Source organism: Coregonus clupeaformis, chromosome 12 (assembly GCF_020615455.1).
Source record: "Coregonus clupeaformis isolate EN_2021a chromosome 12, ASM2061545v1, whole genome shotgun sequence".
Classification (NCBI taxonomy): domain Eukaryota; kingdom Metazoa; phylum Chordata; class Actinopteri; order Salmoniformes; family Salmonidae; genus Coregonus; species Coregonus clupeaformis.
In genome coordinates, this window is record NC_059203.1 from 9654486 (window position 1) to 9726574 (window position 72089).

General features: G+C 45.3%; 2 protein-coding genes across 7 annotated transcripts; both read right to left on the bottom strand.

The window, feature by feature from the left end:
• Positions 1–370: 370 nt before the first annotated feature.
• Positions 371–6196, bottom strand: LOC121578792 (T-complex protein 11 homolog). Its single transcript, XM_041893170.2, has 6 exons — positions 6185–6196; positions 2441–2655; positions 1882–2018; positions 1556–1632; positions 692–1312; positions 371–452 (listed from the first exon to the last, which is right to left on the bottom strand). Exons 1-5 carry the CDS (start codon positions 6194–6196, stop codon positions 1127–1129), a joined length of 627 nt encoding a protein of 208 aa, XP_041749104.1. The 3' UTR covers positions 371–452; positions 692–1126.
• Positions 6197–6514: 318 nt separating this feature from the next.
• LOC121577749 (polyhomeotic-like protein 2) lies at positions 6515–52980 on the bottom strand. 6 transcript variants are annotated; one of them, XM_041891609.2, is made up of 15 exons: positions 52836–52980; positions 29887–30109; positions 28802–28963; positions 28488–28574; positions 28222–28389; positions 25651–25803; positions 24698–24980; positions 16345–16697; positions 15988–16171; positions 9702–9907; positions 9088–9220; positions 8829–8949; positions 8470–8587; positions 8059–8365; positions 6515–7859 (listed from the first exon to the last, which is right to left on the bottom strand). In XM_041891609.2, the coding sequence occupies exons 2-15, from the start codon at positions 30049–30051 to the stop codon at positions 7705–7707; spliced, it is 2595 nt and encodes an 864-aa protein (XP_041747543.1). In that variant the 5' UTR covers positions 30052–30109; positions 52836–52980; the 3' UTR covers positions 6515–7704. The 6 variants fall into 6 exon arrangements, with proteins under 6 accessions (XP_041747543.1, XP_041747544.1, XP_041747542.1 ...); XM_041891610.1 differs by lacking the exon at positions 52836–52980 and adding an exon at positions 39801–39889; XM_041891608.1 differs by lacking the exon at positions 52836–52980 and adding an exon at positions 34487–34682 and having other exon boundaries at positions 28497–28574; positions 29899–30109.
• Positions 52981–72089: the final 19109 nt, after the last annotated feature.

Consider the following 72089-nt stretch of genomic DNA (forward strand, 5'->3'; position numbering starts at 1 on the left):
TTACCAAATAGAGCTATCTTCTGTGTACCCCCCCTACCTTGTCACAACACAACTGATTGGCTCAAACGCATTAAGGAAAGCTTTTAAGAAGGCACACCTGTTAATTGAAATGCATTCCAGGTGACTACCTCATGAAGCTGTTTGAGAGAATGCCAAGAGTGTGCAAAGCTGTCATCAAGGCAAGGGGTGGCTACTTTGAAGAATCTAAAATCTAATGGGGGGGACTGGCGGGACCCCCATCTCGGCCTCTCCCGGTGGGAACAGCAGCTTCCTGAGGATGGAGGTGTAAAAGGGTCCAAAGATTGTGCAGTTAAAATGGACCATTCGCCCAAAGGCCATTCCCAGCTCTGCTAGCTCAGCACTTAGCAGCCTCAGAGCAGGGGACATTGATGGACTCCTTTTAGTGGGGCTTCCCTCCAGCATGGCCTGGAGGTAGCCCTGTACTCTCTCTCCTACAGTATGTGTGGGATGCAAAGAGAGAAATCAGCCTGCTGCATCGCCCATCTGACTTACATACCGTGCTAAACTGTACAACTGTATGGGACTCATAATTATATCAATAAAGCTTCAATTGATCTCCACATATCTCAGGATAAACACAGTACTCATGCAATAGTTACTCTAGAATGCTGAAGCATTATCTTAAGAAGTACTTGGGAGGTCAGGTTGCCCCCGACTGGTGGCGACTGACCTATGAGAGTGCGGATGGGGTTGTTATCCTTTGCCTTGTCTGAGATCTGTCGCTTGAGCCCGTCTTCACTGTCCTGAGGCAGAGCTGGTCCTCCCTGTGTGATCAGAGCCTCCTTCACCTGCACAAGCACCTGCTCCCCCAGCCCCAGCAACGCCCCCTGCAGGTCAAAGTCACTGAGCGCACGAGAGAGACTGGTGTCAAACATCCATTCAGAACGGCTGCAGGATAAGGATTTACGTAACTCTCACAATCGATTGTCCTTACTGTATAATTGTTTACGTTTTTTTGTTACGTTAACTATGAGCTATTTCTCGAGCCTGCAGAATCGAGGGTTTGTTGCATATGTTTACACAGCAGGAGTTAAGCGCTTGTCAACTTCCATGTTCTGTTAAACATTACCTGTGCCCAGAGACAGCCAGTAAATCCCCCCAACTCTTACCTGTTGTGACTGCCCTCCAGCAGGGCAGTGATGGTCTGCTTGAGTTTACATACAAACCCCTGCGAAGAAAAAACAGTGGCCCCACACTGTGTGCTGTTCAACAGCAGAACTGATGCCTGTAGAACCAGTAGGCTCAGTCTCTGTTCCAGTACCTCCAAGCGGGCTCTGTCCATCAGAACTGTCTGTGGAGGGAGAGGAGAAATTTGAACATGAGCTACTATAACTAATTTTTACCATTGATATGTGGGGGTGAAACCGCAGGGAATTATTGTAGGGTAATCTCAGTCTATTGTCATTTCCTTGTTAAAAATTGCTTCAACCACCTTCTTCCTGGTTTAGATTCGCCACTAAACTGCATGAACTGTCAATATGCTTATTATGCCACTATGAAGACAGAACCAAGTGGGGTCCTGTTGTTTGATTACCTCAGGGTAGGTCTGGTTGTTGGGGTCCCAGCTCAGCAGACGCAGGTAAGCCCTGTTCAGAACGAATGTAGGACTGACTGGACCACGTGGCCTGGGAGTCCCAGGGTCAAGGTCGGACTGGGCACTGACCGATGCCTACTCTTGTCCTGCCACCTGAAGCCAAACAGTGGTATTGTCCAGGAACACTGGTTAGAAAGGTTTATTAAATTACTTTGAAACCAGTAAAATAAACAACAAAAAAAGGAGCATGTCAGGAGCATGTCAGATTTGACAGGACTGAAATGCTTTTAAGTGTAGATTTATTCTAAGAACCTTGTCTCACTCACCTGACTGCTTCAACAGGATCTCCTGGAACTTTGCTTGCTCGTACTGGACAGCCTGCTGCAAAAGATGAGGCCTGAGGCTCTGAACAGTAAAGTTGACCATGTCTGCCTTAATCAGGCCAAGGACTCGGAAGATCACCCTGTTAGTCAGGAAAGGAAAATATTTCTTAGCATCATACCATAAGTAGGCCTAGGTCCATTACCGGACATGTGTGGACCATACCCAGGGTAATTATGATTAGAGCAGTGGAGGCTGCTGAGAGTGGAATGGCTCATAATAATGGCTGGAATGGAGCAAATGGAATGGCATCAAACCATGTGTTTGATGCATTTGATACCATTCCACCTACTCCGCTCCAGCCATTACCACGAGCCCGTCCTCCCCAATTAAGGTGCCACCAACCTCCTGTGGATTAGAGGAATATTCTGGGAAGGAGCTTCTGAGAGTTGAACTATTTTGAGATTGTCTTTCACAAGGTAACTTGGTTACATTTCAATATCTGACATGATACATATACTTTTTTTTAAACCGTAAAATGAGCTCATTGAGTCTCTCTCTCACTTGAGGAGCTCCACTGGGTCCGAGAGGTCCTGTAGGGTCCTGATCTTTGGGTCTCGTATAGGGGCACACAGGGAGGCCATGGTATTGATGATGTAGCCTGACAGTCTTTGCAGGTCCAGGGCCCCATGATCTGCCTGCTGCTGGATCAGATCCAGAACCTCCTCCACCTGGGCCCTCAGATGCACATGGCCTGGCAGGAGCAGGGACAGCATGGTCTGACCACACAGGGGACAACCACACAGTGGGTCACTTAAATTAACATCTAGTTGTTCTTACTTTTTCACTGTCAATGCTGAGAAACTGAGAGAAGGAGGGTACATTACCATACTTACAGTTTTTACCTCTTGTAGCAGAATGACTACATGGGTATAGTCTGGAGGGCTTCATAAAAGCTGCTCACGAAGACAGTCCCAGAAAGCACGGTGAACTATGTCATTCACTCTCCCTTCCAAGCTAAAAGGAAATGAAAAACAATCTGTTATTTCAAAGTGACTGAAATTATTATTTACACAGGAATTGTGTGTGTTTCATAGCTTGTCTTCTTATCTGTCTTTGGGTGGGCTGTTCTGTCTGAAGATGAAGTCTCTGTTGATCACTATCTCATGTGCAATTCTCCAAATCCATCATATCTGAGAGTGAGGCTTTGGGAGGGCTCCCTGGAGCATGGACACACACATACACACACAGAGAGAGAGAGAGAGAGAGAGAGATACAGTGGCTTGCGAAAGTATTCACCCCCCTTGGCATTTTTCCTATTTCGATGCCTTACAACCTGGAATTAAAATTGATTTTTGGGGGGTTTGTATCATTTGATTTACACAACATGCCTACCACTTTGAAGATGCAAAATATTTTTTGGGGTGAAACAAACAAGAAATAAGACAAAAAAACTGAAAACTTGAGCGTGCATAACTATTCACTCCCCAAAGTCAATACTTTGTAGAGCTACCTTTTGCAGCAATTACAGCTGCAAGTCTCTTGGGGTATGTCTCTATAAGCTTGGCACATCTAGCCACTGGGATTTTTGCCCATTCTTCAAGGGAAAACTGCTCCAGCTCCTTCAAGTTGGATGGGTTCCGCTGGTGTACAGCAATCTTTAAGTCATACCACAGATTCTCAATTGGATTGAGGTCTGGGCATTGACTAGGCCATTCCAATACATTTAAATGTTTCCCCTTAAACCACTCGAGTGTTGCTTTAGCAGTATGCTTAGGGTCATTGTCCTGCTGTAATGTGAACCTCTGTCCCAGTCTCAAATCTCTGGAAGATTGAAACAGGTTTCCCTCAAGAATTTCCCTGTATTTAGCACCATCCATCATTCCTTCAATTCTTTCCCATTCCATGCCGATGAAAAACATCCCCACAGCATGATGCTGCCACCACCATGCTTCACCGTGGATGGTGTTATCGGGGTGATGAGAGGTGTTGGGTTTGCGCCAGACATAGCGTTTTCCTTGATGGCCAAAAAGCTCAATTGTAGTCTCATCTGACCAGAGTACCTTCTTCCATATGTTTGGGGAGTCTCCCACATGCCTTTTGGCGAACACCAAACGTGTTTGCTTATTTCTTTCTTTAAGCAATGGCTTTTTTCTGGCCACTCTTCCGTAAAGCCCAGCTCTGTGGAGTGTACGGCTTAAAGTGGTCCTATGGACAGATACTGCAATCTCCGCTGTGGAGCTTTGCAGCTCCTTCAGGGTTATCTTTGTTGCCTCTCCGATTAATGCCCTCCTTGCCTGGACTGTGAGTTTTGGTGGGCGGCCCTCTCTTGGCAGGTTTGTTGTGGTGCAATATTTTTCCATTTTTTAAATAATGGATTTAATGGCGCTCCGTGGGATGTTCCAAGTTTCTGATATTTTCTTATAACCCAACCATCCCTGATCTGTACTTCTCCACAACTTTGTCCCTGACCTGTTTGGAGAGCTCCTTGGTCTTCATGGTGCCCCTTGCTTAGTGGTGTTGCAGACTCTGGGGCCTTTCAGAACAGGTGTATATATACACTGAGATCATGTGACAGATCATGTGACACTTAGATTACACACAGGTGGACTTTATTTAACTAATTGTGACTTCTGATGGTAATTGGTTGCACCAGATCTTATTTAGGGGCTTCATAGCAAAGGGGGTGAATACATATGCACACACCACTTTTCCGTTATTATTTTTTAGAAACAAGTTATTTTTTTCATTTCACTATTTTGTGTATGTCCATGACATGAAATCCAAATAAAAATCCATTTAAATTACAGGTTGTAATGCAACAAAATAGGAAAAACGCCAAGGGGGCTGAATACTTTTGCAAGGCACTTAGATTGCACACAGGTGGACTTTAACTAATTATTAGATACAGAGACCAAGAGAGAGTGAGTGAGAGAGGGAGAGAAGTAAACTAAACTTATTACACTATGAATACCAACAAAATCACATAATATGAATCTATAGGCTACCAATGATAGGAAAATAATGAGTGCATACCTGTTGGGGAGTCAAGTTTCTGGAGACAAGGCACATCACAGCGTGTTGCCTCCCCCTCCTCGATCGGGTTTGCATTCTGCATGACTAGACCAATCAAAATAAAGTCATTGTTGTCTCATAATATCAATCGTCTCTTACACCTTTTGTCTGGAATGCATTCACCATCAACAAAACGGGGTATAATTTCATACTGCATTTTGGTTAGCTTATTAAACTATCAGAGAACCAAACTCACTTACCAACACTTTTGTTGAGTCTTCAGATAACGTTTGTAAATCTGTGTAAAGTTGTAAATTATACGCACACGATAAAATGCAACTGTGTAGCACATGAATGTATCAGGGATGTGTATTTACTACAATGTAACATCAGCGCAATAAAGTTTAAATCGGACCAAACCATTGCAAGTGCGGGAGACTTTATGCTTAAAGGTTTTATATGTAGTAATCATACTACAAATCTATACGCTGTGCATACATATTTGAAATATGTAACTGTTTATCAATTTAACATAAACAAAATGGCCAAACGTTTTATGTTCTGGTTTCACGCTCAATATTTGACACATACAGGTGGTTTGCTCCATGTTTAAATCAAAACATAGGGGCGTGCGGTGTGCTCTTACAGTTCAGCCCCGAGACCGTGAGATCCTACAGCAATGTTTTGACAATTAGGAATGGTACGAAGTACTACAAAGTTCGCCTTTATGTATTTTGTTACCAGGGAAAAACAAAGCGAGCACGTGTAGTGTGCTGTTTTAAAGTTCTCTCTGAAGTGAAATAGATGGAAACCGTCAAAACAACCGGAATTGTCCATATCGAGTCCGTTTTTTAATTTGTTAAAGCACACAAGAGGTCTGAACCCTGGTTTGAATGTCTATGGTGTGATCATACCATGGCACTTAGAAGTGATTGACATATGAGTAGGCCTACCCTAAAAGCAAAGCCACAGACCACACATTACTTTTTGAGTGGTAGGAAAGGAATCGCAAATATCTAATTTGAGGGACTAAAATAATCCCAAATCACTGATAAATTCCTCCTGCGCACTGAATGGTAACATTCATCTGCCACATATCCTACAAATTCAGTCGCATACATGATCAAAACTAAATAGACTTGGAAGCAGCCACTATTACATTTTTCAATACACCAACATATTCAAACCCACTGTACTTCAATTGTTGTACAAGCACTACCCTTTAAGCACCACTAGAGGACAGGCTAAATTTGTGACAAAATAATACAGATAAATATGTTACCATGTACTTACACTGTAATACATGCCCATGTAATAATGATACAAGACAACAGGAAGGAAGGAGGATCTTTCAGAGTTCTGGAGACAACTGCAATCCACCCAAAGGACCATGTGCGATCAGTGAAGCTACTGGTCTTGCTACTGTACTGAACATGCCATAGTATCAAACTCAAGCAAATATAGATTTGAACACAAAATGAATAAAACAAATACAACTTTGACTATGTTACAGATTTATCATTGAAAAATGTTACGTAACAAATTCAGTTATTTGATAAATACAGGCATTTGACAAAGCATCTCAAACAAATAATTAAAAAACACAATTGACCATTCATCACGACAAGCAGACAATATTTTTATTTTATTTTTTTAACACTAAAAAGACACCTTCCCCAAGCCATGATATTTACATGTTTGCATATTTCGAAATACTTAACCATTTTCATATAAAACATTATGGATAACTTAAAAGCAAATACAGGCATGTTAATTCCTTACAGGTAGCTTTAGATTCATACAGAACTGACAACTCACCAAACCAACCGTTTTAATTTCAGACCCAATCAAGTCATTTTGGTTGTATTAATTGAAACTAAGGAGAAGAGAACCAATCATTTTAAGTGCTAGTGGAATAAAAGAGGTATGATGGTGAACATCCACAGTGAGTTCCTTGAGATGTGTGTCTTTTCAGCCTTGTGGTCAACCCATAGATAGTATGGGTCAACCCTACAGTCATAGAAGACCTCACAGGATGTGAAATCTGACCCAGGAATAAATAAGGTATGGCATGATGTCTTGGTGAATCACATTTGGAAAGAAGATTGTGTGTCTAAGCCAGCAAAATGTACAGGGAAAGTATTGATTTTGTACATGAAAGCAAAATCAATGTCACAAAGTAACAGCTTAAACTGCTCTGAGCAAAGTGAAATGCCATGCAGTGTATGTGTATGGTTGGTGATCATTATGAAATGGAGCTTAGCATCTGTTGTATAAGACTCAAACTGGTGACTGTCTTACAGGCTTTCATTTGTTCCCTGACAAACATACTGTACATGTACGGCTGTCAATAACATCAGATCAGCACCAAAATAAACATACCACGTATGCAGTCAATGATAATTAAATTCACAATTATACTTCAGGAGAAAGTAATTCAGATATACCCACATATCTCATTTCCTACAGGCTCAAATATATCCTTGCAGTGCTTTTAGCACTATTTGTGCCATTCCTCTAACGCAATCAGTCCATTAAAGTATTTTCCTGACAACCAAGGGGATGAACAGTTGTCTATCTATCCATCTGTCTGCAGGCCATGAATAAATGTACCATGAAGGAGCCAATCCAAAGGTGGGATGAAAGATGGTAGTGCAGAGTTAAGGTAGTCATCAGTGCGATGGCGACATGTTTAATCTTGTCCCAGAGTATGACTCCTTCCCACCAAACACAGACTAACATGCACTCATACGCACACAGACATACAACAAACACACATGCACACATATCAGCACCATATCAACCCATCATGGCTAAGAGTCTTTGAGTATATTGATGCTTGCGTAGATCTTAAGTGCAGGTCCCAGTTTAATGTTCATGGCGCTCATAAGGTGGTCCTCTTTCAGTAGGAGCATGGCCTGCCCGTCTATCTCCTGAGAGCGGAACTCATCTGCTATCTCCTGGCAGCCTAGGAACAACAAGCCAGTGAACCAGTTAAATAATGACCTAATGTCAAAGACAAGCATGAACACTGTCTACATAAGACAATCCACTGAGGAATTAATCCCCCAGAGGGGAAATACGCTTACTATCATCACAACATCATACCTACAGAAGAATATAGTTATGGTGTAGGCCTATCTAAATACTGTATTTATGAGACTGACCTGGAAGGGAGCGGATGAACTCGTATACTTCCTCCACATTCCACTTGGTGGGGTTGTTGGGCAGGAAGTGCTGAGTGAGGAGAGGCAACTCTCGACTCCGGGGGGCCTCCTGGTCCGAGCCTCTCCCTGCCATGTGTGACACCGCCTGGGGTGCTGGGGGCCCTGAGCTGGCTTCTGACAGGGGCGACGGAGGCTCCTCATAGCTGGACATGTCAGAGCAGGGGCTGGAGTCTTCCTGGCTGGGTTGGGAGGGAAGGGGGTAGGGCACTGAATCCCCCTGGGTCTGCTGAGGCATAGGGGACAGCTTCTGAAACACAAAAACCATGATAATCAGCTCTGGTGTCACTGAGGGGAGCATGTTCGTTCACAGGGGAGCTGTGATGTCAGTGGAGAAGTAGGAGAGGATCTTACCTGCTTCTTAGGCTCGATACTCTGGTGGCCGCTGTTGTGTGACCTGTGCCAGCGGTTGGATGTTTTGCTCCTTGCTGGATGGAAAAGGCCTATCCGCTTTCTGCAACCAACATTATACCTGTTCCACAAGGATAATAGTTATGGCCACTCCCATCCCTCGACAACACTACTGAGGAGCTCTGACCCTGAGGGATTTAACCCACTCAAAGCATCTAAACATTCTACATCTATCTGCATTGCTTTCGGTTTGGGGTTTTAGGCTGGGTTTCTGTATAAGCACTTTGTGACATCTGCTGATGTAAAAAGGGCTTTATGAATACATTTGATTGATTAGAAATGGCCCACCAAATGTGAATTACCTTTTCGCACACACCATGGAACAAAACCGTTTTGACCCCTTGAATTTGTAGGCAAAGTCCACCCAGCCACAGAATTCACAGCTCAGTTTGGGGGAATCTGAATCCTCTTGGTCTTTTAATTCTGTGTGCAAATCAAAATAATTCCATTAAAGATCAACATCTCTTACATTGTTATGAAGCTGTAGCATTTAGAAAGTCCATCATTGGGTTGCTTGCCAAATAGGATGGCATCAATCACTCCATACATGACCTCCCTTACCTTGAGGGGTCAGCTCCTCTGTCTCCGAGTCTGTGGTGTTGGTGGGGTTACTAACAGGAGTCTTGTCAGGGTCAGAGGAGAGCTGCTCATGCAACTTCTTTGGGCTGTCCATCATCACAGGCAACCGCTCAATCTGGGGAAGACAAAGTGTGATGGCTTAATGGCACTCTTTCCAAGCTATGACAGCAATACAATGGCAAACTAACAATGCTGTGTCCATAAGCTATAATAAAGCCTGTGTAGCAAACATCCACTAGGAAACAAGGAGTTGTTAATTGATAAGCCAAATAGGCACAGTCACTCAAGTGTGTGTATATCAACATTTTACTCCCCACCTCAGAATGATAACACTGTTAATGGTGGTCTTAACATCTGTGTGCCTTCTTTCACAGACATCTCTGTATGGAACAACATTTGACTACAGTAGGCTATTAGAATTTATGACCAAGGTAAACAATAGTAAGGCATTGCCCTTTGTCATTGCTTAGCACAGAGAGTGTGGTTGCATGATTGTTTGTTGCTAATAGGAACATGCCCCTGTGGGAAACCACTCAAGATAGTGGCATGTTGTTTACTCCTAGCTGCTAAGGAGTAGCATGGGAGAAGGCACTTACAGGAAAGGGTTCAGCTCCCTCCTGGATGACAAAGCCCTCGATGACGTGGGTGAGGACCTGGGGCTTGACGATGGCCTGGGGTGGCTTGTTCTCCCCATTCTGTGGGATGCTGCCAGTCAAAGTAGGTGCCTCATTCTCAATTCCTGAGGTCATGGCTGGAGGTGCAGTCCCAGGTGCAGCATTCACCCTGTTGGTAGTAGTGACTCCTGCCAATGACATTTACATTTACATTTTAGTCATTTAGCAGACGCTCTTATCCAGAGCGACTTACAGTTAGTGATGGCATACATCTTTTTTTTCATACTGGCCCCCCGTGGGAATCGAACCATGCTGTACAAGGGGCCTGCTGCTTTAACGAAAAATTAAAGCAGTAGATAACTCATTGCATCATTCAATGATCTGGCCCACATGTGTACTCAATGTTTTAGAATTGATTCATTTCACTTAATAAATAAAATATTATTTCACAGTGTGTACTACTATGGTCTACTCTAGTCATTCAAGTACTGAAGTAAATTTACATCATATATCGATCATCCACCTGCCAAATAATGTGCAACGGGCCCACTCCATTACCAAGCGTTTGTAATGCCACTCACTAGATGCGCATTAGTTGCTGATGTAAATTGATCACGATATCTAAATATTAAATTAAAAACGGCTGTCAAAAGTAATTAGATTCCAAAAAGGCGCACTCGTAATTGACAGATCGACCACTTGTTTGTAATTTCCAAAGCATAGATACAAGTATGGCTACCGTAATCGAGTAGTAGCCTACGCATGAAAACAGCAAACGCTTCCGAGGCTGTTTGCAACAATGTTACAAACCTTCAAAGTAATGATAAAGTTCAACAACTGTTCCATTTCAAAAGGGAAATAAGAATTGGCTCACCAAAATTCTTCCTGCCGCTTCATATGCGCTTTTATCCGATTCAATACACAAGCACGCGCTATCGCCTGCCTCTCTCTTTGAAAGCTATAGTTGACTAGAGTCAACTGTACTACAAAGCACGCAATACAGAGCAGAGACGCTCGCTCGATCCAGCCCTGCACCAATGGTAAGAGGCGGGCAGCATAGAATAATGAAATACTTCAATAAGGTACCGCCCTCTCATTTTCCTTAATAGACATGTACTCTGCGTTTATACTCCACAGATGAAAATAAAAACACTTCACTCATGTTGACTGACACATTTCTGGCTCTTCTCATGTCCATAATCTCAGCCCTGCAAATGCACAGGGCTCAAGTCTATCTGAGCAACTATTGACATACAGGAACCACTCTTTAGTCTTTATACAAATGCAGGTCCAGTGACCCAACGTAGCATAAAATTCCACAATTGCAAAATAAACCTTAAATTATCTTTATAAGGTAACATACTACAGAATACTGCACCAAATATGGTTTAAGTAAGCACAATAAATACCAGGGACTCCATTAAAACCAGGAGCAGTTGGCTATTCTGCAACTTTGGGTTATGTTCAAACACTCAGCAGGCTCTGAATGTGTTGCAATCTGGTCCAAGCAAGAGCCAGAGGTCCTGCAGGCCTGCCTCTCTATTTTTAGACATCAAAGTTGACCCTTTCTGTTTATTTTGAATCTCAGTGGCAAGCGGAGCACCGCGACTATGCATTCACACCCAAGCACTGGTCATAAAAAAAGAGCCTTGTGGCTTTACATATTTCACTTTTATAAGAACAGTAACAATAAAAATGAAACCTCTTAATATGATCTGCATGTTCAGCATTTTGAATGAGCGAGAGTGTAAGACTACCATCATAAAACACATTTTCCATTTGAGTAAAAGTTTAAAGCACAATATTTTCCTGTCCATGACAAATTTGACTTCCCCTGACAGGAACACTGTTCACTGCTCCTCAATGGTTCCATTGGGGATAACCAGACAAGATTCCTCACCCTGACCAAATCCACAAGCACACAGCTGACAATAAAAAAAGTAAGACAACAGATCTGCCTCCCCACCTGGGGCATTATTTATCAACTGTGTGGAAATGTCTTACTAAATTCTGGCGTATGTGGAGATTCTAGGATTTGCGTGTGCAAAACATTATTGGGATTTATCAAACTGTCACACACACACAACATACAGTGGGGGAAAAAAGTATTTAGTCAGCCACCAATTGTGCAAGTTCTCCCACTTAAAAAGATGAGGCCTGTAATTCTCATCATAGGTACACGTCAAGTATGACAGACAAAATGAGAAAAAGAAATCCAGAAAATCACATTGTAGGATTTTTAATGAATTTATTTGCAAATTATGGTGGAAAATAAGTATTTGGTCAATAACAAAAGTTTCTCAATACTTTGTTATATACCCTTTGTTGGCAATGACACAGGTCAAACGTTTTCTGTAAGTCTTCACAAGGTTTTCACACACTGTTGCTGGTATTTTGGCCCATTCCTCCATGCAGATCTCCTCTAGAGCAGTGATGTTTTGGGGCTGTCGCTGGGCAACACAGACTTTCAACTCCCTCCAAAGATTTTCTATGGGGTTGAGATCTGGAGACTGGCTAGGCCACTCCAGGACCTTGAAATGCTTCTTACGAAGCCACTCCTTCGTTGCCCGGGCGGTGTGTTTGGGATCATTGTCATGCTGAAAGACCCAGCCACGTTTCATCTTCAATGCCCTTGCTGATGGAAGGAGGTTTTCACTCAAAATCTCACGATACATGGCCCCATTCATTCTTTCCTTTACACGGATCAGTCGTCCTGGTCCCTTTGCAGAAAAACAGCCCCAAAGCATGATGTTTCCACCCCCATGCTTCACAGTAGGTATGGTGTTCTTTGGATGCAACTCAGCATTCTTTGTCCTCCAAACACGACGAGTTGAGTTTTTACCAAAAAGTTATATTTTGGTTTCATCTGACATTCTCCCAATCCTCTTCTGGATCATCCAAATGCACTCTAGCAAACTTCAGACGGGCCTGGACATGTACTGGCTTAAGCAGGGGGACACGTCTGGCACTGCAGGATTTGAGTCCCTGGCAGCGTTGTGTGTTACTGATGGTAGGCTTTGTTACTTTGGTCCCAGCTCTCTGCAGGTCATTCACTAGGTCCCCCCGTGTGGTTCTGGGATTTTTGCTCACCGTTCTTGTGATCATTTTGACCCCACGGGGTGAGATCTTGCGTGGAGCCCCAGATCGAGGGAGATTATTAGTGGTCTTGTATGTCTTCCATTTCCTAATAATTGCTCCCACAGTTGATTTCTTCAAACCAAGCTGCCTATTACCTATTGCAGATTCAGTCTTCCCAGCCTGTTGCAGGTCTACAATTTTGTTTCTGGTGTCCTTTTACAGCTCTTTGGTCTTGGCCATAGCAGAGTTTGGAGTGTGACTGTTTGAGGTTGTGGACAGGTGTCTTTTATACTGATAACAAGTTCAAACAGGTGCCATTAATACAGGTAACGAGTGGAGGACAGAGGAGCCTCTTAAAGAAGAAGTTACAGGTCTGTGAGAGCCAGAAATCTTGCTTGTTTGTAGGTGACCAAAGACTTATTTTCCACCATAATTTGCAAAAAATTATCAATTTGTCTGTCATAGTTGACGTGTACCTATGATTAATATTACAGGCCTCATCTTTTTAAGTGGGAGAACTTGCACAATTGGTGGCTGACTAAATACTTTTTTCCCCCACTGTATACACGAGCGCTACAACCCTGCCTGGAAAACTCCCTTCATTCACCTTTTATGGTAAAAAAAAAATCCCTAATTTGCTGTATAATTTGGAAATGTTGGAACTGGGCCATGTCAGTTTCTAAAAGAAAGTGCAAAGGCAAATTTGATCACATCTGTGGAGGTGTGGGCAAAATGTTTTAAATCTTTTGCAGTGACTTTTTCAAACAAGAAATGCCTGCCGCCTATACAGCGAGTCCCAAATAAACACTAGCCGCGCATCCCGCAAGATTGATTGTCTATTCGAACAATTTAAAAGTAGGCTGAATGCTACAGGCCACACTTCTATGCAAAAAAGACAAATTATGGTTCAATAGATTGTGTGTTTATCTCATGCCTTGTTATAGGCGCTGAGTTTCAATAGGCTATGATGTTGCACTCCTACCACACAGCAATACTGTAGCCTATCCATACTGTCAAATATTTTAAATAGGCTACCAGTCTATTTACTTTCGAGCATGCTTGGCTATTGAATGAGCGATGGATAAATGGTAGGCTAAGAATTGTTGTGTAGCAGGAATAAACCAGTCATGTCAGAAAATATGATTATGATTTAGGCATATAAACTCAGAAAAAAAAGAAACGTCCTCTCACTGTCAACTGCGTTTATTTTCAGCAAACTTCACATGTGTAAATATTTGTATGAACATAACAAGATTCAACAACTGAGACAAACTGAACAAGTTCCACAGACATGTGACTAACAGAAATTGAACAATGTGTCCCTGAACAAAGGGGGGGGGGGGGGTTCAAAATCAAAAGTAACAGTCAGTATCTGGTGTGGTCACCAGCTGCATTAAGTACTGCAGTTCATCTCCTCCTCATGGACTGCACCAGATTTGCCAGTTCTTGCTGTGAGATGTTACCCCACTCTACCACCAAGGCACCTGCAAGTTCCCAGACATTTCTGGGAGGAATGGCCCTAGCCCTCACCCTCCGATCCAACAGGTCCCAGACGTGCTCAATGGGCTTGAGATACGGGCTCTTCGCTGGCCATGGTAGAACACTGACATTGCGGTCTTGCAGGAAATCACGCACAGAACGAGCAGTATGGCTGGTGGCATTGTCATGCTGGAGGGTCATGTCAGGATGAGCCTGCAGGAAGGGTACCACATGAGGGAGGAGGATGTCTTCCCTGTAACGCACAGCGTTGAGATTGCCTGCAATGACAACAAGCTCAATCCGATGATGCTGTGACACACCGCCCCAGACCATGACGGACCCTCCACCTCCAAATCGATCCCGCTCCGGAGTACAGGCCTCGGTGTAACGCTCATACCTTCGACGATAAACGCAAATCCGACCATCACCCCTGCTGAGACAAAACCGCGACTCGTCAGTGAAGAGCACTTTTTGCCAGTCCTGTCTGGTCCAGCGACGGTGGGTTTGTGCCCATAGGCGACGTTGTTGCCGGTGATGTCTGGTGAGGACCTGCCTTACAACAGGCCTACAAGCCCTCAGTCCAGCCTCTCTCAGCCTATTGCGGACAGTCTGAGCACTGATGGAGGGATTGTGCGTTCCTGGTGTAACTCGGGCAGTTGTTGTTGCCTTCCTGTACCTGTCCCGCAGATGTGATGTTCGGATGTACCGATCCTGTGCAGGTGTTGTTACACGTGGTCTGCCACGGCGAGGATGATCAGCTGTCCGTCCTGTCTCCCTGTAGCGCTGTCTTAGGTGTCTCACAGTACGGACATTGCAATTTATTGCCCTGGCCACATCTGCAGTCCTCATGCCTCCTTGCAGCATGCCTAAGGCACGTTCGTGCAGATGAGCAGGGACCCTGGGCATCTTTCCTTTGGTGTTTTTCAGAGTCAGTAGAAAGGCCTCTTTAGTGTCCTAAGTTTTCATAACTGTGACCTTAAATTGCCTACCGTCTGTAAGCTGTTAGTGTCTTAACGACCGTTCCACAGGTGCATGTTCATTAATTGTTTATGGTTAATTGAACAAGCATGGGAAACAGTGTTTAAACCCTTTACAATGAAGATCTGTGAAGTTATTTGGATTTTTACGAATTATCTTTGAAAGACAGGGTCCTGAAAAAGGGACGTTTCTTTTTTTGCTGTTTACAAGTCAAAGAAACATATTAGGCTGTATGCTGCTATGTGATCTCCTTACCAACAGCAAATGCATCGGTTTTATCATTACGTTTTAAATGTTTTTATTAGCCCACCATTATTATAATTCCTGTGCATCAAACTCAAATTTTCCCCAGAATAACAATATTTGCTTGCAATATAATTGATCAACCACTAGAAGTTGTGCGTATGCATGGTCTGACCTGTACGTGATGCACACACTTTCTTTTCAAGTTCAAAATGGATAAATACCAACCTTTGCGGGAAAACTGGCGCACGCAAGGTTTAGAGTCTTTTTTGTGTACACGCACCTTTGATAAACGAGGCCCCTAGAGAGCAGAACAGAACAAGGCTGAGCGGCTTATCTTTGATCTGGTTTTCCAAAGTTGTAATTGGTTGTAAATATGATATGACAACAATAGACCCCCAGTTACAGTCCTGCCTCTAGGCAATATAACTAAGAGAAGGGGTGATAAAAGCTTGTTAAGATGAATAATTAAAACCAAATATCCTGCTACCTTGTGGTTGGCTGATGGGCGTGACTGGATCAGTCTTGGGCTGCGCTGTTGGCTTGGTGGCTTGTGGTGGAGACGGGTTAGATGGGGTAGACTGCTGCTGTACACTGGGAGTCGGGCAGCGCTCTCTGACCACCGATGACGTGGGCTTGTCCTGTCCTTTACTGTCCTGGACTAATCGAGAAGCCTGGGAGTCCATAATAGAATATAGGGAAGAGGGAGAGAGAGTTAGTGAAACATAATATTTGACTAATGACTAGAGATTATTGATATATTTTAGGTTTACTGACACATTGTACATTGTTACAGAGTAATCCTCTCCCATTTCCATACTTCTGTTTGTGACTGCTGTGTACTCACCTGTGAGGGCGCTGGTTGTATCTGGAGGTTAATGGCTGTGAGTTGTACTGGCTGGGCTTTGGCTTGGCTCAGGGTGGAGTGGAGAGCATGTGGGCTGATGGTGGAGTGAAAGATGGTTGCCTGCTGGCTGGGTGTAGAGGGCTGGTGGTGAGAGGCGGGCTTGGGCAGCACAGGGATAGGGCCTGGCTGGCTAGGGGAATGGGGGACCAGGGAGGGAGTCTGCAGGTGGGGCTGGATGGAGGCAGTCTGCAGTAGCTGGCCCTGGGTCCTCTGGGAAGCCTGGGTCTGCTGGATCACAAACTGCTGCTGCTTGTGCTGCTGGACCAGGGAGTGGGGCTGGATCTGGGTGTATGCTGGAACAAGAATTGAGAATTAGGATACATAAAATATCTGATAGTTAAGTCAGTAAATGCACACAAAAGGAAAATCGACTCTACCCTCACAAAAATAAAAATAAAGTGCTCTTCTTTGCCAGTACGCCTATTGTTGACGAAATACCTTTTTGAAAAGCACACGACAGACTTGCCCTAAACCCTTGTCAAGCTTTTGACCAGCCATTACTTACTAATGTCTCCAAAGGGTCTGTCATCACCTGACAGGGCTTCTGCTGACAAAATGACAACCTGAGGACTTAACTTCCCAGAACCCAGGGACACAACTCATCAATCATGTATTGTACTGTCGTTTAGTGAAAAGGGCTCTACACAGCAACAGACAGAGTAGCCCTGGCCCAGACATATGCAGGAGGAAAGCCAGAGGGAAATAAGAAGAAGCCAATGCTCCATGACATGCTGTATGTAGTCATCTGTGAGTCAATCCCCCAAGCCTTCAGTTGCCCAAACAACTCTCCCAAGGAAACAATGAGGTTGGATCTGGCCCTCATCATTACTGAAATATAGAGAAAGGGTTCTCATGAATCATCTCTCCTAGGAGCTATTAACCGGTTTGTCTCAGGAGTAAGCCCTGGGGTTTTACAGTAGCTTCCCTCAGATTATCTTAGTAAACTAACAGTGTCTGAGGTGTCTAACATTTACCTTTGTGGATCTCTTTTGATTATGAAGGATTGATGCCAAAGATATTAGGGTTCCTCCCTAGCCCCCCTTTTTAGTATATTTTGTGTGGGATAGGCTCCATCTGGTATGAATGTTCCTCTGTTTCGCAGTAACCACAGTCTCTACCCTGCTGTGAAAATAGAGACGTTTCCATCCGGCAGAGTTTCATGTCATTAGTCATTTATACCACAGGATCTTCTGGAAAGTGTTTGATTTTCACGTGGCAAAACTCTATGAAACCCACAGCATGTGGTTAGCTATGGTTTCACTAAGTACAGGGTGAAGACCGACACATCTCTCAGAAAGTAGCACTATAAAAGCCTTGGACGGATACTCTCAATTACATGATAACACAGTAAAGGCCTACCTACCACCCAGCCCTCACTAAGGATAAATGGAAAACAGAGGCTGTATAATAACGGCTATCAATTCAGCAGATAGGCCTAGCACTTGTATGAACAGATGAGTGGATTTCCGAACGACTGCACACCGGATACAAGAAACAACACTCAAAGTCCTGCTCGACAGCTTTCTCAAGCACTGTAATGAGTAACAGAGAAAGGTCTTGGACGGAGAGGAAGGGGGATTCATTTAAATGCTTTTTGTCCCTCAAGGCCTTGGGTTTAAGGCCTCGCCCCATGGCCCTAAAAAGGTACCCTCCCCCATACCTGTGTGTTGTTTCAGAATGTCTAGAGGAAAGGACACATGCACATTCCCTATGGGATTTCAATAGCAGACCCTGGAAAATCCCTGAGTTTCTACAATCTACTACTGCTGCTTTAGATTAGAAACCTCACCCACACGTCGCTGTAAATCACTTCATACATATCTTAACAGGTACACTGCATTCGGAAAGTATTCAGACCCCTTCCCCTTTTGCACATTATTACGTTACAGCCTTATTCTAAAATTGATTAATTATTTATTTCCTCAATCGACACAATACCCCATAATGACAAAGCGAAAACAGGTTTAGACATTTTTGCAAATGTATTAAAAATAAACAACAGAAATACCTTATTTACATAAGTATTCAGACCCTTTGCTATGAGACTCGAAATTGAGCTCAGGTGCATCCTGTTTCCATTGATCATCCTTGAGATGTTTTTACAACTTGGAGTCCACCTGTGGTAAATTCAATTGATTGGACATGATTTGGAAAGGCACACACCTGTCTATATAAATGGTCCCACAGTTGACAGTGCATGTCAGAGCAAAAACCAAGCCATGAGGTTGAAGGAAATGTCCATAGAGCTAAGAGACTAAACAAAAAATGTCTGCACCATTGAAGGTCCAAGAACACAGTGGCCTCCATCATTCTTAAATGGAAGAAGTTTGGAACCACCAAGACTCTTCCTAGAGCTGGCCGCCTGGACAAACTGAGCAATTGGGCGAGAAGGGCCTTGGTCAGGAAGGTGACCAAGAATGCGATGGTCACTGACAGAGCTCCAGAGTTCCTCTGTGGAGATGAGAGAACCTTCCAGAAGGACAACCATCTCTGCAGCACTCCACCAATCAGGCCCTTTATGGTAGAGTGGCCAGACGGAAGCCACTCTTCAGTAAAAGGCACAACAGCCCGCTTGGAGTTTGCCAAAAGGCACCTAAAGGACTCTCAGACCATGAGAAACAAGATTCTCTGGTGTGATGAAACCAAGATTCAACTCTTTGGCCTGAATGCCAAGCGCCACATCTGGAGGAAACCTGGCACCATCCCTACGGTGAAGCATGGTGGTGGCAGCATCATGCTGTGGGAATGTTTTTCAGCGGCAGGGACTGGGAGACAGGTCAGGATTGAGGGAAAGATGAACAGAGCAAATTACAGAGAGATCCTTGATGAAAACCTGCTCCAGAGCGCTCAGGACCTCAGACTGGGGCGAAGGTTCACCTTCCAACAGGACAATGACCCCAAGCAAACGCCAAGACAATGCAGGAGTGGCTTCGGGACAAGTCTCAATGTCCTTGAGAGGCCCAGCCAGAGCCCGGACTTGAACCTGATCGAACATCTCTGGAGAGACCTGAAAATAGCTGTGCAGAGATGCTTCCCTTCCAACCTGACAGAGCTTGAGAGGATATGCAGAGAACAATGGGAGAAACTCCCCAAATACAGGTGTGCCAAGCTTGTAGCGTCATACCCAAGAAGACTCAAGGCTGTAATTGCTGCCAAAGGTGCTTCAACAAAGTACTGAGTAAAGGATCTGAATACTTATGTAAATGTTACATTTCAGATTTTTATTTGTAATAAATTTGCAAAAATGTCTAGAAACCTGTTTTTGCTTTGTCATGAGGTATTATTGTGTGTAGATTGTTTCTTTTCCTAATTTAAACTAATTTAATCAATTTTAGAATAAGGCTGTAATGTGAAAAAATTTAAGGAGTCTGAAGACTTTCAATGGATGATCAATGGAAACAGGATGCACCTGAGCTCAATTTTGAGTCTCATAGCAAAGGGTCTACATTTTTTTCTTTTTTCTTTCTTCTAAAAACCAGTTTTTGCTTTGTCATTATGGGGTATTGTGTGTAGATTGATGAGGGGAAAAAATAATTTAATCAATTTTACAATAAGGCTGTAACGTAACAAAATGTGAAGGGGTCTGAATACTTTCCGAATGCATGTGCATATTATGTGTGAGTGAGAAAATGATGGAGTGAGTGAGTGTGTTGGGCCCAGTGAGTGTGCCTATGCAAAGATTGAAATAAAAGGTCAATAAAGATATAAGGTTAACTCAGATAGTCTGTGTAGCTATTTTGTTAGCTATTCATCAACTGTATTGCTTGGGGATAGAAGCTGTTCAAGAGCCTGTTGGTATAAGACTTGATGCACCAGTACCTCTTGCTGTGCTGCAGCAGAGAACCTAGTCTATGGCTTGGATGGTTGGAGTCTTTGATGATTTTCCGGGCCTTCTTTTCACACCGCCTGATATAGAGGTCCTAGATGGCAGGGAGCTCAGCCCCAGTGATGTACTGGAATGTCCGCACAACCCTCTGTAGCGCCATGCGATCGAGGGCGGTGCTATTGCCATACCAAGCAGTGCTGTCAATATGGTCTCAGTGGTACAGCTGTAGAACCTTTTGAGGATTTGAGGGCCCATGCCAAACTTTTTCAACCTCCTGAGGGGCAAGAGGCACTGTGCGTGTGTGTTTGGACCATTTTAAGTCTTTAGTGATTTGGACACTGAGGAACTTGAAGCTCTCGACCTGCTCCACTGCTGCCCAGTCAATGTGGATGGGGGCGCATTGTCCTATATTGTCCTTTTGCTCGTTTGATGACTTTGGAGGTCATAGCGGGACTTCTTGTACTTATTTTGGCTACCATGGTTTGGCTACCATGGTTAGAAGAAGAGATCTCCGTGACTTTGAAAGAGGGGTGTCAATGGAGCATACAGGGTTTAAAGGGTGTGTGTATGTGTCTCAGTCACCAGATCTCAACCCAATTGAACACTTATGGGAGATTCTGGAGTGGCGCCTCATATACCGTTTTTCCACCACCATCAACAAAAACACCAAATGATGGAATTTCTCAGAAGAATGGTGTCGCATCCCCCTCCAATAGAGTTCCAGACACTTGTAGAATCTATGCCAAGGTGCATTGAAGCTGTCGGCTCGTCGTGGCCCAACACCCTATTGAGACACTGTTGGCGTTTCCTTTATTTTGGCAATTACATGTAGCTTGAGAAGAAAACCTACGTCAAACATATCAATACTATGTGTGTTTTAAGTACTTGCAATGGAGCTACTATGTATGTGCACATGGAAGCATACAATGGCTTGATTAAGTAACAGAATGGGGAGATACTTTTAGGCTTACGAAACTGGACGCCATGTTTGGAAAAATATTAGACAAAACAAAAACAGAAAACCACTGTGCAGTTAGTAGGGGCATAGAATGAGACTGTTAGTCTGCAAGGTGGTCTTTGTGGGCTTTGGTGCTGTTCTGAGGGTTTAGTAGTAGGGTGCTTGGAGAGCTTGTCTGTCAAGGAGGAGGTGATGAAAAGACTAAAAGTACACAATGAACCCAACTGCAGAACAGCTGCTTCCAGCCGATCCCCATTCAAGGAAAAAAATCGGCCCGTCTGTGGTTGGAGAAGCAGACACACGGCTGATCCCACAAGATCTGCTCTCTACTTGTCTCGGAGGCTCAATTACTACACAGTACTAAAATAGACGACAACAATTAACTAGGCCTATTCCTGTGGCAGTGTTCTCTCATATGTCGAAAATAAAACTACATGAGACATTTGTTATGTAGCCTATTATTATTATTGAGGTGTTGATTGGAATTGTTTTATTCAAGTATTTCCTTCTTCAAAATTACAACATTCTGTTGCCTGACAGAGTAGAGTCCTGTAAGGAATCAACGTGCATAATGAATGACCCAGTGGATGACAGTGCACATAGAATCAGTGGAAGCCCCTTTCCAACCATAAACCCAGTCAGCCACCACAGCTGCTACTCCATCTCCCGCTAGTGTAATCCACTGAACTGACAGAGTGCTTCGCACATGTCCAGGGCACACCTGTCTGTCCCCCATCGCCACTACCGTGGCAACCAATGTACATTTTATGAGTTTAGGTAAGGTTTTCAGATTTATCCTCCCATTCATTTAATCTAAATCCATTACTTAAACAAAGTGAGACAGACACAGTTGTGTAGTCGCATGCTCAGCTAATCCATCCAGTCTGGCACAACACACAACCCATGCAGTGCTTAGCACACACACACACTCTCACACACAGTCAGAGTTGGTCTGTTCAACTGCTGGCATAGATGAAGCCATTCTCTGTGACAAAACCATCCAGCTGCTGATCACACAATAAGTGGTCTAGAAAAACTCATCGGTGGCACAGAGCCCTCCATGGTTTCATATAGAAAAATCAGCTTGACTATTCTAGAGGCAGAGCCCATGTTCTCCCCTGTAGTAGTGAATACAGTGGTTTAAAAAAGGAGAAAAATCCAATGACTGAAACTTAAGTCGATCTCAGATCGATTGTCTGCGGGGCCAAGTTAACCTCCCATTTCATGTAAAAAAAAAAGTAATGACCATCATGCTTGTAGGGAAAGAGGTTAATTTTGAAGTTCCAGTACAATTTTTTTTTTTTTTTTTAAATCTATATGACGGAAATCCATCGCAGTGACTGAGAACTCAACCCCTGCATACAGTAGAGAAAGCTATCAAAACAACAAGTAGACTTTTACAGCTCTCTATTCTTAGTTTACTGTAAACATAGGGGCACGTTTCCAAAAGCAGCAAACTCAGGAAGTAGCAACACTGGTAACATGATTTGACTGGTTGAAATGTAACCTAACATAGCAGGCGTAAAAGAAGCGACTGAGTGGGAGCCCCCTATCCGGTTCAGGGGAAAAGGAAGCTAGGTTGAAGATACTACACTACCGGTCAAAAGTTTTAGAACACCAACTCATTCAAGGGTTTTTCTTTATTTTTACCATTTTCTACATTGTAGAACAATAGTGAAGACATCACAACTATTAAATGACACATATGGAATCATGTAGTAACCAAAAAAAGTGTTAAACAAATCAAAATATATTTTAGAGATTCTTCAAATAGCCACCCTTAGTCTTGATGACATCTTTTCACACTTTTGGCATTCTCTCAACCAGCTTCACCTGGAATGCTTTTTCAACAGTCTTGAAGGAGTTCCCACATATGCTGTGCACTTGTTGGCTGCTTTTCCTTCACTCTGAGGTCCAACTCATCCCAAACCATCTCAATTTGGTTGAGGTCGGGGGATTGTGGAGGCCAGGTAATCTGATGCAGCACTCCATCACTCTCCTTCTTGGTCAAATAGCCCTTACACAGCCTGGAGGTGTGTTGGGTCATTGTCCTGTTGAAAAACAAATGATAGTCCCACTAAGCCCAAACCAGATGGGATGGCATATCGCTGCAGAATGCTGTGGTAGCCATGCTGGTTAAGTGTGCCTTGAATTCTAAATAAATCACAGACAGTGTCACCAGCAAAGCACCCCCACACCATAACACCTCCTCCATGCTTTAAGATGGGAACTTCACATGCGGAGATCATCCGTTTACCCACACCGCGTTTCACAAAGACACGGCAGTTAGAACAAAACATCTCCAATTTGGACTCCAGACCAAAGGACACATTTCCACTGGTCTAATGTCCATTGCTCATGTTTCTTGAGCAAGTCTCTTCTTCTTATTGGTGTCCTTTAGTAGTGGTTTCTTTGCAGCAATTCAACCATGAAGGCCTGATTCACACAGTCTCCTCTGAACAGTTGATGTTGAGATGTGTCTGTTACTTGAACTCTGTGAAGCATTTATTTGGGCTGCAATTTCTGAGGCTGGTAACTCTAATGAACTTATCCTCTGCAGCAGAGGTAACTCTGGGTCTTCCATTCCTGTGGTGGTCCTCATGAGAGCCAGTTTCATCATAGCGCTTGATGGTTTTTGCGACTGCACTTGAAGAAACTTTCAAAGTTCTTGAAATGTTCCGCATTGACTGACCTTCATGTCTTAAAGTAATGATGGACTGTCGTTTCTCTTTGCTTATTTGAGCTGTTCTTGCCATAATATGGACTTGGTCTTTTACCAAATAGGGCTATCTTCTGTATAACCCCCCCTACCTTGTCACAACACAACTGATTGGCTCAAATGCATTAAGAAGGAAAGAAATCCCACAAATTAACTTTTAACAAGGCACACCTGTTAATTGAAATGCATTCCAGGTGACTATCTCATGAAGCTGGTTGAGAGAATGCCAAGAGTGTGCAAAGCTGTAATCAAAGCAAAGAGTGGCTATTTGAAGAATCTCATTTGTTTAACACTTTTTTGGTTACTACATGATTCCATATGTGTTATTTCATAGTTTTGTTGTCTTCACTATTATTCTACAATGTAGAAAATAGTAAAAATAAAGAAAAACCCTTGAATGAGTAGGTGTTCTAAAACTTTTGACCGGTAGTGTATATCCTTGAAAACCGGATGTTTCCGATTTCTTCCAACCCGCTGAGGGTGGTTGAAATGTAGTTGTGTTCCAGAAGAGGCATGAGGAATGCCCTGTTTGTCAGGCTACTGGAGGCATGATTTATGTTCCAGACTAAATTACTCAAAAAAGTCACAGGGGCAGAATATTCAGTGTCATCTAGAGTGCAGCAAAACCCATGCCTTCTCACAATAGCCAGTACTGAATCGAATACTCTCCATCATTTGAGCAAACATGCCTACATTGTCCAAGGGTGCAATGGTGTCAACTTCATGAAATCCTAATATAGGAGTCTAGCCTGTGTGTAGAAGCTAGCTAACGTTAGGGTTGGATACATACCTGGAGTGATGAGAGGCTGTCCACTTACAGCTGTGACGCTGCGACTCATGTTTATAGCGCGCACCTCCGTCACTATGCTCCCCCCCTTCTTGCTCCCGTCCAAGAGACCGTCAGGCCAACTGCCCTTCCCCCCAGCGCCCTGGCTCCCCTGGCTGGGGTTCTTGATCAGAGGAGAGGGCTGGATGGAGACAGGGCTCTGCTTTAGGCTGAGGGCCTGCAGGCTGTGTGTCTGAAAGGAGGACGTGGTTGCCCCCTGCTGGCTACGGATAGCCAGGTTCTGGACCTGAAAAGACACAGAGGTCAGGTCCCGGAGGCAATGAGACATGGCCTGGGGCAGGAGAGGTGGGGAGCACCACAGTCAAGGGTCCACCCACAGGCCATCACCAGAATTAGTGAAATACATTTTAGATTAAATTAGGTATCACAGCAATGGCATATTATTATTATTATTATTATTATTAGCTACAGCTAGGGTTTAAAGCAACAACAAAAAATCCATGACTGAAACTTAAGTCGATGTCAGATCAACGGGCAAACTATTTGGCTCGAGGGCCACATCTAGATTTCAAAATTCAACGGAGGGCCACACAGATTTTATTATGACCGATTTGTTTGTCAAAAAAGATTTGCGTGCCAGAAAAATGTGATTCGGAAATATTGAGTTCCATTATTGTTTCTACATACTTTCTATCTAGTTTTAGAGTGTGGCCTGGAGTGTTTTTTTTTTGTACCCAAAATAATAACCCCCCCCCTCCCAAAACAAAAAACTCATGCATCATCCATATGATGGAAGTCTGTCGCAGTGATGGATAACTAACCCTTGGCTATACCCCCAATGTCTGAATTATGGTTACTTGTGTTGATCTTCTATGCCCTCTAGTGCAGTTCCAGGTTACTACAGCAGCTCTGTGTGTATGGCGTTAGCCTTTATAGTTGAGATAATAATAGTGTACCTGTGAGGAGGCGTGCTGTTGTCCAGAGGACTGCGTGGAGGTCTCAGACTGGACTGCAGCCACTGTGGCCGTAGGCGTGAAGATGAGCTGGGAGGACAACGGAACAGCACGGCCTAAGCTCCTAGCTACTTCCACAAGGTTACTTTGCTGTGCCTGAAAATCACACACCAACATACACTACCAGTCAAAGGTTTGGACACTCATTTAAGGGTTTTTCTTTATTTTTACATTGTAGAATAATAGTGAAAACATCAAAACTATGAAATAACACATATGGAATCATGTAGTAACCAAAAGAGTGTTAAACAAATCAAAATATATTTTATACTTGAGATTCTTCAAATAGCCACCCTTTGCCTTGATGACAGCTTTGCACACTCTTGGCATTCTCTCAACCAGCTTCATGAGGTAGTCACCTGGAACGCATTTCAATTAACAAGTGTGCCTTCTTAAAAGTTAATTTGTGGAATTTATTTCCTTCTTAATGTGTTTGAGCCAATCAGTTGTGTTGTGACAAGGTAGGGGGGGTATACAGAAGATAGCCCTATTTGGTAAAAGACCAAGTCCATATTATGGCAAGAACAGCTCAAATAAGCAAAGAGAAACGACAGTCCATCATTACTTTAAGACATGAAGGTCAGTCAATGCGGAACATTTCAAGAACTTTGAAAGTTTCTTCAAGTGCAGTCACAAAAACCATCAAGCGCTATGATGAAACTGGCTCTCACGAGGACCGCAACTGCAGAGGATAAGTTCATTAGACGCTTCACAGAGCTCAAGTAACAGACACATCTCAACATCAACTGTTCAGAGGGGACTGTGTGAATCAGGCCTTCTTGGTCAAATTGCTGCAAAGAAACCACTACTAAAGGACACCAATAAGAAGAAGAGACCTGCTTGGGCCAAGAAACATGAGCAATGGACATTAGACCGGTGGAAAAGTGTAGTTTGGTCTGGAGTCCAAATAGGAGATCTTTGGTTTCAACCGCCGTGTCTTTGTGAAACGCGGCGTGGGTGAACGGATGATCTCCGTATGTGAAGTTCCCACCATAAAGCATGGAGGAGGTGTTATGGTGTGGGGGTGCTTTGCTGGTGACACTGTCTGTGATTTATTTAGAATTCAAGGCACACTTAACCAGCATGGCTACCACAGCATTCTGCAGCGATACGCCATCCCATCTGGTTTGGGCTTAGTGGGACTATCATTTGTTTTTCAACAGGGCAATGACCCAACACACCTCCAGGCTGTGTAAGGGCTATTTGACCAAGAAGGAGAGTGATGGAGTGCTGCATCAGATGACCTGGCCTCCACAATCCCCCGACCTCAACCCAATTGAGATGGTTTGGGATGAGTCGAATGGCAGAGTGAAGGAAAAGCAGCCAACAAGTGCTCAGCATATGTGGGAACTCCTTCAAGATTGTTGGAAAAGCATTCCAGGTGAAGCTGGTTGAGAGAATGCCAAGAGTGTGCAAAGCTGTCATCAAGGTGGCTATTTGAAGAATCTCAAATATAAAATATATTTTGATTTGTTTAACACTTTTTTGGTTACTACATGATTCCATATGTGTTATTTCATAGTTTTGATGTCTTCACTATTATTCTACAATGTAGAAAATAGTAAAAATAAAGAAACACCCTTGAATGAGTAGGTGTCCAAACTTTTGACTGATACTGTATATGTAAATAATTCCTCCATGGTTTTGGGTAGAGACAAATTATACTGTAAACACCTGATCTTTCTCTGTCGCTTTCTTTCACTCTCTCACGCTCACTCTTACCATGCATAGTGTGTCAAAAAATCTTTAAGGGAAAAAAATGTAATCTAATCAGACTGAACTGATTCAGTTTGAGATGCAGGACAATACATCTTTCACACTCCTTCCAGCAGGCTGACACACAGTGGCGACACAAACAGCACACAAACACTTCAGTGTTGGGGAAGCTACTCTGAAAATATAGTTTATTAAGTAACCAATTACTTCACATTGGAAGAAGGTAAGCGACACTAAAGCTACCCTTAAGATAAATACGTGTACTTAACTAAAGTTACTTTGAAAAAGTTGTTCACTACATCCAAACTACTTCATGATATATTATCTAAATCTGAAATGTCAGACAACAAATTGCAAGAACAGATCACTCTGGAGCAGTGGAGGCTGCTGAGGGGGGGGGGGACAGCTCATTATAATGGCTGGAATAGAGCTAATGGAATGGCATCAAACCATGTGTTTGATGTTTTTATACCATTCCACTGATTCCACTCCAGACATTACCACGAGCCCGTCCTTACAAATTAAGGTGCCGCCAACCTATTAAACTCAAAAACTGTTTCAAGTGAGAATTAGGCAGGTCTGATGTTGAAACAATGGAAATCCTTGCCTACTTCACCCGTATTTTGTGTAGCAGTGTGTAGTTTCAGTAGTTAGCTACACCGCAAAAAAAACTACCACCAAGCTCCTGCAAAATGTAGTTCACTACTCCCAAACACTGCACTTCATCACACTAAGCCTCCAGAAGTGTGGCTGAGCTAGCTAGTATGTGTGCCAGTGGGCATGCTTCTGGGGGCTTACCATCTGGGCACGTAGGTACATATGAGCCTGACTGGCAGTGAGAGTGGTGGGGCTGGATGTGCTTCCCAGGATTACGGCCTGCTGGGAGATGCTGCCGGCAGGTGCGGAGCTGACACTCTGGGCTCGGCTGATCAGCTGGGCTGCAGCCGGGGACGTGGTCAGGTTAATCTGGGGATAGGACAGAGAAGACAGGGAGGATTACAAAACATCAACAAAAACACTACACATCTTAGAACCCAACCCCTTAGTTACTAGACATGACTCACTGCACTCACTGTGGTCTGGGATGATCCTGTGTGCTGGGACGAAGTGCCATTTTGGGTGGAGCTCTGCCTTCCTGCCGCAATACTGGCCTGTGACATGACAGGTGCGAACCATTAGGGGAGTATGTAGGGGTCAACACTTAAATTACTCTTCATCTGAAGATAACTGTTCGATTCACCAACCAAACTTTCAGAACCCTAACCACAACACTGGCCTTATCGCTCATCTTTGTCAAAACCCTAACACTAGCCCCCAGCCTTGTTGGAGGCCCGTTTCATTTCCCAGTTTAACAGTTCCTTGCGTCTCCCGTGCTCACCTGCTGTACGACAGCCAGGCTCTGGAGCTGTGCATTGCTCAGGTGCTGCTGCTGCTGGAGGGCTGCTGTCTGCAGCATGAGGTGCTGCTGCTGCGCTGCATACATCTGCTGCAGGTACTGCGCAGCCGTGTTGGGCTGCCGGTGCAACGCCTGCTGGATCACCTACAGTACACAGGGAGAAAAAGACAGGTTAGCGGTTGGGGTAATATTCTCAACAACAGGCTTTAAAAAGGACTTATATGGTTGGAGTAATACTTGGAAAAAATAAGTTATTATTTGCATTGTTTTTACCGAACCATTAAAAAGCAGGTAGGGAGATTCCTTGGGTGGGAATGTGCTCCTCTTGTTAGCGAGAGTAGGCACATTGTAATGGACATGATCTTATCCTATACCAAGTCCTTCGGTCCCTGTGCACATCCTTAATTCAATCTTCATGACTCAAATTGACTGAAAACCTCAGCACAGTTGCTAAGGCAACAGGAGAGAGGGATTGACCCGGGGCACATGGCCTAATAGAGGTCATCTGACCTAAGCCTCCAGGGGGCAAAGAGGGCGGTGATTGTGATGGAAACATCCATTCACTTCTCTCTTATTGAGCCCAAAGGGCCAGGAGTCCACTATGTTGAGCATATGAGAGAAAGGGTAAAGGATAGAAGAGACCTAGGACCTGTCTGTCACCCTTCAAAACTCAGAGTCAAATTCAGGCTGGGTTTCACATCGGTCAAGGGTCAAATAGCAGAGGACAGAGCCTGGAACTTGGAACCATAGCAACCCTCATCAGCTGTCATTAGTATTGACAGATTGCATGATGCCAGTGTACTACATCAAATAAACAATGATAAAACTATAAAATTGCACTTTTGTCTAAATGTAATAATAGTCTCATTTATTATAAGCGTTGCAGTAAATTCCGTAGTGAGCTAAGTGCAATTGTGGGCGGGTTACGGTACATGCATGTTTTACCAGCAGATGGCAGTAGGGTAATGACAATAATTGTATTATTGCAGGGAATGCAATGGGCAAAACAGTTCATGCAAAACATTTGAATGTGTGTGTCACACTGGACTGGCATGTTTTTTTTTTACCCTGAAGTTTACCTGAACCGTCTGCCTGTCAGGAATCCCGCTGTACACAGAGATCTGAGGCACAGCCTGCCTCCCTGCACTGCTGCTGCTGCTGGTACTTGTGCTGGAGGCAGTGGTCCCAGTGCTGCTGGCACTGGAGGCTGGAGGCCCCTGTTCACTGTCCATGGTGCCCTCTCCTCGTTTGGCCCTTCCCCTGCTGCCCTTTGGACAAGCTCTCCTGAACCTACAAGACAGGAAACAGGGGTGTTACAATGAAGGTCACAGACATATTGGGCCATGTCCAACCATGTCATGTGCAGTCAATGTGTTGGCCTGTTCAGTGGAACTTCATAAAGCAACCCTAAAGCCTATAAGCCTGTATAAGAACGACATGACTTTCCTAAGGTGATGCAAAATGTTGCATGTATACATACTGTACTTGTCTCATTTCAGCACCTGTGCTAACATGGGACACATAATTGAGGGCTACACAAGCATAGACATGTATCATACAGATTGTAGCGATCCTCGCTATATGAGCCACATTGCAATGTCCACCAAGTGGGTTAACCCTATTTGCACGATGCGTAGGGTGAACAGGAATTCTCAAATGTGTTTCCAGTAAATATGTTGGCCTATTCATATTTTCCAATACACATACAATAATACTTTTATATTAGGCCAAATGGTCTTCCCCAATGATGACACGCCAATCAATAATATTGCGCACCTCTGCAAGAACGGCGTTTGGCAGAGCGTTGGAAAACAGATCAGTAGAAACGGGAAGTAACAACCGTGAGTGTGACAGTCTCCGAGTATGAAATATTTGTTAGGAAGAGTTTAACAACGGCGAAATGCTAATAATACTTAGATGTGAACATATTTTCCAATGAATGTAGCTTGGTAATGGCCATGTGTTTTCTACTGAATTGTAGTGAGCCAGAAATGTGTAAACTATAAATGCTGATAAACGGTAAAACTGAAAAATTCCATGGATTATGATTTGCGCCAAGAAAGACGTCAGTTTCGAGAAGGGTGTTGGTTTCCTCCTTAACTCGATTTAAAATCACTCGTTGGTGGAAAGAAACTGGGAAAATACTGTAGGGCTGACCCCATTTAGTTGACTGGTCGATTGTTTGGTTGATAGGCTGTCGGTCAACCGACATTATTTTTTTAGTTGAGCAGTTGAAAAAAAATACAATAATAATTATGGCACGTCTTGCTGTCTCAGTGGACTAATCCATTGCGGAGGCCGTGGGGATGGCGCACTAGTACATTTACCGTTAAATCCCATAATTTCTAATCTACAATGTTTGTTTGGTTACCATAATTTCTGTTAATGCATTCAATATATTATTATTGGAGTGGACACGCTGTTTGCAGAGCACAACCTAGGCTACACTTGTGATTTACATTTACATCATTTAGCAGACGCTCTTATCCAGAGCGATGAACACGTTTTGGTTTATTTCAGTCCATTTACGAATTTATTCATTGTGTTTTGTTTGGAGCGCTCCTGTCAAGTGTAGGCTTATAAATGTGCCCATTTGGGGATCTGATAGTATTTCTGATTGTCTTAACTCACCACCACTAATGAGCTGTGGAGCTTCTCAAAGTAATTTTCTCTTCACCTCAAAAACAGCAAGTAAACGAAGTCTGTTTTTACATCCATTGAGAATGACAATAGTTCCTCAATGTAGCCTATTTGAAAAATCTTTCCAGCACTCTCCCTTTTGATAACCACTGCGTGAAAGGGAAAAACGTAATGCGCTGATCTGGTGGAAACGTCATAAAATATGCCTACCCGATTACTTCTTATCCCTTGCACAAATAGCCTACAGCTGTGTTTGTCTGGAGCTCACTGGCTCCTGAAACTGAGGATCCAGAATATTTATACAATGTTGCAAGTTTGTTAGTGCAAGCTTAGGGCTGGACCAAGTTGATACAATGTTTCAAGGTTCCTTACAGACAGGCCAGGCGTAGCCAATGTGATTTATTTTTAAATCAGGATATTTTCTACCTGCAGGCTGCAATGCTTTACGTAGGCTATTTGTACATAATAGAAGTTACTTTTCGATTTGTATAATTTTCATTTAGATACAGATATAATTTTTATTAATCACATGACAATGATTGAGATACGACGACTTTATTATAAAATAAATTGAACTGTTCCAAGAAAATGTGCCTGTGAAAATCATAACTGGCACGCGGATCGGTACAAATGTTAAGATAAATTGGCACTCCAAATGGAAAAGGTTGCCAACCCATGGTGTAGCCTACTACCGGCAACTTCAGGAGCATAATGGCAGAATCTGCGAAGGCCAGCAGCAGTGGGAGGCGGTGGTTCGGGAACAGTTTTTTTCTTCTTCTTCTGGTTAGGCTATCTTGATCTCTGGCTCCCTCGAGTCATTTGTGTGTCTTAATTATTTAAATCACAGTGTGCTTAAAGTATCAGACAAGCTCAGTAGCCTACATATAGTTGATTTTATTAAAACACATAGGGTGTGTCTACATATGGAAAAATACACAACATTTTTTTGACTAGTTAATTTTTTTGTTGGGGACAGCCCTAGCATACTGCCTTAATAAAACAAATTTCCACCACCATTAATACACACATAGATATGTGAATTTGTGCCAATACTTTTGGTACCCTAAAATGGGGGGGCCTATGTACACAAAGTGCTGTAATTTCTAAACGGTTAACCCGATATGGATGAAAATACCCTCAAATTAAAGTTGATAGTCTGCACTTTAACCTCATAGTCATTGTACCATTTAAAATCCAAAGTGCTGGGGTACAGAACCAAAACAAATATGTCACCCAATACTTTTGGAGCTCACTGTAGCGAGGCCTAGATGCAGTCCACATCATCACAGGCCTCATTACACTATGCATGAGCTCTCGTGAATGAAGCCATTCAGTTTTGTTTGATTTCGTACTGAAATACATAACAGAGAAGAGGAATTGAGTTTCAGGGTCCTTTCTAAATAAACTATCCCCCACCATTCTCAGATTACCACAGCAATAACCCACTTTCTTCAACATGTCTAATGGTGAGCATGATGTCAAATAAGGGGAGAAGAGTGCATTCTGAAAGATAATGAATTCCAGTGACACATTGAAGTTCAATAAAAGTGTATCTAATCACAGCTGGTGTGATAACAATGACTTCAATAAAGTTTAAGTACACTGATACTGAATCTACTGTCAGACTTGTATTAGGCTTTTGGCTACTGAACCCTTTCTGTCTCCAACATGTGATAATTAACAGTCTAGTAGTGGACTCTAGAGCAGCGGAAGCATCCCAGTGACTGAATGTCCCGCTAGTGCCATGCTGTTCCATTAGCAGAAGAAGTGAGGTTTCCGAGTACACTGGGCAGAAGAGATTGAGTGGCTGAGGGAGCTGAACAGCTGAGGGGTTAAGGGAGATTGGAGGAAGAGAGGGCATAGGGCTCAGGTTGAGTGTTTGGAATGGATTGTGGATTTTGACTGTGTGAGTGGTTGGGGTAGGGTTGTGATGGAAGTAATTAAAAAAGGTCTGTAGTAGCTATGCAGCAATTCCTAAGCCATTTCCTCTCCCCTCCTCTTAATTCTATTTTCAGTGGGTTAAGGCAAGGTGTCATATGATATAGCCTAGGCCTACATTGCACTGTAGGTTAAGAAACATCCAGTGATGACAAACCTCACCTTGTTCCCCTGTAAAGTCAGGTAGTGTGCACTACCACACAGAGAACTGGACTAGCTAATAGGTGCCATATGTTTACTGGTTATTCATGGCTATAGGCTACAATACAAAAGCCTTTTCCTGCCAATAATTCCAATCATTGAGAGCATTATTTCACATCTGGATGTCCCCCCTATAATTAACTTGCCTGCCCCAGTGAGAGATTTATGCCTGACATCTAGTCTGGTTTCACAGTGACTTTAGGTTGAACAAAGCCTTGTCCTCCTCGTCATGGTGTAGCCTTCCCACAGGAACAGCCTGGGTCTTATTGCCCGTTTAGGCACGGAGGGATTCCCCTCTGGCAACGCTGCTGCCCGTCTCTCCAAGAGGAATCACTCATTCATCAGTCATGGAACCCCCACTCCACCACCTCGACTGGCAGGCAGCAGGAATTCTGCTCAGGGAATTCTGTATTGGGTTGATTAGAGCAGAGGGCTACACTAGGAGTGGGCTGTCTCGTAAACCAAGCCCCTAGACACCAAGATGTTACAAATAGATGGCCCACAAACCCCTGCATCCAGTATTAACAGAAGAAAATACTATTGGATTCATGGGCTTGCTCTTGTCACTCCAAGACTAAAATAACCATCGGTCTGATGTCTGAAGATTTGCATATAGTTCAGAGGACGAGGGCTTTAAAGACACACAGAGACAGACAGGCTGTCTATACAGAGCTAAGAGTACAGTAAGCACAAGAGCCCCCATCACTTAATGAGCTCTTGTCGATTTGTGATGACACACAATAAATATACACCGCAAAACGCATTAGTCAAAACCATGATCAATATAGGAAAAGAGCATAGGTTATGTACATTAATGGCTTTTCAGCTAGGCTTATGGCTATAATAGAAAGAGGTGTGCTGCAGAGACAAAGCCCATGATGCTCCTACCTCCTCTGGCCCCCCCAGCGCGCTGCGGGAGTGTGATGCCCCATCCCCCGGGACCCTGGCCCTGTAGGATGCTGCTCCTCTTTGTCTGACTGTGTCTGTGTGGTGGATCCAAACCTCAGCCTCTCTCTCTATCCCCTACTAACACTCTGCTCTGCTCCCCATCTCAGCTTCAACAGACACAGCCCGCCAACCTATCCCCTGCCTTCCTCCTGATTATGTGGTATCCTAGCGACAGCCAACGTGGTGCCTATGGAATCCCTGTGCAGTGCAGCATGCCGATTGGTCGGCAGCACCCCCTCTAATAAAGATGACGGTAATGATTTCACCCTCTACCCTCCCCCTGCCAGAATACTGAATTTGGTAGCATGAAGCCTCAGCCACATAATAGCCTAACCATAATCAAAACCATATTGGGTAGGTACAAAACCAAATCTGTAAATGTATAGTCCTATCTATTTATATATATATTTTTGTTTTTATTACAGAACATTTGATTCCATCTGTTATTATTGTATTAGGACATGGGTTATAACAGTCTATAATCATTCATTATTATAGTCTACACACATCATGAACATTCAGGATAGGATCATATATGCTAGTCATGGGAATCCTCTCACAAATAAGCTAATAGGAACTGGAAATAATATGCAATATTATTGGGTATTGTGGAAGTCTGTATGAAAGATTGAGTATATTTCTCAAATTAATTATCTCAATTATATCTGACAGACACATGAAAGAGCCACACAATTATAAACAGCCATTTCATTATAGCGCACATAAATTGAAAGGATAATTGAATAGGCCTATAGATAAGAGCAAAATGAAATTGGTTTTGTTTTCAGTGGAATTCAAACGTCATAATATAAAAAATACTATGGCCTATGCAATGCATTCATAAGCCTATAGAATAATAGACAGACAGATGTAATCAGCTGCTTGATGATGGCACTCTTCCCAACCACATTAAAACACCAAAGACTATCACACCTTATAACATGTCTGGCTTTATGAAATGCAAACATTTCAGTTGTTTGCTGGCGTAATGTATTGATTGGGGCCTGGCAGGCATAGCCTTCATTGATTATAATCTTCTCATTAGCATATAGATTAGCCTAGCTGCCTGCCGGTAGAGGAGAAAGCATGAACCTTGAGTTCCAGAGCAAGGAAAATGAGCTTGGGGACTGGGATGGGTCGGGAAGGGTTGGAGATGAGGGAGGAATGGGAAGGCATGGCTATCATGAGTCAGATCTGTTTTGATGCACTGTCTGACTGACAGCCCAGGGCTTGGGATGGCCACGGTGTGGCTTGTTTGTATTGGAAAACAAGCATTTACTCTGAGAAATGCTGGCATCTAGCCTACCCCACAAACCCCCCTATCACTGTTTGTCTGGACCCCCTGTCTCATGGCCATCCTAAGCCCCATAAGAGCCCCTTAGAATAAGAAATGGCCATATTGAGTCCATATTGAGTTAAAGGTGTGTGGTCCATATGCCCATTTCTTATTCCAAGAGGCTCTTCTGGGGCTCTAAAAGGAAAAAACACTCATCTATATTTAGAAGCATAGAAGTTTTTTATTTCTTCTTCTGTGGGACAGCTTTGGCATAAATCAATTCCTTTTACAGTTCCTGTATCTAGGGTACTGCAGAATATTCATCCTCCAAAATATCTAACAATGATCTTGTGGGCCTAGTTTAGAAGGAATAAGCCTGGATGCAGATTTCAAATTGTGATATGTTTTTGTTGCACATCCAGGCTTATTCCTTGCACATCAAAAACATATCACAGTTTGAAATGCATCTCATATTTAAGTGATAATGCCAGAGAAGCCGGTGTTTGGAGGATATATAGGCACACGGTTTGTTATTTTAATGAATTTATTCATACTATTTCATCCTTCCATGAGATATAGTCCTGACACAAATCTAGGGTTACTACACAAGCCGGCTGGCTGGTCGTTCAATATATCGGTTAGGTTGCCAGAGACGCGACACAGTCGTTCAGTCTTTTTGTTCTGTATCTATGGACGCGACCCAGTCGGTCATTCTAAATGTTCCATTGCCATGCTGGCAGGCAAAGTCCCTTTTCCCTTGCTAGCCAACTACGGCTAACACAGTCACGTCAAACAGTGCAGCCAGAATAACAGCAAAGTAGTTACATTTGCTTAACTTGTTTTCTAGTGACATTTATTTAGATACATAATACATCCAATGAGCTAATGATGCACAATTTTGATTTTGACTGTACTCTCGTCAGGACACTGTTCAGAGGAGCTAGCCAACTACACAGCTAACACAATCACTTCAAACTGAAGCTGGAAAGACAGCAAACTACACTAAACAAAAATATAAAAACGCAACATGTAAAATGCTAGTCCCATGTTTCATGAGCTGAAATAATAGATCCCAGACATATTCCATACGCACAAAAAGCTTCTCTCAAAACATCCCTGTTTGCAAGCATTTCTCCTTTGCCAAGATAATCCATCTACCTGACAGGTGTGACATATCAACAAGCTGATTAAACAGCATGATCATTACCTTGTGCTGGGACAGTAAAAGGCCACTAAAATGTGCAGTTGTCACAACACAATGCCACAGATGTCTCAAGTTGTGGGAGCGTGCAATTGGCATGCTGACTGCAAGAATGACCACCAGAGCTGTTGCCGGAGAATTGAATGTTCATTTCTCTACCATAAGCTGCCTCCAACGTCATTTTAGAGAATTTGGCAGTACGTCCAACCACTCTCACAACCCCAGACCAAGTGTATGGCGTCGTGTGGGCGAGCGGTTTGCGGATGGCAACGTTGTGAACAGAGTTCCCCATGGTGGCGGTGGGGTTATGGTATGGGCAGGCATAAGCTACGGACAACGAAACAATTGCATTTTATCGATGGCAATTTGAATGCACAGAGATACTGAGGCCTATTGTCGTGCCATTCATCCGCCGCTATCCCCTCATGTTTCAGCATGATAATGCCCCATGCCTCAAGGATCTGTACACAATTCCTGGAAGCAGAAAATATTCCAGTTCTTCCATGACCTGCATACTCACCAGACATGTCACATATCGAGCCTGTTTGGGATGCTCTGGATCGTTGTGTACAACAGCGTGTTCCAGTTCCCGGCAATATCCAGCAACTTCGCACAGGCATTGAAGAGGAGTCGGACAACATTCCACAGGCCACAATCAGCAGCCTGATCAACTCTATGCGAAGGAGATGTGTCGCGCTGCATGAGGCAAATGTTGGTCACACCAGATACTGACTGGTTTTCTGATCCACGCCCACACCTTGTTTTTAAAAGGTATCTGTGACCAACAGATGCATATCTGCATTTCCAGTCATGTAAAATCCATAGATTAGAGCCTAATGAATTGATTTCAATTGACTGATTTCCTTATGAACTGTAACTCAGCAAAATCTTTGAAATTGTTGCGTTTATATTTTGTTCAGTATAGTATGAGCTACAACATGCTCTCTACCTATTAGCTAGCCCCGACGTGCTGAGGCTATCCCCTGCTTTGAAAGCATCTTCACACATTTTTCCATTGACGAAAAAATACATCCCGTCTGTCACGAATGTTAAATACAATTATATTTTAACTTAGTCTGCCAATTGTCCAGATAGTTGGTTCTTATGAGACTGAATATTTTGAAACCGCACTATGAATTTTATCCCAATAGCCAGAAGGGGGAGCCATGGGAAGCATTGAACTACAGAAATGTAGCCTTGGCATATATTCATTTTGACGATAGATATTCTGCCGGTTAAAGCAACTGGGATATTATTCCATCTACTGGAGGCCAGATTGAACTGATTTGAGCTTCTGTTAAAGTTTCTGGCACTGGTTTCATCTAAATAAGGAAATATATCTACTCCCAAATATTTAAAATGGGAAAGTCCTCCATCGGGGTCTTGAGGCAGTAGGGCTGATTTGGTTAGATTAATTTTATAACTTGAGGTGAAGCTGAATTTATTTATGATATTCAATGTTTTTGGGAGCAATTGAGATACATTGTCTAGACATAGTAAAATATTGTCTGTGTATAATGAGATGAAGTGATCAGTAGGTTTTAAAGAAATTGGAGCAAATTCCCATGTCTTCCAAGACAGACCAGTGATATGACCATTCTAGTCTATCAAAAGCTTTTTCTGCGTCGAGAGATAATACAGCCCAAGGAGCCGTTGTTTCTGATGAAGCTTCTAAGATATGTAATAGTGGACGGAGGTTATCCGAGGATAAACACTAACAAACCCACTTTGGTCCTCAATTTGGGTAAGAAAGTCTTGAGACGGGACAACATTTTGGAAAACAGTTTAAAATCTGTGTTCAAAGATAGGCGGCGATGGTGATAACACTGGGTGGCATCCTTACCTTTTTTTTATAAAAGCGAAATTAGTGCTGTATTCACATCTCTCCCAAATGAACCTTTCTGAATGGCTGTATTAATCATTTCGAGCAATAGTGGCCATAATTCATTCCAAAATGTTAAATAGACCATAATAATACCATCCCAGCCAGGTGATTTGCCTTTATTCATGCTATCCAATGCCCTTTCGAGTTCATTGTGAGAAATTCGGGCTCCCGGCGAGGTGGCTTCCTCTGAGATAAGAGGAGTTCTTAATTATTACAATCAGAGGTTTACTGTTATTTAAAGAAGTGGGAGAATCTTTGATTGATGAATTTGGGTTCTGCTAGTAATTCACCTGTTTCAGATTCAACAGTTGCTATATCAGCTAATCGGTCACTACTGCATAGCTTGTTGGCCAGTAAATAACAGACGATTACCATGAAAGTAATGGTTGAATCTAACTCGATGGATGGCAAATTCTGCTTGGTCTTATCAATAAATTAAAGTTATGTCTTGACTTTGGAAAGAGTAACAGCTACCTGGTCTGAAAAGTGTGTTTGTTGAGAACGCTCTGTTTGTTGAGAACAGTTAACAACATTTCCAATTCTGATATCTTCTTTCATTGTGATTTATTCAACCCAGACGCAAATACAGTTACATTATTTTTTATAAAACCTTTGGTGGCATCCCATAGAATCCAGGGGTCAGACTGAAATTGTATTGATCATTATGATTTAATTTAGTTCAATTTCAAATTGATCACAGAATGTAGAATTTTGTAGTAATTAAACATTGAAATGCCGTCTTGTGGCTCTTTTAAGAGATTCTGAAATTTGAAGTTGGCAGTAGTAAGCGTGGAGGTCATAAGCTCATGTCTAATTTCTATTTTCTTGATGAAAGAAAATAGAGGTGTAGATAATAGTACGAAATTGATTTGTGAGAACGCTAATAACTTACCATTTAAGTTCATGCTGCCGATTTTGTTCACTCCATGGAAATCAAATGTAGGCCATCCCTTGAGGTTGTAGAATGGTCAATGAGTACTGTCCAAAATGACAGTGTACTACATTTGTTAAAGTGTGTAACGAGCGCGAGAAAGTCTCCCTTGATCACTCCGCCACACGTGGCCCATTCCCTAAGAAAGTGTGGGGGCATGCTACAAAACAAACATCCACACCAGATGTACCCCAATGGACCTGCCTGCTCTCTCTGTTCTTCTGTACATCTTAATTTAGAATGCCACTTAAGGCGTCCGCATGCTTCCCAGCCAAACAATTCGGAAGAGTTTGTGGATATATTTTGACAACATTTTGTTCAGTTTTTGTTCCGTTTTGGACTGGAGGGTTTTTTCGGGCACACATTTTTTTCTGGAGGCAAGCCAAAGTCCGGAGTCGAAGTCTATGCCCTTTCGTCAGTGATTAGTCAACAGTAAGGACTTTTCAATAAAGTGTTTGTCGTCATTCAACGAGAGACAACTCGTTTTCATGCACATTTTTCATTGAGAAATACTGCACCAAACATCTTAGTTAGATGTAAAATTGCACGACTAAGATCAACTCTGCAAAAACGTCAAAATGAATGACATTTCTTGAATTATCTTAGATTAACTCAGACTATTTTGAGGAAGTGTATACTGGCTAAGGCTTCTCAAAATGGACAAACCGTACTATTGCCGCTTTTTTCTCATTTTTCAAGCTAAGGTCTTTTAAGGGAGTATGTTAGCACACTCGTTAGGTTAGCTGACTGAAACATGCTGATGCCTTTAGCCTAACTGTTATGTTAACACCCCGCTGACTTCCCCGTAAACCTAAATAACAAAACCACAGTATCTCATCCCATACTGAACATTCCTCTCTTAATCCAGTCTATAAATACCTGTATCAAACAGCACTCCCAAAGCCGCAGATTAGCAATATGCGTCAACCCATACACTATTCTATGACTCAATCTCAAAGGAACCATTCCCCTACAAAGGGAGAAATAGGTCAGGCATGATCACTGGTAGTGAGCACAGAGTATTGAAAGCCTTGGCCTCATCAGAAGACATTTAGCATGTCTCTTCCAGCTGTGGGCCGGCCAGCCTGCCCCTGGGAGGACCTGACAGAGCATGACAAGGCTGGCAAAACCAGATGCTGACTGATTTGGCTCCTTACCAGTCAACTATCTTCGATGCAGCTGGGTGACTGGCCTGCTGCGCTGGGACACAATGTGCTATGTGACACCTCAGTGTCATAATGGTAAATATAGGATAGCCTGCCCTTGGACATGAACTGTCTCACTGCTTACTTTGAACTACCTCTAGTTTGTCAATAAAGTGAAATCAGCAACTAATCTTGTTTAGTGGTGGATGAGAAAAGATGACTTTGCAGTTACAAGCCAGCAGACACTCACTGACACTCCTGCTTCAAACTAAAGCCAAGCGTCCATCCACTCATCCTCAGAGGCGCCCAGACTGCCAGGACGGCGACACTGTCTTTAATTAGCCCTCTTTCCCTGGGATGTAGTGGAGGGCCAGGCTTAACTGGTATTCCCTGGTAAAAGACAAGAGGCCTGGGCTGGTGGGTTCATGCAGCTCAAGTCTGCAGAAACCAATCTCCCCTGTGACCAGGTCTCTTCCCTGTTGGGGATGATCTCTGTAGAGGTAAATGATTAGCTCTCCATGAGGAGGTAAATGAATAAAATCTATTTGATTATGCATTATGGGTGGGACAGGGGCAAGCCCAGGGGTAAGGGCAGTGCCCTTCTTGCTTATTTACAGAGCAGGCTCTAAACCATAAAAAGAATGCCACTTTATCCCAATAGCATAGATTTACATCTTTCAAGAGTCTTTCAAAAGCATTTAATGCAATTGAATGAGTGCCTTGGCCAACAGCATGTTGTGGCCATATGCAAAAGAAAAATTGGTTATATCGTAAAACTTAATGAAAACAAATTAAGACCAAAAAGCAAATGTTTAAGGTTAGGGTTAGGCATGTGGTTAAGGGAAGGGATAAGGTTAGGTTTAAAATCTGATTTTGACTTTGTGGCTCTGTCAGCTAGTGACCACTCTGCAGAGCTGCTTCCAGTACGAGTCATCTCAATAAATGCCAACCTGCCACTAACACACACACTATGAAGGGCATGACTGTAAATTGAGAATGTTCAAATAGTACACACTACTCCGAATGATTCTCCCAGAGCACTGTGACCTGGGGTCCAAGGGGAGATGCTCTATCCATAATAATTTACGGTCATACTGAGCACTAAATGAGTCCCAGTACAATTAACCTCTAAAGCAGGGGTGTCAAACATACGGCCCGCGGGCCGGGTCAGGCCCGCAAACGGGTTTAATCCGGCCCGCGAGATTATTTAGAATTTTTTTTTTTTATTTTTTTTTTTTTTTTTTGTAAAGTATAAAAATGCGCTGCAATTTTTCAATAAAATAAACTGCTGTTCCAATTGCGTCCACTGGATGGCGCAATAGCAATTGTGTTAAGCAAGCAAATTGTCTATACCGGGGCAGAGCAAGTAGGTCAAGCACGTGCAGCCAATGAGCTACTTTGTTTTGCCCGCGATATTTATTACGGCTTCTACTTTTAACATTATGTGCTTTGGCACCCTCATTGCCCCAATATGTCTCTGTCAAAAAAGAGAAAAGTGGACGCAGAGTGCAGAGTGTTCCAAGAAAAATGGTCATCCTATTTATTCACGGAATTGAATGGGAAAGCTGTATGTTTGGTGTGTTCAGAGCATGTTGCAGTGCTGAAAGAATATAACCTTCGTCGCCACTATGTGAGTCTTCATGCCGACAAATATGACAACTTTCAAGGACAGCGGAGATGAGAGAAGGTGAATGAACTGTTGGCGGGTCTGAAGAAACAGCAGTCTGTGTTTACTCACAGCCGAGACATCAGTGACGCTGCAGTGAAAGCTAGCTACCTCATTGCTAATGAAATCGCAGTGGCTTCAAAACCATTTAGTGAGGGTGAATTTGTAAAAACGTGCATGATGAAGGCAGCGGAGATTGTGTGCCCTGAAAAGCGGCAGGCTTTTGCAAATATCAGCCTGACAAGAAACACAGTTGCAGACAGGATTTCCGATCTTTCAGTGGATTTGGACAGCCAGTTGAAGCAAAAAGTAAAGTCATTTATTGCGTTTTCGGTTGCAATTGATGAAAGCACGGACATTACAGATGTTGCACAACTGGCCATTTTCATCCGCGGAGTTGATGACACATTGACCGTCACAGAGGAGTTTGTGGAGTTGGTGCCGATGACAGATACAACGACAGCAGCTGATATTTTTACCGCACTCGTCGGCGCGCTGGACAGGGTCGGAGTGGACTGGTCCCGCGCTGTCAGCCTGGCTACAGATGGTGCGCCCTCAATGATCGGGAAAAAAGCAGGCGTTGTGACAAAGTTCAGAGAGAAAGTACAATCTGCAAATGGAGGACGTGATTTTTTGACTTTTCACTGTATTTTGCACCAGGAGGATTTGTGTTGCAAGTCATTAAAGATGGATAACGTCATGAAGGTGGTCATCCAAACTGTTCATTTCATCCGATCCAGAAGCCTGAATCACCGTCAGTTTGACAGCCTTCTCAGAGAGAAAGACCACATCTATGGCCTGCCATACCACACTGAGGTAAGATGGTTAAGCCGAGGTGCTGTGCTGAGGCGTTTCTTTGATTTACGAGAAGAAATTGAACAGTTCATGGAAGAAAAGGGCAAACCAGTGTTAGAATTTCATTCCGCAGAATGGATGCAGGACCTTGCATTTATGGTGGATGTTACAGAGCACCTGAATAACTTGAACAAACAGCTGCAAGGGCGCAACAAAGTTGTCACGCAGTATTATGACAGCATACGTTCTTTCAAGTTGAAGCTGTCATTGTGGGAGACGCAACTTGCCGGTGGTGATGCAGCTCACTTCCCCTGTCTGAAAAATGTGTGCGCGACCCAACATGTGGCAGACATGAAGCGGTTCAAAGATAAAATAACAGGACTGTTACGGGAGTTTGAGCAACGCTTTCAGATTTATGTTGATGTTTTTATGTTGATGTGCTATTGTTTTTAATTGATTTTATTTGTATTGTGATGTCACGAGAGGCTGTGTCCTGGAGGGACGGTACATCCCCCTGAGGTGGCTGCAAACCCAGACAGCTATGGCTCCATCTGCTGGTATGGTCGGGAACTCCAACCCTCTGTGGCCAATCTTCCCACGCAGCTGAAACCAATCAGGGGCTGATAGGCTGGGGTTGTTTTGGAAGGGAAGAGACACGGTCTGGAGAGTGGGTTTGGAAGAGAAGAGAATTGTGTTATAATTTCGTTAGTTGCCGAAGACCTTGAATAAAAATCCTTGTTTTGGTTGAACCTGGACTCCTTGCACTACTTGGGCAACCCCGCTGGAAGCGGTAGCCTCTCGTGGCATCACAGATGGTGGAGAATACAGGCACGCTCAAGCGTTAATAGTGCATGGCAGAGGAGGATACCGAAGGTTTGATCACCCAGTTTTCCAAGTTGGCCGTAGGCTCCCCGCCGACTGAAATGGAGGACATATTGAAAGCCCTTGTTGCTGGCCAGCACGCCCAGATGCAAGCAAACGTGGCTCTCTTGGAGGAGCAAAAGAAAGCCAACCTTCTGAAGGCAGAGGAATTGCAGTTGCAGAGACAGAGGGTGGTCCAAAATACCCGCCCAATAAAGGCAAGTGACTTTATATCTAAGATGGGAGCTACCGATGACATTGAGGCATACCTGCATGCATTTGAGGCCACGGCCACTAGGGAAGCCTGGCCCAAGCAACAGTGGGTTGGTCTGTTAGCCCCCTTTCTAACCGGGAAGCGCTGAATGCTGTCCGGGACCTGGGCCCTGACCAGGTTACTGACTATGATGCCCTGAAGTCTGAGATCCTCAGCAGATATGGACTCACAAAATTTGGTATGGCCCAGCGCTTTCACAGTTGGACCTTCCAACCAGACCAACCTCCTCGGGCGCAGATGCATGAACTTGTCCGAATCGCAAGGAAATGGCTGGATCCGCAGAGGAATACAGCAGCGGCGGTGGTGGAGGCCGTTGTGGTGGATCGTTACCTACGCGCCCTGCCTTATGAGGCAAAACGGTTCATCAGTCAACAGGCCTTGACCACGGCTGATCTGACCGTGGAAGCTGTGGAAAAGTACCAGGCCACAGCGGAGATGCTGAATGCTTCCCGAAAAAGACCCCAGGAGTGCGGCCCCACCACAAATGGGAAGGACCCGTCCAAAGGACCCCAAGGTCTCGAACCCAGCCACGTCAGGACTTATCCCGGCTCCAGGGGGAGCCAGAAACCAGGCGGGTCCAAGAAGAGTACACCAGGAGGGGGAAACTCGACAGTGTTACCGGTGTGGGGAGATGGGACATATCTCCTGGCAGTGTGGGAAACCAGCCGATGAACCTATGCCCACTGCGGAGTCCTCCAGCTCAGCACCCACACACCGGGTTGCCTCGCTCTTGGGAGTCGTAGATGGCGGCCCAGATCGACCCCCCACCTGCCCGGTAACTGTGAATCACCATGATGTGGAGGCCTTACTGGATTCTGGTAGCCGGGCCACCCTGGTGCGTAAGGATTTGGTGGGCCCAAGGTGTCTGACCCCGGGGAAAGTCCTCCCAGTTTCCTGTGTCCATGGGGACACCAGAGAATACCCCATTACTGAACTTACAATGACCAGCACACGGGGAACCATACACACGACGGCGGGGGTGGTTGATTCCCTCCCCGTCCCTGTCCTAATTGGACGAGACTGCCCAGCCTTTTACCCACTCTGGAGAGAGTCTCAGGAGAGGATAACCCGAGTACCTCGGAAACGGAGAGGCAAGACTCATCCTGGGAAGGCTCGGTGCAATCCTCCGAGTTACTCACTCCCGCCCGGGCTCTGATAGGGATGGCAGGTGCCCAGACCGACACCGAGACTGGTCCGGATACGGGAGAAGAGAACGCAGCCCAGGAAAGTGCTCCGTTCTCCAGTGAAGAAGACGTCCCAGGCACCCAAGAGCTTCCCCCTCTCACAGGCCAGTATGGTACGGCTCAATTACAAGATCCTACTCTTGCAAATGCCTTAAGAAATGTGCAGGTATTAGAAGGTGTAGTGTTAGGTGATAAGACAACCCCTACTTACCCCCATTTCGCAGTAAACCGGGGTTAGTATATCAGATAGTCAAGAAAAATGAGGAAGTGCATGAACAGCTCCTCGTGCCACAGCCCTATCGGGCCACAGTACTCAACCTAGCCCACACACACCCGCTAGGGGCCCACTTGGGGGTAGAGAAGACTAAGGAAAGAATCGTGCAACGTTTCTTTTGGCCAGGAGTACACAAAGAGATAGAGAACTACTGCCGTAGTTGCCCTGAGTGTCAGCAGGTTGCGCCAAAGCCCACATATAGAAACCCGCTCATTCCCTTGCCCATTATCGAAACTCCTTTTGAGAGGATTGGATTAGACATAGTCGGGCCCTTACCGAAAAGTGCCAGGGGACATCAATACATTCTGGTCATTCTGGACTATGCGTCCCGGTACCCGGAGGCCATTCCGCTGAGGAAGGCTACATCCAGACAAATCGCCAAGGAGCTGTTCCGTCTCTCAACTAGTCTGGGAATCCCAAAAGAGATATTGACGGACCAAGGGACTCCATTCATGTCCAGGGTGATGAAAGAACTCTGTGCTTTACTGAAAATCAAACAGCTGAGAACCTCGGTCTACCACCCCCAGACAGATGGCCTAGTCGAACGTTTTAACAAAACACTAAAATCCATGCTGCGGAAAGCGGTAGGGGAAGATGGGCGCAACTGGGATCAGCTGTTACCATACATATTGTTTGCGGTGAGAGAGGTACCTCAGTCTTCTACTGGTTTTTCACCCTTTGAGCTCTTGCTTTCCTACAGACCCAGAGGACTGCTCGACATCGCCAAGGAGGCCTGGGAGGAGCAGCCATGCCAACAGCGGACACTGATCGACCATGTAGGGGCTATGAGGGAGAGAATGAAGGCCATCTATCCCATGATGCGGGAACACATGGAGGCCAGTCAGCGGCAACAGCAAGCCTCCTACAACAGATCTGCTCAGCCCAGGGAGTTTAAGCCGGGGACAGAGTGCTGGTCCTGGTGCCAACCGTTGAGTGCAAATTCCTGGCAACCTGGCAAGGACCATATGAGGTCATTGAACGCATGGGAGAAGTAAACTACAAGGTGAGGCAACCAGATAAGAGGAAAACTGAGCAGATTTATCATGTTAACCTTTTAAAGAAGTGGCACGCCAGAGAGGCGCTGTTTAGCTCTCTACCCCCACAGAGACCCAGGAACCGGCGCGAGAAGAGGTTCAGCTGGGTCCAAATCTGTCCCCACATCAACGACAGATGGCCCTGGAACTCGTGGAGCAGAACCAGGATGTCTTCTCCTCCCTTCCCGGTCACACAGAGGTGGTCCAACATGAGATCCGCACCATGCCTGGCCGAACGGTAAACCAGCGCCCGTACCGCGTGCCAGAGGCTCGTAAAGTGGTTATACAGAAGGAGGTAAGGAAGATGCGGGAGTTGGGAGTAATCGAAGAGTCCCACAGTGCCTGGGCAAGTCCCATAGTACTAGTTCCCAAGCCAGACGGTTCAGTACGATTTTGTAATGACTATCGAAAGTTGAATGAAGTGTCTGAATTTGATGCATACCCAATGCCTCGTGTCGATGATTTAATAGACTCCTTGGGGCATGCTCGTTTCATAACCACTCTTGATCTCACAAAAGGCTACTGGCAGGTGCCCTTGACCCCGGCGTCTAAGGAGAAGACAGCCTTTGCCACCCCGGAGGGGCTCTACCAGTATACCCGACTTCCGTTTGGTCTCCACGGGGCACCTGCCACGTTCCAACGCCTGATGGATCGAGTCCTTGCGCCCCACAAGAGTGCACGCAGCGGCTTATTTGGATGATGTGGTTATACAAAGTCAGGATTGGGCCAGCCACCTACCCCGGGTACAAGCGGTGCTGGATTCGCTCAGGGAAGCAGGGCTCACGGCAAACCCGAAGAAGTGCAAGGTGGCCTTCAGTGAGACAAACTACCTGGGGTACACCATTGGGCGGGGGTTGGTCAAACCACAGGAAGCCAAACTGCGGGCCATACAGGACTGGCCGCAGCCCATCAACAAGAAGCAAGTAAGGTCATTTTTTGGGCCTCGCTGGCTACTATAGACGCTTTATTGCAGGTTTTGCTACCATAGCGGCACCATTGACGGAGCTGACGACCAAACGCCACTCACGAATGGTGAAGTGGAACCCTGCGGCGGAGGCGGCTTTCCGCAACCTGAAGCGAGCACTCTGCTCCAGTCCGATCCTGGTGGCACCAGACTTCAAGAAGGAATTCATGGTCCAAGCGGATGCTTCGGAGGTGGGTCTGGGTGCTGTCCTCACCCAGGCACATGACGGGGAAGAACATCCCATTCTCTACCTAAGCAGGAAGTTACTTCCAAGAGAGAAGAACTATTCAACGGTGGAGAAGGAATGTCTGGCTGTAGTCTGGGCCCTGGAGTCCCTTCGGTTCTATCTCCTGGGCCGACGTTTCATGGTGGTATCTGATCACGCCCCTCTGCAGTGGATGGCCAAGAACAAGGAATCAAACAGTAGAGTAACCAGATGGTTTTTGAGCTTGCAACCGTTTAACTTTTCGGTTGTCCACAGGGCTGGCAAGCACCACGGAAATGCGGACGCCCTCTCCCCGGCGTGATGCCTTCTTCACTGCCTTTACCCCGACGAGGACGTCGGTCCCGAGGAGGGGATGTGTGATGTCACGAGAGGCTGTGTCCTGGAGGGACGGTACATCCCCCTGAGGTGGCTGCAAACCCAGACAGCTATGGCTCCATCTGCTGGTATGGTCGGGAACTCCAACCCTCTGTGGCCAATCTTCCCACGCAGCTGAAACCAATCAGGGGCTGATAGGCTGGGGTTGTTTTGGAAGGGAAGAGACACGGTCTGGAGAGTGGGTTTGGAAGAGAAGAGAATTGTGTTATAATTTCGTTAGTTGCCGAAGACCTTGAATAAAAATCCTTGTTTTGGTTGAACCTGGACTCCTTGCACTACTTGGGCAACCCCGCTGGAAGCGGTAGCCTCTCGTGGCATCACAGTATATTTAACCTATTCTTGACTCTGTGGTTCTTGCACTTGTTTGGGGAACAGGATTTCATTATTTTTATCTACATTTCTGCCTGAGAAATGACACCCTGATATAGTTCTGTGATCTGTGATATACTTCTGTGAATCACTGAGGCATTGTGTGTTCTTTGTCCTCAGAACTTTCAAATAACTTGAGGTGTTTTATGATTAATAGTGATGTTGTGCTTTTGGACACTGTCCTCAGGCTCCAGCTTTATGTTTATATATGTTTTTATGTTGATGTGCTATTGTTTTTAATTGATTTTATTTTATTTGTATATTTAACCTATTCTTGACTCTGTGGTTCTTGCACTTGTTTGGGGAACAGGATTTCATTATTTTTATCTACATTTCTGCCTGAGAAATGACACCCTGATATAGTTCTGTGATCTGTGAAACAGTTCTGTTAATCACTGAGGCATTGTGTGTTTGTGTGTTCTTTTTCTTTAGAATTTTCAAATAAACTTGACGTGTTTTATGATTAATAGTGATGTTGTGCTTGTACTATTTTGGACACACTGTCCTCAGGCTCCAGCTTTATGTTGTATGTTGATCGTATTAAAACAAAGAAAACAATCTGAAGTTGTTGTTTTTAAGTTATATATATACCATTATTTTTCCGGTCCGGCCCACTTGGGAATAGATTTTCCTCCATGTGGCCCCTGAGCTAAAATGAGTTTGACACCCCTGCTCTAAAGCCTCGAGGAAATTCTAGGAGCTTCACTGTAATAGAGCATGCTTTTCTCCAGTTTGACAGCTAACATAGTGACTTATTGGTATAGTGCCTTCCGAAAGTATTTACACTTTTTTCCAAATTTTGTTGTGTTACAGCCTGAATTTTAAATTAATTAAATATAGATTGTGTCACTGGCCTACACCCAATACCACATAATGTCAAAGTGGAATTATGTTTTTCAAAATGTTTACAAATTAATTAAAAATGAAAAGCTGAAATGTCTTGAGTCAATAAGTATTCAACCCCTTTGTTATGGCAAGCCTAAGGAAGTTCAGGAGTAAAAATGTGCTTAACAAGTCACGTAATAAGTTGCATGGACTGTGTGCAATAGTAGTGTTTAACATGATTTTTTTTATGACTACTTCATCTCTGTACCCCGCACACACACACAATTATCTGTAAAGGTCCCTCAGTTGAGTAGTGAACACAGATTCAACCACAAAGACCAGGGAGGTTTTCCAAAGCATTGCAAAGAGGAGTACCTATTGATAGATGGGTAAAAAAAAAAAAAGAAGCAGACATTGAATATCCCTTTAAGTGTGGTGAAGTTATTAATTACACTTTGGATGGTGTATCAATAGGCCTACACTCAGTCACTACAAAGATACAGGCATCCTTCCTAGCTCAGTTGCCAGAGAGGAAGGAAACCGCTCAGGGATTTCACCATGAGGCCAATGGTGACTTTAAAACAGTTACAGAGTTTAATGGCTGTGATAAGAGAAAACTGAGGATGGATCAACAACATTGTAGTTACTCCACGATACTAACCTAAATGACAAAGTGAAAAGGAAGTCTGTACAGAAAAAAAATATTCCAAAACATGCATCCTGTTTGCAATAAGGCACTAAAGTAAAACTGCAAAAAATGTGGCAAAGAAATTAATGTTATGTCCTGAATACAAAGCGTTATGTTTGGAAAATCCAACACATCACTGAGTACCACTTCATATTTTCAAGCATGACAGTGGCTACATCATGTTATGGGTATGCTTGTCTTCAGGCAAGGACTAGGGAGTTGTTTAGGATAAAAAGAAACGGAATAGAGCTAAGCACAGGCAAAATCCTAGAGGAAAACCTGTTTCAGTCTGCTTTCCAACAGACACTGGGAGACAAATTCACCATTCAGCAGGACAATTACCTAAAACACAAGGCCAAATATAAACTGGAGTTGTTTACCAAGACATTGAATTACAGTTTTGACTTAAAATCTGCTTGAAAATCTATGGCAAGACTTGAAATGGCTGTCTAGCAATGATCAACAACCAACAACCAACTTGACAGAGCTGGAAGAATTTAAAAAATAATAATGTGCAAATATTTTACAATCCAGGTGTGCAAAGCTCTTCAAGTCTTACCCAGAAAGACTCACAGCTGCAATCGCTGCCAATGGTGATTCTTACATGTATTGACTCAGGGGTGTGAATACTTATCTAAATTAGATATTTCTGTATTTAATTGAAATACATATGCAAAAATGTCTTAAAACATGATTTCACTTTTTCATTATGGGGCATTGTATGTTAATGGGTGAGGAAAATATATTTAGTCCATTTTGATTTCAGGCTGTAACAGAACGTGGAATAAGTCAAGGAGTATGAATGCTTTCTGAAGGCATTGTATGTAATATGCACATACACAGACATACACATTGAACAGAGTTGTGGGGTAGTCATGTAGCCTATCTTGTTGGTCTCATTTGGGTCACTGAAAGAGCCAAGGGAACTACAACTAGCCTGTTACTACAATGAACGTTCTGACTAGAGGTCTACACGGATCCACCTGTACCCGAACACTCAAGACCCGATCCTGGACCCAAGGGGGTCTGGATCCAGAATTCAAAATAATGTCACGGATCTGATTGTCACGTGTCTCGGGTATGAGTAATTTTAACGGACTTGTCTGGAAGGACCAATACAGATCCGAACACAACATCTGCAAGCAAACAAGAAATAAATAAAATAATTTATGCTGCTGCTTGTTGTTGGTCAATCGTAAATTATCAAAGCGGCAATAGGCTACAGTCATAGAGCCTCCATGTGGGGCAAAAGTTAGGAGATATCTAAATCAGTTAAAGAAGGACAGGCTACAATGACCAAGAGCCAACAGGTAGGCTGCTACTTTATATTTTGAATGGAGTTGTGGTTTGTAACAAGAAAGCGCATGCAGCCTCAATTAGCCTAGCTAGCTAGCTTAACTAGCTTCTCCCGGTTTGATGCAGGCAAGACAGGTAGTAATGTTAATCATAATGGATTATACATACTATAGCAGCTATTAGTCTACTATAGCGCGAGTTGGCTTGGTTGGTTGCCTTCTCTTCCTCCCTCTTCTCGGTGTCACTCGCTCACACTCACAGTCGCCTACACACAGCACAGCCACCTTGCGCTACTTCGCGCTTTATCAACTCCAGTTAATAAAGTAGCTTAAAAATGAACATTTTTGCTGCTTCTCTCACTCGGATCGGAACGGGTCTGGATCTGACCACTGGATCTGGTTGTCCTTCGGTCCGTTCGGAACGGGTCTCTATATTAAAACATAATAAAATGTATGCATATCGGGTCCGGATGGGAAAGCCCAAGGTCCATTTCGGAACGAGTCCAACGTTTTGGAACCGTGAAGGCCTCCAGTTCAGACATGCTGCACTTGTCAAAATATCCAACCCCTCCCCCTCACGGCCTTGGGGTCGTGACTCAAGGGACACAGTCTCAAAAGGCACCAACCTACCCCCTCCAAAAGTGTCCAGGGAGGGAAGCGCTATGTGTTCGTGAATTTACAGCCCATGCAAAGGAGCATGTTGAGAGTTGAGCACCAGCTAGCTGATCCCTGCATTTCTGTTTAATCTAATCCACAAAATAGTTCCATGTATGCCTTCTAATTGGTGTGTTCCTGTTTAATGCAAAATGCACTGACGTTCCTCTAGTCTAGCTAGTAGCTACTAACGTTAGCCAGTCAGCTCTGTCAGTCAGACACGGACGGTTGTTGTCAGCTCAATAAAGGTCCCTCCGGGCTAGCATGCACATGCTCAGACAAACACGGTCATTGACCGCAGAAGTACAACTAGAGGACCGAGGCCGAGAACGGCCTTTCATAACGAAATAAAATGTTGTTGCCATACCTTCCACGAAGGCCTTGTACTTCCCTGCTTGGAAATACTCTCGCGCTCCTTTCCTGTTATTCTAGCTACACCATTTCTGGATGTTGCTTTATACGATACACTTGGAATAAACCAGCGCGAGTGGAGGAGCAGGGGTGGGAGGGAAAAAAACCTATGCATTAGCTTTCCAAAATAGAACATGTGACATGTATTCACCCAATGGCCAGAACGTGTACCTCTTTGGCACTCCCCCTTCCCTTTCAGACCCAATCCCCCCCGGCCCCTTTCCATACGCCTGTCAAATCGGTACTACAGAACCTGTCATGGTCTCCATAGCAACACAGAGGGATTTAACCTTTGTCAGGTTTTTATTGGCTCATGCCCTTAAATTGGTAGCTATGTAGAAAGCGCAGTGTTTGAAAATACCGTATAAAAAGAAAGGGAAAGCAAAATAGATAAAAATGAATGTTTTATTGTTAAATATCTAATCTAATGAGGTCAGCATCAATTCTGAAAAAATAAAAGTCAAAATTGGCATTTTCAAAATGATCATATTAAACCACAATTATATGCCAACTGCTATCGTCTTCCACTAAATTATGGCAATACTTGTCCAAAGTAGAATTCAGGGGTGGGGGAAGGGGTGCAACCCCATGTTGTATGTCAGAGGGTAGGGGCTACAATGCATGTAAATGTATTCAAATGTCAGGGTGAAAGTGCTATCATAAATTCAGTGCATGAAAATGCACTAGGCTCTGTGGCTCTGGGGCAATGTTGATTGGTCAAAGATGTAATAGGGCATATGTGGCCATAACATTTCATTTATTTTTGGAAACCTCATTATGGGGCATGTGTGGCACAGAACCTTATCCTTGACCTCAGGGGGCTGTGCACCATCAGACACCTATTTGAAGCCTCAGTGTGCCTGATCAGTTGCCAGATTTTCCATATTTCTTCTGTCATTAACCCAAACAACATTTCTGAATCTCATTTTCTATTCATCACCTCCACCTCATGCAAGCTACTACTAAAAGTAACATGTATTATAGTTAGCTTCAGAACGGCAAGTATTGTACATGATCATTGTGTTTGTGTGTGACATCTCCAAGGGACAGACAGGCTATTTCTCAAAAAATCTAAAATGTTCTAAAGATGTCATTTTCGACCTTTCTTAATAATTCATCAAAGCCTTATGCATCAACTTTGAATCATGAGCCTGAGGCTAAATTTTGACCTATTATAATAATATGGACATAGACTAGATGAATTGCTAATGTTTCAGCAAGCCCCTATTGCGTTTCCTGTAACATGAGGAGGAAGTGTATTCATTGGCTTGCAAATGCTGAATAATTTATCAGAATATGACTTATTTGGTTGGACCATGAGTTAATTATCTACTCTTTCATAGCCCCCTTGATACCTAGCTCCCAGAACCTTCATAGACCTGTTATTATGAGCTGAAAAGCCAGGCAGCAGAATAATGCAATGGAATACAGTACCTCAAATGAACCATGATGAGGCGTGTTCAATACACCATTCTGCCTGGCTAGGGTGAGTCTCAAAACTAATGTTTACACCATATCATGAACAATAATGGAGTGTGTATTATTCATGAGTTTCATAATAAAATATTAATGATGGCTCCCTCAGTGACAGGTAGCCTAGCGGTTAAGCGCGTTGGGCCAGTAACCGAAAGGTCTCTGGTTTGAAATCCTGAGCTGGCAAGGTAAAAATATCTGCTGTTATGCCCTTGAGCAAGGCAGTTAACCTCCAACAACAACTGCTCCCCGTATATAGGAATATATACGTAGTCCTAGATCTGAAACTAAACCGACATGGATGTATTTATATATACTGTATAAAAATAGATTCTGTGTTGTGGCACTGTTGTTGACCAGATGTGAGGAGTTATTAGAGAATGGGCTCATTGCATATATGAATCAGCCTGTTAGTTAAGCAGAGAGCACATTCATAGTCAGCAAGTGGACAATATTGAAACAGCGTGTAGTTTATCAACCTCCTGAAATGAACTGCAGCAAGCATCATACTGTCTCTGGAATCAAAATAACACAGCCACCTGCTGGTGGAAAAATAAGTTGCATTAATCAGGATGTGGTACCCTATCACAACAATGATTACATTAAATCTACATGGAACACATAACCAAACAAAAGCACACAAAAAACAAAGACATTATCCAACAACAAAAAATATGATAAAAATAGCTGAAGATAGTATGCCTCAGAGATGGCCTCAAGCCACAATTTGCTCAGAGCTATGAAGTTGGCAGATGCCATCTCTGAGGCACACTATCTTCAGTCTGCTCTCACATATTTGAGAGGTGGCCTAGTTGTGAATTCAAATAAGAAACCTGAGATACTTACTGCCACAGGTTCACTGAATGGCCTTGTATATAGTGAGAAAAATGGCTGAAACCCCATGATGGGCTGACGGTTTCCCTGAGAAGCTAATGGCTTCAAAGCATTAGTGCATCAGGTGATGAGAGGAGAGGAGAGAGAGAGGGACTGTTGTAGATAAGTGAGTAATCTGTGGAAGGCTGGGACTGACTGACTGACATCCACTAACTTTATTTTTCCTCTTCATCTCTCTTTTCTCACCAGGATCATAGATTCAGAAAACTGTTTCTGTACACTCCTATAACGTATGGTCTTTCTGTTGTCTTTATTGTTGTGATAACAGAGACTTGAGGATGACTGTTATCAATGGGGTTAAACAGACACAGATCATCTCCACAGAGAAAACAGCCTTGGTGAAGGGGCCATATGTTACTGAGGTAAGCACCTCTTTATTTCATTGTGCAACGGTAGGCCATTTATACTTATACTTTTGTCAATGTAGGCCACTCATATTACAATATAGGGTAGATAGACTTTGAGGAACTTGTTAGTTTATTGGAACTTGTTACTTTACAGTGAATATGTAGCTTAGTGGGTAAGCGCGTTGTGCCAGTAACTGAAAGGTCGCTGGTTCTAATCCCCGAGCCGACTAGGTGAAAAATCTGTCGATGTGCCCTTAAGCAAGGCACTAAACCCTAATTGCTCCTGTAAGTTGCTCTGGATAAGAGCGTCTGCTAAAATGTAAAATATCTTTCAACTTCGATCTTGCAATCCCTTGTATTATAGTGAAGTAGCTAAAGGGTGACGCATGAGTGATGCATGCTTTATTGAATGAGTGTCAAATAGTTCAGCGTGACAAAAGAAAAGCTGGAGAAATTCATTACACAATATTTCTGTGGTACCGTAGGGATCCGGAAACAAGGTACAGCCCTACATTGTGTTGATAGGAGAGAGTCAATGATTAGGGACAAGGCTTGCATTCCTGTGTAATAAGATAATTGTTTGGTATAAAAGCAGAAATAATGTACTGTATGTATAGTACATATCGGACATATTTGACTGGTTAGTAAAGGTTACAACTGAAACAGAAGTTGATATGAGCGTGTAAAAACATTTGGCCTGAACTCACTATGAGCTCTGACAGTCAGAATTCCAATCTGACCATGCCAGTCAGTTTGACCTGTCTGTTGGTCACTGTGCATCTCCCATCAAACTAAAGTGGGACACATATCACAGAGGGCAGTGCTGTCCTCATAGCATATCTATTTTGGCACTGCTGGTTGCCCCAGAGTAAGCTCCTGCTCTCTCCTGCTGATGTGTTGCGAACAGTAATCTTGTCTGGCATGGAGGGTAAAGGCTGCTACTGAATGGCCAGCTACATGGCTAGGTCACAGAGCCTGTGAATATACAGCATTTACAAGTTGGTCCTCATAGAAATAGACCTATAAACTTAATATCTTATTCCATTAATGTATCAAAACTGCTGAACTCTATCACTATGCTTTTACAACGCAATTACTAAATTATATGTAACATGTTAATGCAATGTTGTTAGCTACCAAACTGGATGATGATGAATGTCATTTTGATGATGATAATAAGTAATGATGATTATGGACATGACAGGGCTCTGCATTCTATCAAGAGAATGAACAACTATGTCTGAATAACATCACAACATTATATTATTTCACAACACTAAGGTTTGAAGTTGCATGGCAGCTGAGGACTACCACTACACAGTACATGACAAACGATCAATCATTGCACCTGTAAAAGATGGCCCTTTTGGCTTTGGGTGTAAAGACAGCTTAGCTAGAGGTGGCACTGTGCTGGCTGGGAGCTTTGTGAAAGCTGAGTGTGAGGTAGCTGACTGAACTCAACTCCATGGTGAAGGAAGTTTCTGATGAACTACACCAACGGAGTTGAGCAAAGACCTGGCTTTGTGGAATTCAGCTCATGGTCAATACTTCAAAGACTCTCGAAAATGGCAACTCTGCACGAATGTGCATGTGCCAATTGAATCTCAGATGACGTAGGCCTAGATTGTGTGATTTGATTGGACAATGAGCATTTGGTGACCTAGGCACATGCACATTCTCGCTGAGTTGCCATCTTCGAGAAACAGAAACAAGCAAACAGTCGGTGATTGTATTTGACTAACATTTATTGAAAAAGGATGGATTTCAGCAAACAAAGAAAGGCATGCAACTACAGAGGACAAACATAGGTACAAGGTAAGCGTTTCATAATTTACATTTTTTAAAAGTATTGACCTTGGTCGAATCGATGTAGTTGGAGCTGAATTCCACAAAGCCTGGTCTCTGCTCAACTTTGTTGGTGGAGTTCATCAGAAACTTCCTTCGCCATGGAGTTGAGTTTAGTCAGCTAGGTGTGAGGTCTTCTGGCAGGACTGTCTGTGAGATGCCTGGCAATGTCACGAGTTGCTAAGCCAGAACCCAGAAGCAGACCAGGACAAGGTAAGTTGAAACGAAGGCGAGTGTTTATTACAAATTCAAGAGTGATGCTGAATAATCCAGGGAACAGAGCGGGCGGCGTTGATTAGTTGTTGGGGGTGCAGTGGTTGATCCCATCCTGGGTCGGCAGCCGCCGACCACCAGGCAGAGGTTGGATGAAGGTTCCGGACGGGTGACTGCAGATGGAACAAAACGGGGGGTAAGTAGGCAACAAACCAACAAGGTGCAAAAACAACAAAACTAACGCTAGGCTCTAAGACTGATACTCTGGTAAACCTACTGTTCATGGCTAACGATCCGGCAGGGGACTGGATGTTAGGCCAGAGCCTAAGAAGGGTGCTGATCAGGACCAGGTGTGCAGATTGCTGATGGGATGCAGGTGCGGAAATCAAGAGAGCTCCCCGGAGCGTTCCCCGAACCCTCGGGAAACTGGAGATCACGAACAGAAAAACTAGTCACCAGACAGGACCCGACTCAGACTGCCGGGATCGTTACAGTACCCCCCTCCGACGAACGCCACCGGGCGGACTCCCGGAGCGCCAGGATGGAGGCGGTAGAAGTCACTGATGAGGTCAGCATCTAGGACCTGTCGCCGCGGAATCCAACTCCTCTCTTCAGGACCATACCCCTCCCAGTCCACGAGATACTGGAAACCCCGGCCCCGCCGTCTGGAATCCATGATGCGACGCACCGTGTAGGCAGGACCACCTCCGATCATCCGAGGAGGAGGAGGAGGAGGCGGAGGAGGCAACAGAGGACTGAGGAAAACAGGCTTGAGGCAGGAGACATGAAAGGTGGGATGGACTCTGAGCGTCCTCGGTAGTTTGAGTCGAACTGCCACTGGATTGATCACCTTCTCCACCACAAACGGACCAATGAACTTCGGTAACAACTTCCTAGACTCAGTCCGTAACGGAAGATCCCGTGTGGCCAACCAAACCCTATCTCCGATGGTATAGGTGGGAGCGGGGATCCGGCGACGATTCGCCTGGAGCTGATACCGGTCCGAAACTCTAAGGAGTGCCTTTCTGGCCCGATGCCAGGTCCGGTGGCAACGACGAATATGGGCCTGAACAGAAGGCACTGAGAGCTCCTTCTCCTGAGAAGGGAACAGGGGAGGTTGGTAGCCATACAGGCACTGGAAGGGAGACATCCCAGTGGCAGATGTAGGGAGAGTATTGTGGGCATACTCAACCCAAGGCAACTGAGAGACCCAGGAGGTGGGGTTGGAAGAGACCAGACAGCGTAGCGTGGATTCCATCTTCTGGTTGGCTCTCTCCGCCTGACCATTGGATTGGGGGTGAAAACCAGATGTGAGACTGACTGTAGCTCCAATGGCCAAACAGAAGGACTTCCAGACAGCAGAGGTAAACTGAGGGCCACGGTCGGAAACGATATCACTGGGCAAACCGTGGACCCTGAAAACCTCCCCTAACCAGGATCTCGGACGTCTCCGAGGCAGAGGGAAGCTTGGCAATTGGCACAAAGTGGGCGAACTTGCTGAATCTGTCCACGATAGTCAGAACGACCGTGTTCCCCTCAGAAGCGGGCAACCCAGTGACGAAGTCCAGGGCCAGATGCGACCATGGTCGCCGGGGAATAGGAAGGGGGTGAAGTAGTCCAGAGCTGGGCCGATTGGTACTCTTATTCTGCGCACACACTGGACAGGCAGCAACAAAACCCCGAGTATCCTCGGCCATGGCAGGCCACCAAAAACGTCTGCGAAGAAACGCCATTGTCCGAGCCACGCCAGGGTGACAAGCCATCTTGCTGGCGTGGGACCATTTGAGGACAGCAGGACGAACCGACTCAGGCACAAACAACCGACCGGGTGGACCGTTACCGGGACCGGGCTGAGTCCGAAGGGCCGCCAGCACCTCCTCCTCAATCTTCCACATAACTGCTCCCACGACGCAGTTCCGGGGGAGAATTGTCTCGGTCTTGGACCCACTCTCCTCCGTCTTGGAGAACATCCGGGACAAGGCGTCCGCCTTGCCGTTCTTAGATCCAGGTCGGAACGTCAGGGAAAAACTTGAATCGTCCGAAAAACAACGCCCACCTGGCCTGACGGGAGTTGAGACGTTTAGCCGATTGCACGTAAGCAAGATTCTTGTGGTCAGTCCAGACAATAAACGGTTGCTCCGCCCCCTCCAACCAGTGGCGCCACTCCTCCAAGGCAAGTTTCACCGCGAGAAGCTCCCGGTTACCCACATCGTAATTCCTCTCCGCAGGCGAAAGGCGACGAGAGTAGTAGGCGCAGGGATGGAGTTTACTGTCCGTGGAGCCTCGCTGCGACAGGATGGCGCCAACTCCCACATCAGACGCGTCCACTTCAACGACGAACTGACGGGCCGTGTCCGGTTGAGAGAGAATCGGTGCGTTGGTGAATCGCCTCTTCAAATCCAGAAACGCTCGATCCGCCTCCGGATTCCACTTGAAGGTCCTGATACTGGAAGTCAAGGCAGTTAACGGAGCGGCCACACGGCTGTAATCCCGGATGAATCTGCGGTAGAAATTCGCAAACCCCAAAAAATCTCTGGAGCTGCAATCTCGTACCGGGCTGGGCCCATTCCAGAACCGCTCTAACCTTCTCCTGGTCCATCCTAATCTCTCCCCTGGAGATGATGTACCCGAGAAAGGATGTCGTGTGGGCGTGAAACTCGCACTTCTCGGCCTTCACGAACAGGCGATTCTCCAACAATCGCTGCAGAACCTGCCGGACATGCTGGACGTGGTCGGAAGGTTCCTTCGAGAAGATCAGAATGTCATCCAGGTAAACAAACACAAAGAGACCGATCATATCTCTCAGGACGTCGTTCACCATACTCTGGAATACCGCTGGAGCATTGGTCAGTCCAAACGGCATCACCTGATACTCAAGTGACCCATCGGTGTATTGAAACCCGTCAACCACTCGTCCCCCTCTCTGATCCGGACCATGTGATACGCATTGCGTAGGTCTAGCTTGGTGAACACCGTAGCACCCTGTAAGGAGTCGAAGGCAGAACTCATCAAGGGCAGGGGATACTTGTTCTTGACCGTGATGTCATTCAACCCCCGATAATCAATACACGGTCGAAGAGAGCCATCCTTCTTACCCACAAAGAAGAATCCTGCCCCCAGGGGTGATGACGAGGGACGAACGAGACCAGCAGCTAGGGACTCCTTGATGTAGGTCTCCAAAGCCTCACGTTCAGGTCGGGAGATACTGTATAACCTTCCCTTGGGGTAGACAGCTCCAGGGAACAGGTTGATGGCACAATCATATGGTCGGTGGGGAGGGAGTGACAGAGCCTTCTGCTTACTGAAAACTTCCCCCAAATCGTGATATGTCTCGGGAACCAGGGACAAATCTGGGGGTTTAGCCTCAATCACCTGACTGGGAACCGAATGGGGGCAGGCAGTCTTGAGACAGTTAGCATGACAATCAAGGCTCCAACTCGTTACCTTGCCCGTCACCCAATCGAACGTGGGATTGTGTTCCTTCAGCCAGGGGTATCCAAGGACCAGAGGAACATGGGAAGACGGCAGAATGAAGAATGAAATCATCTCAGAATGATTCCCGACAACCGCATCTTAACCGGTTCAGTCCTCATCGTGATACGTGCCAGACTACTGCCGTTCAGAGTGGTCGCTTCAATGGCTTCCGGCAATTGCTCCTTGGAAAGCCCCAGCTGTTCCACCAACTCGGCATCAAGAAAGCTTCCATCGGCACCTGAATCGATAAAAGCGTTAATCGCTAAGCTCTGATTCCTGTTCACAAGGGTAGCCGGGAAACGGGGTCTGACAGAGGTACTGAGAGGTTGAAACTGGCTCGCTAAAAGTCCTCCCAACTTTAGCGAGCCGGGCAGTTTGACGACCGCCGGGAACAAGTGGAGATGTAATGTCCCGAGCTACCACAGTAGAGGCAGCAGTTGGTCTTACGTCTATGTTGACGCTCCTCCTTGGTTAACCCGTGCCGCCCCACTTGCATGGGTTCAGAATCGGGAGAGAGGACCTCTCCACTAATCCTTTGTGGTGGAGAATGATCGACGTGTTCTGGTCCACCACCCGACCCGACTGGGAACTGAGAAGCTGATCGATTGGACGGACCCCATGGCTTCTCCCTCCTTCGCTCTCGGACTCGATTATCCACCCGAATAGACAAGGCTACCAAGCTGTCCAGGTCACTAGGCTCCGGATAGGAGATCAACTCATCCTTGAGCTGCTCCGACAGACCCTGGTAAAAGGCCGCTTGCAGAGACTCCTCGTTCCACCCACTCTCCACAGCCAACGTCTTGAACTCGATCACGAAGTCGGCCACGCTGCGAGTTCCTTGGTGAAGCGAAAACAGGCGCCTAGCTGCGTCCCTCCCTCGGACGGAATGGTCGAAGAGCTTCCTCATCTCGGCCGTGAACCCCTGGTATGAAGCCATGCAGGGGTCTTGTCGTTCCCAAACGGCTGAAGCCCACTCCAGCGCTCGACCACGCAGCAACGCAATCACAAAGGCTATCCTAGCCTTGTCTGTGGCATAAGAGTAGGGCTGTAGATCGAACACTAATCCACACTGCATAAGGAAGGAACGGCATCTTCCCAGCTCCCCCTCATATTTATCCGGCGTCGGAACCTTGGGCTCACGGAAGGACACAGCTCCAGAAGCGGCAGGCGAGATGGGTGAAACCGGTAGTGGATCCTCCACCGGAAACTTGCGTTGGTTCTGGACCTCCGTCAGACCGGTAGAAAGGTTCCGAACTGACAACGCGATCTCCTGTAGTACCGTGCTATGATGGCCCAACATCTTCTCCTGATGGGTAATGGCATGGCGAACAGAGTCCAGGTCCGCTGGGTTCATTACTGGCCGGATCGTTCTGTCACGAGTTGCTAAGCCAGAACCCAGAAGCAGACCAGGACAAGGTAAGTTGAAACGAAGGTGAGTGTTTATTACAAATTCAAGAGTGATGCTGAATAATCCAGGGAACAGAGCGGGCGGCGTTGATTAGTTGTTGGGGGTGCAGTGGTTGATCCCATCCTGGGTCGGCAGCCGACCACCAGGCAGAGGTTGGATGAAGGTTCCGGACGGGTGACTGCAGATGGAACAAAACGGGGGTAAGTAGGCAACAAACCAACAAGGTGCAAAAACAACAAAACTAACGCTAGGCTCTAAGACTGATACTCTGGTAAACCTACTGTTCATGGCTAACGATCCGGCAGGGGACTGGATTTTAGGCCAGAGCCTAAGAAGGGTGCTGATCAGGACCAGGTGTGCAGATTGCTGATGGGATGCAGGTGCGGAAATCAAGAGAGCTCCCCGGAGCGTTCCCGAACCCTCGGGAAACTGGAGATCACGAACAGAAAAACTAGTCACCAGACAGGACCCGACTCAGACTGCCGGGATCGTTACAGGCAAAGTGTTTGAAATGCCAGTGTTAGTGCATGGACAGTGGGGGGACAGTCTGACAGGTTACCAAAGGATAAACAGATACTACTTCACTAGATTATTACACTAAGCTATACTACTTTACTGTACTACTGTCGTCCCTAGTCCAGTAGAACTCAGAGGTTACCGTCTATTAAATAATGTGTCCAGATGTGACTATTATTCCTGTATGGCAAAAGTTACATGGAAATGGGTTACTTGTAATAGGAAGAAAAACTGTTGATGTTAATTTGAGCAACATGCCTTTGGTTTGATCAGGTAAGAAAATGTCTGTCTGTTGCTGTTCATACTGTGGTTAAGGACCTTGGACTTGTGTTTTGGTCCACAAGGGGGAGCCAATATGTTACAAACAGCTTCTGACCACAGATTTCATCAGTATTGTCCTGACCTTGGTCATACTGACATAGAGGGCATGGCTTGCTGGGCCCAGCGAGTTATAATTCTCAAAATGAATCTTTCATTGACTGATAGATTCACCGCAAGAATGCGTTACTGAAAAAAATCCCCACATACTGTAAGGTCAACATCCATATAGTGTTATCATGAAACTCTCACTGGAGCCCACATAAAGCAAGTACAAACTTGACTCGTTTTTACTATGGTACTACTTTATGAAACCAACAAATACAGTGTTGCTGTTTTGCAATAAGACACTCAAAAGATCAAAATACACTTTACCTTTTAGAAAGCAAAAAAAGGAAGGAAAGCAACTAAGTACAAAGACCATGTCATGTGTGTGTGGCTTTGTGTGAGCAAAGATGCACACACTTAATTAATTGTTTGAATCACAATAATAACAATTGAACAGCTTTGCATGCTTGCTTGGCCAGCTGAAAAACATAAACACTATAAATTCAACTGTGACTAAATACTATATTGACCAAAATCAGGACTAAAGACTTTCCTCTCTGCTGGGTGAGGCAGTCATCTTAGTGTTATTCAGTCTGGATTTCCTCAAAGGGGTTTAAAAATAGAGGGTAGGGAGGACATGGCTAATTGTTACCTTGAACAATGAGAATTCCTGAAGCAACAAGCTCTACAGTATATGTGGTTGTTTCCTGAATAAGACAGTCTTTGTGGTTTATCCTCAAATTATTTATGTATGCTTCAAAGTAATTCAACCCGCCTCATTATGCCTTTTTGAATGTTCCTGAATGAAAGGGCTTGGGAATGGCTTTGGAGCTGCCACTAGGACCGAAGTTTCCTTGTTTGTGCTAGAAATCCTCAGTTTGTTCTTCATTGTTGCATACTTCTTCAATGTGTCCTCCTGAATGTTTTTATTTTTAGGGAGTTTGGCTGTTGTCACGGTTTACTACGCCAGAACCCAGAAGCAGACCAGGACAAGGTACTTAGAGACAAAGGTGAGTGTTTATTTAAGTGACTCCCGAGTGAGGCTGAATAATCCAGGGACAGAGCGGGTGGCGTGGATGGGTTGTTGAGGGTGCAGTGGTAGGTCCAGAAATGGCTCGGCAGCCGCCGACCATCAGGCAGAGGTTGGGTGAAGGTTCCGGGTGAGAGACTGCAGACAGAACAAAACGGAGGTGAGTACACAGCAAATCAACAAGGTGCAAAACAACAAAACTAACGCTAGAACTCAAAGGCTGATACGCTGACAAACATACTGTTCATGGCTAACGATCCGGCAGGAACTGGATGTTCGGCCAGAGCCTAAGAAGGGTGATGATCAGGACCAGGTGTGCAGATTGCTGATGGGATGCAGGTGCGGAAAACAAGAGAGCTCCCCGGAGCGTTCCCCGAACCCTCGGGAAACTGGAGATCACGAACAGGAAAAACTAGTCACCAGACAGGACCCGACTCAGACTGCCGGGATCGTTACAGTACCCCCCTCCGACGAACGCCACCGGGCGGACTCCCGGAGCGCCAGGATGGAGGCGGTAGAAGTCACTGATGAGGTCAGCATCTAGAACCTGTCGCCGCGGAATCCAACTCCTCTCTTCAGGGCCATACCCCTCCTAGTCCACGAGATACTGGAAACCCCGGCCCCGCCGTCTGGAATCCATGATGCGACGCACCGTGTAGGCAGGACCACCTCCGATCATCCGAGGAGGAGGAGGAGGAGGCGGAGGAGGCAACAGAGGACTGAGGAAGACAGGCTTGAGGCAGGAGACATGAAAGGTGGGATGGACTCTGAGTGTCCTCGGTAGTTTGAGTCGAACTGCCACTGGATTGATCACCTTCTCCACCACAAACGGACCAATGAACTTCGGTAACAACTTCCTAGACTCAGTCCGTAACGGAAGATCCCGTGTGGCCAACCAAACCCTATCTCCGATGGTATAGGTGGGAGCGGGGATCCGGCGACGATTCGCCTGGAGCTGATACCGGTCCGAAACTCTAAGGAGTGCCTTTCTGGCCCGATGCCAGGTCCGGTGGCAACGACGAATATGGGCCTGAACCGAAGGCACTGAGAGCTCCTTCTCCTGAGAAGGGAACAGGGGAGGTTGGTAGCCATACAGGCACTGGAAGGGAGACATCCCAGTGGCAGATGTAGGGAGAGTATTGTGGGCATACTCAACCCACGGCAACTGAGAAACCCAGGAGGTGGGGTTGGAAGAGACCAGACAGCGTAGCGTGGATTCCATCTTCTGGTTGGCTCTCTCCGCCTGACCATTGGATTGGGGGTGAAAACCAGATGTGAGACTGACTGTAGCTCCAATGGCCAAACAGAAGGACTTCCAGACAGCAGAGGTAAACTGAGGGCCACGGTCGGAAACGATATCACTGGGCAAACCGTGGACCCTGAAAACCTCCCTAACCAGGATCTCGGACGTCTCCGAGGCAGAGGGAAGCTTGGCAATTGGCACAAAGTGGGCGAACTTGCTGAATCTGTCCACGATAGTCAGAACGACCGTGTTCCCCTCAGAAGCGGGCAACCCAGTGACGAAGTCCAGGGCCAGATGCGACCATGGTCGCGCGGGGAATAGGAAGGGGGGTGAAGTAGTCCAGAGCTGGGCCGATTGGTACTCTTATTCTGCGCACACACTGGACAGGCAGCAACAAAACCCCGAGTATCCTCGGCCATGGCAGGCCACCAAAAACGTCTGCGAAGAAACGCCATTGTCCGAGCCACGCCAGGGTGACAAGCCATCTTGCTGGCGTGGGACCATTGGAGGACAGCAGGACGAACCGACTCAGGCACAAACAACCGACCGGGTGGACCGTTACCGGGACCGGGCTGAGTCCGAAGGGCCGCCAGCACCTCCTCCTCAATCTTCCACATAACTGCTCCCACGACGCAGTTCCGGGGGAGAATTGTCTCGGTCTTGGACCCACTCTCCTCCGTCTTGGAGAACATCCGGGACAAGGCGTCCGCCTTGCCGTTCTTAGATCCAGGTCGGAACGTCAGGGAAAACTTGAATCGTCCGAAAAACAACGCCCACCTGGCCTGACGGGGAGTTGAGACGTTTAGCCGATTGCACGTAAGCAAGATTCTTGTGGTCAGTCCAGACAATAAACGGTTGCTCCGCCCCCCTCCAACCAGTGGCGCCACTCCTCCAAGGCAAGTTTCACCGCGAGAAGCTCCCGGTTACCCACATCGTAATTCCTCTCCGCAGGCGAAAGGCGACGAGAGTAGTAGGCGCAGGGATGGAGTTTACTGTCCGTGGAGCATCGCTGCGACAGGATGGCACCAACTCCCACATCAGACGCGTCCACTTCAACGACGAACTGACGGGCCGTGTCCGGTTGAGAGAGAATCGGTGCGTTGGTGAATCGCCTCTTCAAATCCAGAAACGCTCGATCCGCCTCCGGATTCCACTTGAAGGTCCTGATACTGGAAGTCAAGGCAGTTAACGGAGCGGCCACACGGCTGTAATCCCGGATGAATCTGCGGTAGAAATTCGCAAACCCCAAAAATCTCTGGAGCTGCAATCTCGTACCGGGCTGGGCCCATTCCAGAACCGCTCTAACCTTCTCCTGGTCCATCCTAATCTCTCCCCTGGAGATGATGTACCCGAGAAAGGATGTCGTGTGGGCGTGAAACTCGCACTTCTCGGCCTTCACGAACAGGCGATTCTCCAACAATCGCTGCAGAACCTGCCGGACATGCTGGACGTGGTCGGAAGGTTCCTTCGAGAAGATCAGAATGTCATCCAGGTAAACAAACACAAAGAGACCGATCATATCTCTCAGGACGTCGTTCACCATACTCTGGAATACCGCTGGAGCATTGGTCAGTCCAAACGGCATCACCTGATACTCGAGTGACCCATCGGTGTATTGAACCCCGTCAACCACTCGTCCCCCTCTCTGATCCGGACCAGGTGATACGCATTGCGTAGGGTCTAGCTTGGTGAACACCGTAGCACCCTGTAAGGAGTCGAAGGCAGAACTCATCAAGGGCAGGGGATACTTGTTCTTGACCGTGATGTCATTCAACCCCCGATAATCAATACATGGTCGAAGAGAGCCATCCTTCTTACCCACAAAGAAGAATCCTGCCCCAGGGGTGATGACGAGGGACGAACGAGACCAGCAGCTAGGGACTCCTTGATGTAGGTCTCCAACGCCTCACGTTCAGGTCGGGAGATACTGTATAACCTTCCCTTGGGGTAGACAGCTCCAGGGACCAGGTTGATGGCACAATCATATGGTCGGTGGGGGAGGGAGTGACAGAGCCTTCTGCTTACTGAAAACTTCCCCCAAATCGTGATATGTCTCGGGAACCAGGGACAAATCTGGGGGTTTAGCCTCAATCACCTGACTGGGAACCGAATGGGGGCAGGCAGTCTTGAGACAGTTAGCATGACAATCAAGGCTCCAACTCGTTACCTTGCCCGTCACCCAATCGAACGTGGGATTGTGTTCCTTCAGCCAGGGGTATCCAAGGACCAGAGGAACATGGGAAGACGGCAGAATGAAGAATGAAATCATCTCAGAGTGATTCCCCGACAACCGCATCTTAACCGGTTCAGTCCTCATCGTGATACGTGCCAGACTACTGCCGTTCAGAGTGGTCGCTTCAATGGCTTCCGGCAATTGCTCCTTGAAAGCCCCAGCTGTTCCACCAACTCGGCATCAAGAAAGCTTCCATCGGCACCTGAATCGATAAAAGCGTTAAGCGCTAAGCTCTGATTCCTGTTCACAAGGGTAGCCGGGAAACGGGGTCTGACAGAGGTACTGAGAGGTTGAAACTGGCTCGCTAAAAGTCCTCCCAACTTTAGCGAGCCGGGCAGTTTGACGACCGCCGGGAACAAGTGGAGATGTAATGTCCCGAGCTACCACAGTAGAGGCAGCAGTTGGTCTGACGTCTATGTTGACGCTCCTCCTTGGTTAACCCGTGCCGCCCCACTTGCATGGGTTCAGAATCGGGAGAGAGGACCTCTCCACTAATCCATTGTGGTGGAGAATGATCGACGTGTTCTGGTCCACCACCCGACCCGACTGGGAACTGAGAAGCTGATCGATTGGACGGACCCCATTGCTTCTCCCTCCTTCGCTCTCGGACTCGATTATCCACCCGAATAGACAAGGCTACCAAGCTGTCCAGGTCACTAGGCTCCGGATAGGAGATCAACTCATCCTTGAGCTGCTCCGACAGACCCTGGTAAAGGCCGCTTGCAGAGACTCCTCGTTCCACCCACTCTCCACAGCCAACGTCTTGAACTCGATCACGAAGTCGGCCACGCTGCGAGTTCCTTGGTGAAGCGAAAACAGGCGCCTAGCTGCGTCCCTCCCTCGGACGGAATGGTCGAAGAGCTTCCTCATCTCGGCCGTGAACCCCTGGTATGAAGCCATGCAGGGGTCTTGTCGTTCCCAAACGGCTGAAGCCCACTCCAGCGCTCGACCACGCAGCAACGCAATCACAAAGGCTATCCTAGCCTTGTCTGTGGCATAAGAGTAGGGCTGTAGATCGAACACTAATCCACACTGCATAAGGAAGGAACGGCATCTTCCCAGCTCCCCCTCATATCTATCCGGCGTCGGAACCTCGGGCTCACGGAAGGACACAGCTCCAGAAGCGGCAGGCGAGATGGGTGAAACCGGTAGTGGATCCTCCACCGGAACTTTGCGTTGGTTCTGGACCTCCGTCAGACCGGTAGAAAGGTTCCGAACTGACAACGCGATCTCCTGTAGTACCGTGCTATGATGGCCCAACATCTTCTCCTGATGGGTAATGGCATGGCGAACAGAGTCCAGGTCCGCTGGGTTCATTACTGGCCGGATCGTTCTGTCACGGTTTACTACGCCAGAACCCAGAAGCAGACCAGGACAAGGTACTTAGAGACAAAGGTGAGTGTTTATTTAAGTGACTCCCGAGTGAGGCTGAATAATCCAGGGACAGAGCGGGTGGCGTGGATGGGTTGTTGAGGGTGCAGTGGTAGGTCCAGAAATGGCTCGGCAGCCGCCGACCATCAGGCAGAGGTTGGGTGAAGGTTCGGGTGAGAGACTGCAGACAGAACAAAACGGAGGTGAGTACACAGCAAATCAACAAGGTGCAAAACAACAAAACTAACGCTAGAACTCAAAGGCTGATACGCTGACAAACATACTGTTCATGGCTAACGATCCGGCAGGAACTGGATGTTCGGCCAGAGCCTAAGAAGGGTGATGATCAGGACCAGGTGTGCAGATTGCTGATGGGATGCAGGTGCGGAAAACAAGAGAGCTCCCCGGAGCGTTCCCGAACCCTCGGGAAACTGGAGATCACGAACAGGAAAAACTAGTCACCAGACAGGACCCGACTCAGACTGCCGGGATCGTTACAGCTGTGTTGTAAGAAAGGATATTTGCATATTTAGTACAAAGCTTCAAAAGTTTTCACTGTGTTCTCATGGGAATGTTTTGAAAAAAAAATGTTTTGATGTGTAACAGAGCACTTTGTTGTCAGATGTAGGGCTATCCTGTACATTTCATGCTATAGAACATCAATAAACAACAGTCAAATAAGTAATTGTTCCCAAAATGTTCATCCTGTCTATCCTCTAGTTGTAGTTGCCTGTCAGGCCTTTCGACAGCCACACAAGCAGTGAGAACCTTTCACTCTCCAGGCATAGATCAGCAGGGTCCTACTCTGGGCCTTGTCTGAGCCTCAGCCCTTGCCTGCACATGAGCTGTAAGCCCCACTAGGTTTGCAAAGAGCAGCTTAGGTGGGGTGTCTCTTCCTCATTTGAGGCGTGCTTGAATGGCCTTACACAGTGCGCACATTCATTACCACAATTACTTTATATCCAATACAAATAAAAATGATTTGCGCTGTCAAATTTACAGTACTCTAGTGTTGAATGCATTTCAAATAAAACGCTGATTCAAATTATGTGGATTACGACAACACAAATAGAATTGTTCCTCTTTCTTGTTTTTCTGAGAAAAGCATATTGCTGGTTGGCAGGAGCTCTGTTTTCTAGCAACCCTTGCCTGAGCTCAGCTGCCACCAGCTTAGTCTCACAAGGCCATCCTTCCAAATCTCCTTTTGTTGACTCAAATATTGTAAGAGAACATTTCGAACAGAATGTGAGAAGCCTGGGCTTCAGAGACTACCTCGTGTTAGATGGAGATATGTCATTGACAAATTCCTTTAGCTGATTCAGTTCAATTGTAAGCACTCTGAAGAAGGAAAGTCTGGCTGTCAATCGAGACAGATATTTAGCATGTAATAAAAAATGATTTTGAGAAACCATATATCTTACCATTAGGGACAAATACTCAATGTTCATCCTGAAATACAAATGTAAATGTGCAGCACTGCTCCGTCTGGTTCAGTGGAATGTGAGTGTTGTGAATGCAAACGAGGAGTTCACCTGAGGTGAGTGAACAGGAACCGCCCAGGCTGAATGCTATGCCAGTGGCAGTGCTGCTACTGTCAGCTATGATGTGGTGGTTTGGCCCATTCCGTGCAGACTCTAGAGCAGGGGTACATGCTGTCTAGACCGGGCACGCGCGTGCGCATATTGATTTTGTACATTCTCACCAGACAAGAACCAAGACACGCAGGTTGAAATATCAAAACGAACTCTGAACTAACTATATTAATTTGGGGACAGGTCAAAACACATGAAACATTCATTGACATTTAGCTAGCTAGCTTCCTGCTAGCTTGCTGCTGTCATGGGATATCATGGGATATAAACATTGGGTTGTTATTTTACCTGAAATGCACAAGGGCCTCTACTCCAACAATTAATCCACAGATAAAACGGTAACCTGAGTTCGTTTCTAGTAATCTCTCCTCCTTCAGGCTTCTTTTTCTTTGGACTTTAAATGGCGGTGGGCAAGCAACTTTAAGGTGCATTATCACCATCAACTGGACTGGAGTGTGGACCTCAGTTCATTTTTCAATCACCCACGTGGGTATATGCTCCTAAAAACCAATGAGGAGATGGGAGACACAGCACTTGCAGAACAAAGTTCTATTTTAGCGCCTGGCTACGCAGACGCTCGTTGACGTGCACGAGCAGTATGGGTGCAATGATTGAATAACATGTATAACGCGACACGAGCGGTGTGGTCAGCATGTTAACAGGCTGACAAGACCGCCCTTGTTGCCTACACAAGCGTTGTGGTAGGCAACTATATTCAGCCGAGGGCCGATTTTTTTCGGAGCAGATAGTTGGTGGCCAGAACATAATAATTTATACACTGCAAACTGACCACAACTAAACCCAAAACAGAAATTGTATTTGAAAATAACTTGATTACATTGAGACACAAATCACATTTTTGTCTATTTGTCACATTCATAAATAACAGGTGTAGACTAACAGTGAAATGCTTAGGCTACTTTCCTTGACATTTTCTAACAATGCAGAGTTAAAGATAAAGATACAAAATAAAATAAAAAATAGAAATAGTGACATGAGGAATAAATAGTCGGTGAGAGACTAGTCAAGGATCATACACCTCTACCTTACCTGTCACCCTAGACCCACTTCAATTTGCTTACCGCCCCAATAGATCCACAGACGATGCAATCGCCATCATACTGCACATTGCCCTATCCCATTTGGACAAGAGGAATACCTATGTAAGAATGCTGTTTATTGACTATAGCTCAGCATTAAACACC

Coding starts and splice junctions, on each gene's coding strand:
- LOC121578792 (XM_041893170.2), bottom strand. Junction 1,633..1,881: donor GATCCTGTTGAAGCAGTCAG/GTGAGTGAGACA, acceptor CACGTGGTCCAG/TCAGTCCTACATTCGTTCTG. Junction 1,313..1,555: donor ACAACCAGACCTACCCTGAG/GTAATCAAACAA, acceptor CTCCCTCCACAG/ACAGTTCTGATGGACAGAGC.
- LOC121577749 (XM_041891604.1), bottom strand. CDS start 34,530: ATGGGGCATCACACTCCCGCAGCGCGCTGGGGGGGCCAGAGGAG. Junction 25,804..28,221: donor TGTACCTACGTGCCCAGATG/GTAAGCCCCCAG, acceptor TGTGATTTTCAG/GCACAGCAAAGTAACCTTGT. Junction 7,860..8,058: donor GTTCATCCGCTCCCTTCCAG/GTCAGTCTCATA, acceptor TGTTGTTCCTAG/GCTGCCAGGAGATAGCAGAT.